The 66,771-nt window shown below is 59.4% G+C and overlaps 5 protein-coding genes across 10 annotated transcripts in view; 2 read left to right on the top strand and 3 right to left on the bottom strand.

The window, feature by feature from the left end:
- LOC131494734 (lymphocyte antigen 6E-like) overlaps positions 1-2,165 on the top strand; it is a 3,778-nt gene extending 1,613 nt beyond the window's left edge. For 2 of the 3 annotated variants that reach the window (XM_058699289.1, XM_058699287.1), the window contains 3 exons: positions 367-476; positions 905-1,024; positions 1,162-2,165. In XM_058699289.1, coding sequence (XP_058555272.1) covers positions 425-476; positions 905-1,024; positions 1,162-1,400 — 411 coding nt within the window. In that variant the 5' untranslated portion in view covers positions 367-424 and the 3' untranslated portion in view covers positions 1,401-2,165. The remainder of the gene's footprint in view (positions 1-366; positions 477-904; positions 1,025-1,161) is intronic. The other variant, XM_058699288.1, reaches the window with a different exon arrangement.
- A 23,106-nt stretch (positions 2,166-25,271) lies between these two features.
- LOC131494554 (cytochrome P450 11B1, mitochondrial-like) lies at positions 25,272-32,229 on the bottom strand. Its single transcript, XM_058698968.1, has 9 exons — positions 31,991-32,229; positions 31,447-31,602; positions 30,238-30,437; positions 29,905-30,108; positions 29,517-29,671; positions 28,333-28,499; positions 27,825-27,903; positions 27,530-27,727; positions 25,272-27,294 (listed from the first exon to the last, which is right to left on the bottom strand). The coding sequence occupies exons 1-9, from the start codon at positions 32,227-32,229 to the stop codon at positions 27,181-27,183; spliced, it is 1,512 nt and encodes a 503-aa protein (XP_058554951.1). The 3' UTR covers positions 25,272-27,180.
- Positions 32,230-38,567: 6,338 nt separating this feature from the next.
- Positions 38,568-46,091, bottom strand: LOC131494732 (lymphocyte antigen 6K-like). 4 transcript variants are annotated; one of them, XM_058699284.1, is made up of 5 exons: positions 45,908-46,091; positions 40,939-41,034; positions 40,083-40,187; positions 38,872-38,924; positions 38,568-38,769 (listed from the first exon to the last, which is right to left on the bottom strand). In XM_058699284.1, the coding sequence occupies exons 1-5, from the start codon at positions 45,996-45,998 to the stop codon at positions 38,665-38,667; spliced, it is 450 nt and encodes a 149-aa protein (XP_058555267.1). In that variant the 5' UTR covers positions 45,999-46,091; the 3' UTR covers positions 38,568-38,664. The 4 variants fall into 4 exon arrangements, with proteins under 4 accessions (XP_058555267.1, XP_058555266.1, XP_058555268.1 ...); XM_058699283.1 differs by having other exon boundaries at positions 38,568-38,924; XM_058699285.1 differs by having other exon boundaries at positions 38,568-38,924; positions 45,858-45,986.
- On the top strand, positions 46,049-59,588 carry GML (glycosylphosphatidylinositol anchored molecule like). Its single transcript, XM_058698967.1, has 5 exons — positions 46,049-46,161; positions 47,628-47,710; positions 48,259-48,366; positions 56,408-56,595; positions 59,370-59,588. The coding sequence occupies exons 2-5, from the start codon at positions 47,647-47,649 to the stop codon at positions 59,586-59,588; spliced, it is 579 nt and encodes a 192-aa protein (XP_058554950.1). The 5' UTR covers positions 46,049-46,161; positions 47,628-47,646.
- A 1,050-nt stretch (positions 59,589-60,638) lies between these two features.
- LOC131495157 (cytochrome P450 11B1, mitochondrial-like) lies at positions 60,639-66,231 on the bottom strand. Its single transcript, XM_058699965.1, has 9 exons — positions 65,939-66,231; positions 65,395-65,550; positions 64,186-64,385; positions 63,853-64,056; positions 63,465-63,619; positions 62,281-62,447; positions 61,773-61,851; positions 61,478-61,675; positions 60,639-61,242 (listed from the first exon to the last, which is right to left on the bottom strand). The coding sequence occupies exons 1-9, from the start codon at positions 66,175-66,177 to the stop codon at positions 61,129-61,131; spliced, it is 1,512 nt and encodes a 503-aa protein (XP_058555948.1). The 5' UTR covers positions 66,178-66,231; the 3' UTR covers positions 60,639-61,128.
- Between the last annotated feature and the right edge of the window lie 540 nt (positions 66,232-66,771).

The following is a 66,771-nucleotide window of genomic DNA, read 5'->3' as shown; positions in this document are numbered from 1 at the left end:
TGGCTAATATTGCTGGTCACTATGTCCTCTCCCCCAGGACCACGACCAGGGGGGCCACTCTTTTGGCCTCCCTTTCTGTTTGGTCCTGAGACTAATGAGCTCCCTCAGCTGGCCCCATCCGCAAGCAGCACAGGCTTGGGGGGGGGGGGGTCCCAACCAGGAGGACTGTGCACCGAGTGAGGGGTGGGTCAGGAGTGGAACAGAAAGACCCTTTGTGTGCTGGCTCTGCTGTTGGAAGCTGGCAGGCCCCCCCTGCCATCTGCACAATGGGGGCAGCCTGGCTCCAGGGCCAGGGGCTCTGGCTCCACTGGGAGGAAGGAGGCGTGGGGCACGCAGCCCGGGGCCTCCAACCAGATGTCTTTCCAGGCAGGGCCACTTTCTTTGCCTCTGTGAGACCCCAGACGGGACACCTGTCTTCTCCAGTATGAAGGTCTTCCTGCCCGTGCTGCTGGCTGCCCTTCTGGGTGTGGAGCAAGGTGAGATGCCCTTGGGGCCCCAGGCCTGTGAGTGAGCTGGGCCTTCCTCCCCGACTCTCTCTCCACCTTCTCTCCTGAGCAGTGCCCAGGGGTCCTTCAGGCCAGTTCCCGTGGGACCTGTTCTAGGAGGCCTAGCGGGGCCTCTCCCCCAGCAAAGCGGGGGGTCATGCTTCCTGCTCCCCCTGGAGGCCTGGGTTCTGCCCCCAACACACTTATCACTGTGCACTTGGGTGGCCCTGGAGTCCCTTCAGGATCGGGGTCCCCAGTCATTCATTGTCTTTTTGGGTCTCCAGCCAGAGTCTGGAATGCGATCATTGCTCTGTTAGCATCTGCAAATGATTGGGTGTTGGTGTTGGCTCAGGACTGGAAGGGAAGGTTCCCTGGCTTGAGACAGGTGTCACCTACAGCATGCCCCCCTTCTTCTGCAGCTCACTCCCTGGTGTGCTTCTCTTGCACGAATCAGAACAGTAATTTCTACTGCCTAAAACCAACCATCTGCTCGGACTCGGACAACTACTGCGTGACCGTATCTGCCTCCGCTGGCATTGGTGAGTGCCGGTACCTGCCTCTGCAGGGATCTGGGCATCGGTGAGCCCCGGTGCCTGCCTCCGCCGGCATCCGTGAGTGCCGGCGGCCGGCCTCTCCCCGCTTCCTGGGCCTTTGCCCTCTGCCCTTACCCTCATAGCCTTGTCTTCCCGCCTAGGGAACCTGGTGGACTTCGGCCATACCCTGAACAAGGGCTGCTCCCCGATCTGCCCCAGCCCCAGCATCAACCTCGGCGTGGCGTCTGTGGGCACCTATTGCTGCCAGAATTTCCTGTGCAACATCAGCACGGCCGGCGGGGGGCTGAGGGCCAGTGCCGCCGTGTTGGGCCTCGGGCTCCTGCTCAGTCTGCTGTCCGCCCTGCAGCGGCTTGGGCCCTGACCGCTGGGGCCTTACAGCCGGCCCAGACTCCCCCAGCTCAGGAAGGAAGGCCCGGCCCCTCTTCCTTTGACTCGTCACCCTGCTTGATCCCAGTTCTCCCAGCCCTCCCCGCCCTCGGTCCCCCCCCACCCCACCCCCCCGTCAGGCCCCCGGGCCTGCACCTGCCCTAAGAGGGGCCAGCTGCCCTCACTTCTCAGGCAGTGACGTGACCTTCCTCGGGGAACCTGGGAAGGGATGAGGGCTGGAGCCTGAGGGTCCCAGAGTCAGAACTGAGTTCTGGGGACACTCTAGGAGGCACACGTCAGCCCCAGGCCCTGCCCCGTCCAGGCTGTGTCTGCCCCCAGGTGGTGTGGAAGATGTGCTCTCTGCCACTGCGTCCCAGAAGGGCAAGCGTGCTGTTGCCACAGGTGACTGTGTAAACTCAGCTGTGTGGACACGTGTGCCGGGTGCCCCTGTGGCGTGTGTGCGAGTGTGTGGCCGTGTCCGGGCCCGTGTGTGTGCGGGATAAGTGCCAGGCGTCCGGCATTAGCAGCCGCCGAGCTCCCTGAGTCCACACCAGAACTTCTTTTCTCTGGCATTCCTACGCCCCACTTTAAGGGTAGCCTTTTGGAAGACGGGGTTCCAGTGCATCTGGGCTTGACTGCTGGACCCAGGAATCGGTTCCCACCCCCAACTCCAGCCGCGGCCCCCACCCCCTCCCTCCACCCCATACTGGAGTCTGCCTGCTGCCTTGGTGCCTCAAATAAATGCGTGTTCCCAACCCTTCCTGCCCTGGGTGTGACAGCCTGTGGCTGCTCGTCTGGGAGTCCCCCTCCCAGCAGGGTCCTAGTGTGGGGGGCTCCCTGCCGGACGGCCCCACCCCGAGGTGCACGGCAGGGAGAGGGCTCTCCCAAGTTCACAGCTGGCTGCCCTCCAGGCTGAGAAGGGAACGGCCACCCCACATCCTCCACTTCTTCCTGTGCGGGGCGAGGCAGGGCCATGTGGGAAGTTGATCCTTGGGCGGGACAGGTCGGGACAGGTCAGGACAAGAAGCAGGGAGGGAGGTCAGTCTGGTTCTGGGAGGAAGGCAGCACCCTCCAGAGGGAGGAATGGGTCTGGACAGGGAAGGTGAGGGCCTGTAGGAGCAGGCACGTGGGGTGGGCACCGGCACCTGGGTCTCTGGGACTTGGGGATGGGATACCAGGGCTGGTCGGGTCGAGGTGGGCACAGGAGAACCTGGCTGGGCAGGCAGGGGCCTGGTGAGTGGGTGAGCAAGACACCTGTTCCTGAAGCCCCTGGCCACCCTGGCCCGTGCTCACTTACCCTCTGCCGGCCATGTGTTTGGGGTCTGCGGGGTCTGCTCCTGGGGAAGGGTCTATGGTCACACCCTGGGGCTTCTTTGATGGGGCTGGGGAGGGGGGTGGCTTGAAGCCAGGTCAGGACGCCCCTGAGAGGCAGGTCAGAGTCCGCTCGATGTGACAGGCCGGGTCTGAGGACCCAGAGGGGCCCTGAGGGACCAGCTGAGAGGGTCCTAGGTTTCATGCAGGATAGAAATCAAGCGGGAGCGGGAGCCAGGAGGAACTGAGGGATGGAGTGGCCGGGGGCTCAGGGACTCGGGAAGGAGAGGGAGTCTCCTCGTCACGGGGAGTCAGGGGTTCGTATTGGAAAGGGGTCCAGGGTGTGTGTTCCTTCAGGGATCCAGGGTCGAGTCCCATCAGAGGCCAGTGTCAGGTGAACGACGGGTGTTATTCCAAGAGTTCGGAAGGTGGGGGTATTGACGGCTGGTGTCAGCCCAGGTTTGTTCCAAGCTAATGTCCTGGAATGTGTTTGGGATCCTGTTCTTTCAGACGTTATCAGGTGTTTGGGGGCTAGGACGAAACTCAGAATGATTAGTTTTCTTGCTTCTCCCTTGGAGTGGGAATGGCTTCTTTTATTCAGATGCATGAGTAACTGGGGCCGAAAAGAAACGGACATGGAGCCTTTCTAACATGGAGTCCCTTCACTTCGCGTCTCACACCCGCCTACCCACCCAGGTTGCCCCGAGGCTGGCCAGAACCCTGCTGTGCCCGTGTCCAGAGTCCAAGGAACACTGTCCGGCAGGGTGGGACAGTGGTCAGTGTGGGGACTCAGGATTCTGGCCCATCTCCAGGGATCCCTGAGATCGGCCATGGGCACTGAAATGCACAAATGTGTCCTCATCATCATGGCCGCCGAAAGGGACAGCCAGCCTACATGCACAGCCAAGTGGTAATGTGGTGATTGCGCCCAAGGGAGGGATAGCCCCAGACAAGTAGGGCAGGAGGAGGGATCTGCCCTAGTGGGGCAACAAGAGGAAGAAGACCCAGTCCCAACCAGTGCCTTGCAGAAGGATCTAGAAGCCCATCAGGGCAGCCTGATTTAGATTCAGTGGGCAGGGAGTATGTGATTCACCTGAGTGGGTCAGACTGGCATTAAAAATAAAAGAAGGGGCACCTGGCTGGCTTTGTCGGTAGAGCATGTGACTCTCGATCTCGGGGTTGTGAGTTTGAGCCCCATGTTGGGGGTAGACGTTACTTAAAAAATAAGAAATTAGGGGCTCTTGGGTGGCTCAGTCGGTTAAGCGTCTGACTTCGGCTCAGGTCACGATATGGTTTGTGAGTTCGAGCCTCGCATCGGGCTCTATGCTGACGGCTCAGAGCCTGGAGTCTGCTTTGGATTCTGTGTCTCCCAGTCTCTCTGCCCTTCCCCTACTTGCTCTCTGTCTCTCTCAAAAAATGAATAAATGTTTAAAAAAAATAAATAAAAATAAAAAAATTTAAAACAAGAAAAAGAATTCAAGGAGCTTGAAATCAGAATGTCCCCCAGAAACACTGGCAACTGTTGTCACAGATGACGATTCCCCGGAGCTCTGAGTCCCCAGGTAGAATCTGTTCGCTGGGTTGCTCGCTCAACAGTAAATCAGGCCACCTTGCTGGAGTAGCTAGACGCTGAGTTGAGATAGGTGGGCAGTGGTGGGGTGGGCAAGAGGGAGCTGGCAAGTGGACTTGAAACCTGAAAACCGTGGTCAGGACTGGACCCTGGGGGCAGTGGTGGGATATCTGTGTGCCCTGTGCTCTGTTCCTGGTAAGAGTATTATACCCTGGGCTGGGTATTAGAGCCACTTGCCCTCCTGGGTAGACAGCCCTCAGGCCCAGCACTCCTTCTGCTCTGGGTCGAAGGACCAAGTCCCTGTAGGGCTGGGGTCAGAAGCTGGTGGCTCCCCTGGTTCCTGCTGCCCCTGCCTGGGGAGGTGGGAGGCTGGTGAGGGGCAGGCTGAGTGTGGGAGCAGAGAGAGGTAGGGTGGGGCTGGGTGAGGAGGGCGGGGAGGAGCCTGGAGCTCTGAGTTTCCATTTCCTGCAGGCTAGGGGAAGGTAGGGTGGGGAGGGGCGGGGCTGGGGAAAGGAACCTTGCTGGGTGGCCCTGCCCCAGACTCTCCTGAGCCCTGGCATCTGTCCAGGCTGCAGCCAGGAGCCCTGTGAGGGCTGTCGGGCCAGGCACCGCTCTGGCCAGGAGCCCAGGCTCCCCAATCTCAGCGCCCAGGTGCCTGGGGATGCCCCTCCCCACCCTGTTTCTGGGTAGCCAAATTCAGCTTTGTCTTCTGACCCCGGATTTCCTGCATCTACCCACAGAGGGGGTCTCTCTGGGGAGTGCATGGGTGTGCCTGGCCCCTGCCCCCTGGGCTGCCCCTCCCTGGCTGCTGGGTCTGCACCTGCTGGCCTGGGAGGTGGAGGGGATCCTGCCTGTCCTCTGGCTTCCTCCCACTGTGCTCCTCCAGGGGTGCCCGTGGTCCAGGCCGGCGGGGCACTGCACCTCCTCCCCCGCACCCCGTCCTTGGCATCTCTCAGTGGGCTGGAGAAAAAGATCACCTACTAAGGAGTCACACTGAGAATAACACCTGAGTTCTTGACAGCAACTATGGAAGCAGAATAAAGGACCTAGATGGTAACCCAGATTTCTCTGTGCAGCAAAATATCAGAATAAAGTTGAAAGAAAGCCATTGCCAGACAAACGAAACCAAGAGTTCCTCACCTTGCACTAGAAGAAAGTGTAAGAAATGTTCCTGGGCCAGAAGGAAAATACCACTTGTAAGTCCTGGACCCAGGAATGAGGAAGACACTGGTAAGTCTAAATGAACACTGATTTTGTAAAAAGATTAATAAGTGTGTCGTATGGGAGACAGGTCTATACGGGGAGAATTGAAAGTCACAACATAGTCAGTGCTGTGCAGAACCCATCAGCACAGTGAGCCCAGGGGGGTGCAGAGAGGGTCCCTCCTGTCTGTGACATCTCCATGCGTGTCACCTCCAGAACAGCACTGCACACTTGGAAAGAGAATCTCAACTTCCAAACTGGTAAAGGGAAAATTGAAAAAGACCCAAAATCGCCAAGAAAAGAGGCAAAGAGAGAAAGAGAAAAAAGGAACATAGATCCATCAAGGAGGGATCATAAAAAAAAATCACAGTAATATGGTGGATTAAAACCCACATGTGTCTCCGTAATTTTATCAAATGTAAATGGATTTAATGATCCAATGAAAGCACAGAGGTTGTCTGAGTAGTTCTGAAAATACCCAACATGTGCTGTCCACAGAGGCACTTGAACCTGAGACTACATAGTTTGGAGCAAAACAGAGCATCGAGGCAACTCATGAAATCTTTTAAAAAACGATAAATCTTATATAATTACATGATCAAAAGACGAAACATCATACCAACTAGGTTCTCCAATCACAATGCAATTGTGCTTTAAACTATTAACAAGAATACAGAAAATTCTGTGTCTGAAAATGATAGATATGCCTTATAAATAACTCATGGGTCACAGAAGAAATCAAAACGGGCATCATATCACACCTTAACGAAATGGTAACAGATATACTATATATCAGAACCCATGGAAATAGCTGATCCGCGCTTAGAACTTATGGGTTTACCTTCATGTATTAAAAACAAGAAAAGATTCAGCATTAATGAATGAAGCATACATCGAAAGAAGTTATAGAAAGAAGGCAAAATAAATCCCCCAAAATAGAAAAAAGGAGAAAGAAAGGAGGAAGATAGGAAAGAGGAAGGAAAAATAAGTAAAGAGCAGACCTGAAGGATACAGAGGCCGTGGATGCAGGAAGCGGGCTTACCAAAAATAGTTATTTATTGGGAAACACTGGCAACGCGTGTAATGCTGGTGAGACCAGTCAGGGTAAAAAGAGGGGGAAACGGCAATACAGCAATGGGAAGAAGCGGCAGGCTGTGGTCTGAATGTCTCCTGCCAATCCCCTAGGGGTCCGGAGCCTGACCCTCCAGCAGAAGTGTTAGGAGGCAGGGTCTGCAGGGGGGTAGGGGAGGGGGGCGCCTGAGCCCTAAGAGTGACAGACTCACAAGGAGGGGACTCCTGTCCTTTTTAAAGAGGTTGCAGAGGGCCCCCTGAGCCCTTGGCCAGGTGCCGACGCCTCCAGAAGGGGGGCTCTGAGCTCGGAAGGTGGCCCGGCCCTGAACTTGGGGGTGGCCTGACCTCAGAGTCCCGGGGGGGGGGGGGGGGGCGTGCATAAGCCACCCAAACTGTAGTGTTTTGTCACCGCAGCCCAAACAGACGACGACAGTATCGACAGAGGTTTAAGACATGACACAAGGATTTGGCTCTCACCTTTAATAGAAAAATTTGAACATTTGAAGTGATAGAGGTAAATCATTCATCCAGAGCTAATAAAAAACATTGCCAGGAAAAATAGAACACAGGAAGCTCGGATTTTTGTTGTTTCTTGTGAAAGTTTTACTCTGACTTGACCGCAGTCCCAGGAGGCTGCGGAGCCCGGAGAGGACTTGGTGCACGAGGACCCGCGGCGTGACCCGCCCCGGCCTCGCCCCTGCCGCCGTGCAGCGCGCGCGCGCGCGCGCCCCGCCCCGCCCCTGCAGCTTCTCGGCGGTTCGTCGTCCCCGCAAACGGGTCACTTTGGGAGCGGTGGTTGGCGTGTTTTCCAGTGTCGCGTATTCCTGGCCGCTTTATGGGGACGCGGTTGACGCTCAGGCGGCGCGGGCGTCAGGTGTGCGGGCCTGACTCACAAGTGCCGCCGAGCGCCGGCCGCGAGGGCTCCCGGGTACCAGTGTCTCCTCCTGGCGGGGCGGGCGCGCCTCTGCCCCCGGTCGGCTCGCTCCCGTCCCAGGGGGCCGCGCACCTGACCTTCGGCGCCTGAGGCCGCGCTCCCCTCCCCCAGCCCCGCCTCGGGAACCACAGAGCCGAGCGCCTTTTCCACGAGTTTGGTTTTTCTCGTCTCTCTTCCTCCTCTTGGTTCAGATTCCACATACAAGTGAGAGCGCGCGGTGTTTGACAGCATCTGTCCTCAGACTTGTGTCAGCGGGCCCACGCGCGCTTCACCGATGGCAGGCTCCCCTTCTTCGTGGCCCAGTTAACACCCCCCCCCCCCCCCCCGCCTCCCCAGCATACACCGCATGCTCTTTATTCATTCGTCCATCCTGGGAAGCGCCGGGGCCCCCATGTCTTGGCTATTGCATAACACTGCTGTGAGCGTGGGGTGCAGGGCAGTGTTACTGAAATGGAATCACAGAGCCTGTGGCTTTTTCCACGCAGCCTGCCGCCCCGGAGAACCGCCCCCCATGACACAGTTCTTTTCCTGCGGAGCCGCTTCCCGATGTGGGTCCGCGGCATGCTGTTTAACCCCCACCTGGTGAAGGGCGTCTGGAGTGTTTCCACCTGGGGGGACGTTACAAACAGAGCTGCCATCAAACAGCCGTGTCCCATGTTTGCCGTCTCCTGTCCCCGAAGCCACACCCGAGTCCCACCCCCAGGGCCGCAGGGTGACTGTGCTCGGAGGTGGGCCTTTGCGGAGGTGACTGAGGTAAAGGAGGGCACCGGGGGCCCTGATCCAGGCTGGTGTCCCCACAAAAAGGGGAGGCCAGGACGCAGACACGCACGGGGGTTGGGGGGGCGACCACGTGAGGACACGGGGAGGGGCGCCGTCCACCCGCCAGGGAGAGGCCTCAGCGCGCGCCTGCGCCCCGCCCCCGCCCCTGCAGCTTCTCGGCCCTGCGAGCCTGGGTCTCTGTGTCTCAAGCCGGCCAGGGCTGTTTGTTATGGTGATGCTGCAGACATCACACCCCAGGTGGCGAGCGGGGTCCCACTCTCCCTCGGTTTTGGATGCCTGCCGGGTGAAGGGAGGGGTGGAGGAGCAGGCCTGTGAGGGGGTCGAGGAAGGGAGGGCCTGGGCAGCTGTGGCTGAAGTGTTTCTTGCTCTGACCTCACCTCAGGCTTGGATGGAGAGAGTCAGGAGGGAGTGAGGGCTGGGACCGCCCCGCCCAGTCACAGCTGGAGGGAAGCCCTACAAAGACGAGCTGGCCTGATCCAGGCCACAGACAGCCTGCCCCCGGGGCGGGCGGGGACACGACTGGCCCACCTGCCTTGCTGGCGGTGAGGACCCCCTCCTCTGGCTGCCGCCTCTGTTCCTGCTGGCTTGGCCCTTGAGCCAATGGACGTCCTCGCTCTGGGTGCCCCGGTCCCCCAGAACCCTAGCTGCCATCCTGAGGGCTGTGACCTGACCTGCTGCCCAAAGGGGGAAGACAGGGCACACGGAGGAAAAGCCTTGCCAGAAGCCCCCAGCACCCAGTTCTGCTTCCAGCCCCGACCTGCCCACACCCCTCTGCCTTTTCCTGATTCACCCAGAGGTGTCACTGGACCTACTATTGCTTTTGAGTCGTGGAGAGTTGCCCCTCCATCTGGCTGGTGGGCGTCCCCAGAGATGCTGTGAAGACTGAGGGGCTGGGCTCCTTGTGACCAGGACCTCCCCCGGCTCATACATTCCCCACCTCAGGGCTTTGTGGTGCTCTCTCCAGAAAGCGACCACAGGCTCTACATTTGAGTGGCTTCCTCGTCTGAGCCCACGTGTGCGCCCACAGGGCGGTGATGGTCACAGGGCTTCCCCCCACAGGTGGAGGGAGAGGCGTCTGGCAGGCTTTCGAGACTGCCGGGGGTCGAGCCGGGCCCAGGACTGTGAGGCTGTGGCGTGGGAGGGCAGGGCAGGACCCCGGCTCGCCCCCGACCGCCAGCTCTGTCTCCCCCAGCCCAGGCAGCACTAACAGCCCACATCTTGCGGGGAGAACACGGGCTCTGCCAGAGCTCGGGGAGGGGTGAGCACCACCCTCTGGAGGGACATAGGCGGGGGCAGCTCACAGTGAGCGCACGGGGTCCAGAGCGGCTGGTGCCATCAGGAGAGTCTGACAAGACCCCCTTTCTTTCCTTTTCTTTTTAAAAAAATTTTTTTTTTCCAATGTTTTTTATTTATTTTTTGGGACAGAGAGAGACAGAGCATGAACGGGGGAGGGGCAGAGAGAGAGGGAGACACAGAATGGGAAACAGGCTCCAGGCTCCGAGCCATCAGCCCAGAGCCTGACGCGGGGCTCAAACTCACGGACCGCGAGATCGTGACCTGGCTGAAGTCGGACGCTTAACCGACTGCGCCACCCAGGCGCCCCTTTCTTTCCTTTTCTAAAAAGACTTTATTTTTAAGTAATCTCTGCACCCAGTGTGGGGCTCGAGCTCACAACCCCAAAATCAAGAGTCACGTGCTATGCTGACTGAGCCCACCAGGCGCCCCAAGAAGCCTCCGTTTCAAATCCAGGTACACGCAGTTGCATCGGGCACACACTGTAACTGTCCTGGTCCGCAGTCTTCCCCTCCCCAAATGGGAATGAGACCATTGTGCCATCCCAAGGTCCTTAAGACGAGTGAAGGAGAGGGTCCTTGCGGGCCGCTCCCGCAAGGAAATGCGCAGTTTATAACAAGGATGGCTGTAATTACTGAATGGAGGGTATGGGCTGCAGGGAAAGGAAGAGGGAGAAGAGTGGGGTAGTGGGTATAAGACTTGACTCTGCTCACATTCTGGGCCCTGACCCTGGGAGCATGCAGAGCCCTGATCCCACTTACCCATTCTTGTGCATCCCCGTAGGATGGGAGAGTACTCTGGAAAGCTTGGCGCAGGCTGTTGGGACCTCCAGCCGTAAAGAGGCCGGGAGAGAATGGACACAAACGTGGGGCGCTACAGGACCCTGGCGGATGGATGTGCCGCGGTGGGTTCTTGCTGCTGTCCAGGGTGCTGAATTCTCCTGTGACCCAGGGACTCGACCACCCGCCGAGCCTGTTCCAAGGCCCCCACCTGCTTCCCTTCGCTGCCTCCAGGCCCAGGCCCACAGCCTCTGTCCGTTTCTTAATCTTCTGAAAAATGACTGTTTCTTCCCTTTGTCCCATCCCTCTCTCTTGACTTTGTTTGTTCAGATATGTACACATTGCATTTTTGATTATTACCTTTCAATAACTTTCTCAAATTGGGATGACTAGGTCAGAGACTGGGAACCAGTCTAAAGCTTTGGGCACAGATTAGCTGACTGCTTTCTAGAAGAATCCACAGCTGTCTGCAGTTTTCCTCAGTGTGCAATCTTAACTCTGTACAACCCTGGGGTTTTATGACCGAAAACCAAATAAAACAGAAGGCAGGGGCTGGGTGAAGCAGTGACTCCTTGTTTGAAATTTTTATTGCCGGGGGGAGCTGAGCCCTTCAAAGCATCATGGTCATTTTCGGGCCTTTGCTTATGAGTCACCTGCCCCTACTTCCTATTATTTGCCTACATGGCAATTTTAACAATTGCTTATATATCAAAGATAAAAATCCTCTGTCATATATTTTTCTCTTTCAGTTTTCCATATACTTGTAAATTTTGTTGATGTATAAGATTGGCGTTTTTTATCATGGAAAGTATAGAGCCTTTCCTTAAATGCTCGGAAAGTCCCTCCCACAGCAAAAGCAGATTTGTCTGCAGCCGAGTGGTTTCGCAGAACTCCCATCCATCTGGGTCTCTACGACAAGTGAGGGAGTCTCCTCCCGGCTCCCGCTCTCGCTGCCCATGGTGCGTGGGGTGCCATGTTTCCCTGGCTGGAGACAGCACGTCTCCGGGTTGTAATTCCTTCCTTCCTCCATGCTCCTGACGCTGGGTGTGGGGGCACAGACAGCTCACAGACTCAGGCTGGCCCCCGCTTTCCAATCAGTAGCTTGCAATGAAGGGGTGTGACATGAAATTGGAAAGACGAGTCATTAGAATAAAAGGCTACAATGGCCCCAGAAAGGTCAAAAGTGGACAAACGGGTAAAAACTTAACACCACACACTCTTGGAATGGACCTCAGCTATTGTGATTGCTGTAAATTTGGCAAGCTGGATTTTTACCACTGGTCAAGCCACAACGACTTTACTTTCTGGAACTTGACCTCTGGCCCCACCTGCTGGTGGACAGGAGGGACAGGACAGTTCTGCCCTTGGGAACAAGGGCAGATAGAGGCTTGAAGATTCATCTGCACTTTCTGCCCCTGGCCTGGCCGTCAAACCAGCCTCCCTCCTGCCCTGGATGCAGCCGACCCCCGCGGGCCTCATCAGAGGTCAGACCCAAAGGACACCCTTGGGGAGAGCAGGCAGGGAGGGGACGGTGTCAGGGGTCTCTGCTGTGTCCTGCCTCTCCCCACACCATGCACTTCTCCTACTTGACTAGCATTCCCTGTGCACCTGCCCGCACCTGGCCCAGAGCACTGGGGGAGAATGACGCCTCTGCCCCAAGGAGCTCACTCACACAAGGGGTCGCCAACCCAGTGACGGGTGCCGGGAAAAACCTGGTGAGAAATCACTCGTGGGAAGGGTACCAAGACATCACACTTTGGCTGTCTTTCCTCGGGTCCTTTTTACCAGGAGGGGTAGTGCGAGGGTGCAGCCCATGGTCACGGTTTAGGGAATGGACTTCCAGCCCCTTTCTGATCATTTACCCACCACGCACTTACTTCTCTCCATCGTCGCGTTAATTTGTGGAGCCAATGGGGTTGTCACATGCCTTGATTTGATTTGATTTTTTCGTGCTTTGATTTTAACATCCGACAACATGTCTTAGAGATTCTTTCATTTCAGGGCCCCAAACTATGCCCAGTTTTTTTTCTTAAATTTTTTAATGTTTATTTATTTTTGACAGTGCACGTGGGGGAGGGGCAGAGAGAGAGGGAGAAAGAGAGAGTCCCAAGCAGGTTCTGCACCGTCAGCACAGACTCCAACGCGGGGCTCCAGCCCACGAACTGTGAGATCATGACCAGAGTGGAAACCAAGAGTTGGACGCTTAACCGACTGAGCCACCCAGGTGCCCCTCTATAATTCCACATTTAATCCTCCAGGTGAGTGTCACACACACACATAAATCCTGTTGGGACAGTATTTGGGGTGTGTTTAAATTCAATGATTGGGAAAACTGACAAGTCAGTTGACAGTAGAAAATCTCTTTTCGTGCAGAAACATGATGGGTCCATCCATTTTTATTCAGTTTTTTGGTTACATTCTTGTAATAATTTTCTATTTAAGGAGATTGCACATATACTGAGTTATTCTAGATATAATTGTTTCTATTGTGACTGATGGTATTTTTTATTTTTAATTTTTTTAATGTCTATTTAGTTTTGAGAGACGGAGAGAGTTCATGAGTAGGGGAGGGAAAGAGAGAGAGAGGGAGACATGGAATCTGAAGCAGGCTCCAGGCTCCGAGTTGTCAGCACAGAGCCCGATGCGGGGCTCGAACCCATGAACCATGAGATCATGACCTGAGCCGAAGTCAGCCGCTTAACCGACTGAGCCACCCAGTCGCCTTTATTGCGACTGATTTTAGAAGTCATGATGTTTAAGGGCTTATTGTTGATACAGAGGAAAGTTTGTGATTTTTGTTTGCTGTTCTTACTACTTGAATGTCAAGTGTATGGATGAATCTATACAGGTATGTGTGTACGGATGTGGATACACACGTACACAGGAATGCACGCAGACGTGTACATGCATACGTGTGTGTGTGTGTTTGAAGATGAGACGCTTCGGCATGTTTGCAAGTTGGTGGAAGTTCTCCAGCCCAGAAGCCGTGGTCAAATGTGTGAGCGGGGTGCGCTTGGCGCTGTGGAGACCCCGGGAGGCCACATGGCAGCCGGACCACCGCTGAGTCCTGGCGGCCAGATGGGACCTGTGCTGCATCGTTAGGGGTTTGCGGGACTCCGGTGCCTCCATCTCACCTACAGAGAGTAATTTCTCGGACTCTTTTTTGTTATTTTTTAACTCTTCCGAGTTCATTGCTAAGAGCTGCCAGTTGGGCAATTAATTTACAGGTCTCCCATGGCGGGTCCGTGTGGCTCAGGGCTTTGGAGCGGAAAGGCCCCCTTTCTTCTTTCTTCATTGTTGGTTTTCCCTTCCTTGTCAGGTGTGTTGTGACAGGCCTTCTTGATCGTACTCACTTCGCGTCCACTTTAGGAGGTGGTGGACAGTTGCCGTGACCCTGTCAAGTTGGGAAGTGGTCCCCGGACCCCCTCGGGTTGGGTCGTCCTCCAGGAGGACTCCCAGCACCCCCGGGGGGCGTCACGCTCGCAGTCATGGTTTATCACGGGGAAAGGACACACACCACCATCAGCCAGGGGAGGGGCGCACAGGGCAGGGCCCAGGAGGGTGCAAACCGTCCCCTCCCCAAGGGGCCGTGGGCAGCGTTGGCTCCCCTGGCAGCGACGTGATGGCACGCACCAGCGTCGCCAACCGGGAAGCCCCCAGCTTCCGGCAGTGCGGCAACCTTCCGGCAGCCTCCGGCGTGCGAGGCCTTTATCTGGCTTCCGTTCAATGCCCGCGTGGCTGACCTCAGTCTCCGGCCCCTCGGGAGGCCGAGCCCATCCCGTGTGGCCCAGAGCCCCGGGGAAACAAGGACGCTGGACTCTGGATGTCCCCGGGCTTGGCGGTGACCTCCCAGCAGCTGAGGGCAGGGGCCAGAGCTCCCTTGAGTAAGATTAATTTCTTTTACTCGCAAGGAGCCACCTTCCTGCTCCCGTGGTGTACAAGCAGGCCCCCCTTCCTTGTCCTGGCACAGGTGTCCCTGGGGCCTTGCCAACTCGTGGCTTGGAGCTCAAGGGCACTACCACTCCTCCCGTGGAACGGCCTGAACTGTGTCCCTCCCACGTTCAGATGTTGAAGCTCTAACCCTCAGGACCTCAGAAGGTGACTGTGTTTGGAGATGGGCCTTTAAAGAGGTGATTAAGGAAAAATGGGGTCCTACGGGTGACCCTAAATAAACTAATATAGTCGGTGCCTTATAAGAAGGGGAAATTAGAACACAGACACCCCCACCCCCACCCCACCCCGCCCCAGGGTGGCGGGTGGCGCCCACATGAGGACACGGAAACGGGAAGGGGGGGGAGACGCAAGCACACGCCGGGGGTGGGGCTCAGGAGGACCCAGCCCTGACCGCTCCTGGGTCGCAGACTTCCAGCCGCCGCAGCCTCCTGGCTGTGCCCGGGGGCACTTTGTTACAGCGGTCCGAGCAGACTTGCACCCAGCCTCTCGAGTCCTTTTACCATACAGAGGAGGGTGACCTGGACGCCGGTTCTCACCAGCGGTTTGGGGACTAAAGGAAGTGAGAGCCCGCACCCTGAGCGACTGCTCCCCCAGCGTTTAGTATTGTCTTTGTGGAAAGCCCCGCCCCTCCCAGCCGTGTAGGGGGACCCCAGGTGGGGTCCGTGCCAGGGGCTCATGAAGGGCACGCTCCTGCCCCCTGCGCCACCCTCGGCCTTGCCCCCGTCGGGGGTCTGAGTTCCGGTTGCCGCAGCCTGGCCAGCCCCGCCGGGGTCCCTCCTCTGGCCGCCCTAGTCCACGTTGCCCAGGGGGGAGGAGGAGGCCAGGCCACCGATGCCCTGGCTGGTCCAACTCCTGGCACCTGGGACTGTGGCCACCGTCTCCCCAGAGGGCACCCAAGTCACCCCCCCACCCCCAGCACCCTGAACACTTCCTGTCCAGCCTGCTGCAGCCATTACACTACTTTGCGGGTTTTAATGGTTTCAGAAGGCAGAAGGAGGCATTTCCCCAGAGGCTTGGAACCCACACAGAACACATCCCCACCTGTTCCCCATGGCCACGCGGGGCACGCAGCTGGATTTCGGGTCTGGTTCTCTTATAGTTTCTTTCTTTTTAAAAAATGGTTTTATTATTTATTTATTTGAGAGAGAGAGAGAGAGAGAGAGAGAGCACGGGCATGCGCAGGGGAGCGCACGTGCGAGTCGGAAGGGGCAGAGGGAGAGAGAGAACCCTCACTGTCCGCTCAGAGCCTGACGCGGGGCTCCCACCCACGGCCTGTGAGGTCATGACCTAAGCCAACGTCAAGAGTCTGACACTTAAGTGACTGAGTCCCCCTGGAGACCCTGGGGTCTGGCTCTCTTGATGCTGAGGCAGAACTCACATGCATGAACTTTATTTTATTTTTTTTAATTTTTTTTAACATTTTTATTTTTTTATTTTTGAGACAGAGAGAGACAGCATGAACAGGGGAGGGTCAGCGAGAGGGAGACACAGAATCTGAAACAGGCTCCAGGCTCTGAGCTGTCAGCACAGAGCCCGACGCGGGGCTCGAAGTCACAGACTGTGAGATGGTGACCTGAGCCAAAGTCGGCCGCTTAACCGACTGAGCCACCCAGGCGCCCCAGCATGAACTTTATTCCAGAAGCATCCCTGGGGGAGCAGCGAGGGGGGGCAGCTGGACAGGGACAAGAGGGGCCACGGGAAGGGCCCACTGCAGGCAGCGTCCCAGCCTGACCAGGGGCTCTGGGGTGTAAGTCAGGCCTCAGGCTCTACGCTCCTGAGCTGTGCCCTGGCCGCCGTGGACCATCCAGGAGACTCCTGTGCACGGCTGGGGAGGCAGCTCCCTGCGCGCCAGGGCAGGGCTGGCGCTGATGGCGGAAGGCCCGTGGACACCAAGACCCCATGAGGTCCTCTGCGTCGGCCCGCACACAATGCAGGAGCCCCTGGTCTACACACATTTGTCACAGAGCTTGGCTCTGGCTCAGACCTCTCTGCTCACTGGATCGGCATCCCTCTCTCTGCCGACCAACTTCCTTCTTCCTGCTGCTGCCTGCCCTTCCTGGCTGCCACTCAAGAGGCAAGGGGGTGGGGTGGGGTTGGCATCTGAGGGAGGGAGCTCTGCCTGGCTCCCCCTTTCCGCAGGGCTGTCTGTCAAGGGAAGGGGGGTAGGGGAGGCTGGGGAGGTGGAGGGCTGTGGTCTGGCCGGAACCTGGACACAAGGCTGTGTGTGGCACCAGGTGAGCAACCCTCACTGCCTCTGCTTCGCCCCCCACCACCCGCTTTCAGAGCTCCTGCCAGAGCAAGGAGTGTGCTTCGGGACTCTAGCGTCTACTGAGTGCTCTCATTCCATGCCGGCTACTTTTCAAGGTGCGATCCGTAAAACGGTGCCCAGTTCGGGCTTCATTACAGCGTTCTTGTGTACCCGAGGGTGTAGATGTGGATGAGGCCAGTGACTTCCTCAAGATCACGGATCTGATGGTGACAAAGGCTCGAACCTGCAGCCAATAGCTGACTTATTCGCTCCGCCAGGCCACTAAATTGTAGTGTTTTAACAGGGGTCTTCAGGGTGTGAGGGCTGCAAGAACAGCCTGCTGGAGAAATCCGTGACCGTGAGATCTGGGTGGGGTAGAACAGGAAGGTCTGAAAGACTGCACCCTCAGGCAGGGAGAAAACAATAAAACAAGGCCAAACCAAGGAGCCCGAAGGCTGAACGCGGCCGTGGGTGGATGTGGGGGGAAGGTCCTAGAAGAGATGTTGGGGGGTCCTGTTCGACAAGTGGGGTTTGGGGTCTGGGAGCGGACGATTGGCAGATGGCAGGTGCCCAGATGAGGTCCTGGGACAGGGTCGCTGGAGACCATCAGATGAGGTCAGGAACTGGGTGCTGGGGGCCAAGGTCTTCTGTGAACAGAAGGAGAGATCAGGCAGGAGGCATGGCGCCTGAGTGGGATGGGCAGCGCGGGACCCTTGGGGCAACGGCATCCCTTGAGAAATGTGTGCAGACGCCTCCTCGGAGAGCGGCATAGGACTCCTGGGTCACTGCCTCACTGCGTGGGATGGGAGCGCGGTCCCGCAGGCAGTCCCAGGGCATCCCTCTCCCCACTTGCCTGATGGCTCCTGAAAAAGACCCAGAAGCCCAGTGAGCTCCTGCAACTCCGCTCTTCCTGGTTTCCCCACCCCTGGAGCCCCGCAACACCACTACCTGCCACTCTGTCAGAGGGGGCCTGGCTGGGTCCCCTGCGCTAAGTCCTTGCCACCCCACAGCCCCTTTGCACGCAGCTTGCACGTGACCAAGGAAGAGTTCTCTGAACCCGCAAAACCACAGGCTCTCGAGACAGCATCACAGCAACACCATGGCCTCGTCCTTTCTGGGGCCTGCAGGGGAGGGGGCAGCGGGGTCTGCCCAGGGAGGGCAGAGGGTCGCTGCCTCGGGAAGGGCCCCGAGGAGGCTTTTCTAGTGCCCGGGAGGCCTAGCACCCCGCTGTCTGCTCTCAGGCTCCGGGGGTTGGAGGGCGTGCGCCCAAGTCCGCTCCCCTCAGCCTGAGAAGCCAGGAGGTCTCACTGCCACTGAGGTGGCCGCACGGCCGGTGGATGACGCAGTGGCTGAGAAATGCTTAGTAAAAAGGAGAGTTGTTTCTGGACCGGCCTAAGGCCTTGGCTTTGGCTCGAAGTGGACGGTGGTGAGTGTTGCTTCCCTTCCCTCGCTCGTGTCAAAGGCCACCTTCTCAGGGGCCCTCCGCCAGCCGTTCTGACGAGCATCTGAGTCCTGTCCGGTGTCTTCCCCGAGCGCCATTAGTGCTCTGAGTTACCTCATGGCCATGGCCGTGTCTATGCACCGATGCTCACCAGTGCTCAGCGAGCACCAGTCTCCGTCCATCCAGCTCCTCCACTTCCTGCCTCCTGGCCTGGCCTGGCTCCCCCTAAGAAGGGATCAATATTCCCCTCCCTGCACCTCCCTGACCCACCCAGAGCCCCCCTCACGGAAGTGCGGGGCGCCTGGGGTGCCTCTACCCACCCCCCCACCCCCCGCCCCCGGCTCTGACCAGACCTCTCTCCACTGGGTGCTGACGGGACGTGACGTGAGGCGGGGATTTGGGGGCCCGCCAGTTCTCCGCCAGCTACAGTGGCCTCTATTTCTTTATTTTCTTCACAGTTGTGTCCAAGGCTGTGGGGGTTCCCCCAAGGGCACTCTTTCCTGTGTGGGATACGCTGGGGGGCTGTGCTGGGGGCCGGGAGCCCCTCAGGAGCAGTGACTACTGCCCCAGCCCCACTGGACCAAACACTCTGTGACAGCGAGACCGGGTCCTTGTTCCCTTGTGTCCTGCCCCTCGTGCCTGCTCTGCCCTGCTCATCAGGAGAACGTGCGTCAGCTGCCCTTCCACCCCATGAGACAATCCGCAGGCCCCACTCTGTCCTCACCTTTCCACACTCAGCCGGTGGCCTTGCTTCTCATTTCACTGAGGACACCGAGGCCGTCCTCAGAGGAGGCCACACGCCATGCCCACGGCTCGTCCCTCCGGTTGCCCCAGTGGGCCCCTGTCCCTCTCATCTGCTCAAGGACACTGCTCCAGCCCTTGCCGGCGCTCTCTGGAACGCATTGGCCCCCCTCGGTGTAGCGATGCACTGGGATGACGCCCTTCTTCTCCTGAACTTCAGTGCCCTGTCCAGCTGTCCTCCCCACCGTCTCTCTACTTTCTTTTATAGAAAAATGCCACAGGATCGTCTCTAGGTACTGTTTCTACACCTCCTCCTCTGGAACCTGATCTAGATTTGCACCCCGCCCCCCCCCCCCCCCATATCGCTTTGCTCACGGTTGCCTGGGCCGCCACGATGCAGACCCAGGGTTCAGTTTCAGTCCCCAACGTACTTCCCCAACCACCAGCACTCGGTGCCACCCGCCTTCCCGAAGACCCTTCCCCTCGGCTGCTCTCCCGCCTCGGTTTGCAGACTCACGATTTGTAACGGAATTTCTGGGTGGCCTCTCTGCCTTGTGGCTTCATGTGTCTCCTCAAAGAAGTATCTCAGTCTCCCGCTTCCCTGTTAAGGAAAAAAAAAACACAATAAAAACCTGGAAATAAGATGAAAAGATGGTGACCTCGTGAGAGGCTTGTTCAACTCCGCTGAGCGGTGCACCTGTCCTCGCCCGACCCCCGGCCCCCACCCCACCCTCAGAGCTCACAGCACTGTGGACACACCCCATGGCTTGTCACCTCTGAGCTGCCCCTCTCGCTAGAATGTAAACTCCATGGAGAAAAGGTCTGCTTTGGAATCTGTTCTGTAGCCCAAACACTCATACAAAACGCACAAACATACTCGGTGAGTAGTGGGAGCTCAGTGAACATGGGCTCAATGCCTCAATGAGCTGCTGGTCGTGCAAATGCAGCTCCTAAAACACAGTCATTCACGATGTCCTTTGGAGAACGGTGTGCCCGTGTGTGTGGGTGAGACCGGCAGAGGGAGAGAGGCAGGGACAGAGATATCCAGAAATGCGGTGTCTCTTGTGTGCGGGGACATGTCACTAAAGCGTCTCAGTGGAAAAGTTGACTTTGAGCTGTCGAGGCTGCCCCAGGCTGCATTAGAGATTTCATGGGTCCAGGGCCATGGATTCTTGTCTCATAAAGAAAAAGTCACAATTCTATGACTGCCCCGGTACAGAGGCAACACCCCTCCAGGTTGGATTCTGACATTATTATATGTATTATCACATATACATTATTATTATGACTCTTTCTTTGTCGTTTAACAAAATTAAATGAAAACATTTCCCTGGACCCCAAAGGTATCTCAGAGCATGGGCTCCCTGCCTCCTTTGCCTGATGGAGAGGTCGCCCCGGGGGTGCTGGACCCCATAAGCAGGAGAAGAGCAGGACAGTCAGAGGTCCCGGTGTGGAGAACAGGGAGGAGGGGTCGGAGTGAGCCTTGCGGGTGGCAGCAAGGTGGGGGTGTTGGCGGGGGAACACGAAGAAGGCCGGGTTGGGGACCCCAGTCCTTCTCCATCCATAGGAGTCACCTATGGGGCGTTCTCACAGTGGAGCTCCCCTGAGAGGGCGGGGTTCGCGTACCCAGATGGCACACCACTCCCTGCCCGGTCAGACCTCAGCCCCTGCGAGTGGCCTCCCGGGCCTGATCTGGGACAGAGGAGGAGTGCTTCCTCCGGTGGCCGGGGACCGGATCCCAGGTTCCCTCCGTTACTGCCTGTGTCGGCTCTGAGCCCCAGCTGCCTCTCCGAAAACCGGGCACCATAGTGGTGCTTGTGGAGAGGACTGGCTGAGTCGGGACCTGCCACAGGCTCAGAGCCCTTCTTGGCGTGATGGGCACTGTCTCTGCATCTCTGATGCATCGCTAAGAAGCTAACATCTGGCCATGGAAGCATCGTGTGGGTGCCTGGTGTTGGGGGGATGGGGAGAGACATGTCTTGGGACTTTCGGTTTCTTTGCTGCACTGGATCCTAACCTCAACTAGACAGAGTGGTGTTCAGCAGGGGTGGGGTCCCCAGTGGAACTCCTGTAGCCATGCCTGGCCACTGGCCTCAGTGGGAACATGTCCAGACATGGGTCACTTCCTGGAGGACTGTCAGGACATCCGGCCCTCCTCCCAGACTGAGACCAGGGCCTGGTGTGGACCGTTCTGTAACCCCAGGGCTTCCTGTGATTGGGCTCAGTGCTCCCCAGACGGACAACCGATCCATGAGTGCCACCCCCTCTTGCCCCAGGAATCAGCCTTGCACCTCCTGGGGTCCCCGGTGGTGACGAGGGCACGTCGCTCCAGCAGACACCAGGCCAGTGGCTCCCCACATCTGGGTCTTCCTCCCGGCAGCATCTGCCACAAGGGATTGTGCACACGCTCCCAGGGACTTGAATCATCCGAGGTGTGCGGGGCCCCTCCCTCCAGGTGGCCATCGCCCCTCCCAGATCTCACCTGGAAGGAAGGACAACGGTTCCAGGTGGCTGTTCTGTAGCAGGTGTTTCCTGCCTTGTCTTCTCTCTGGGAGAAACAGATAAGAATCTTATTTAGATGCGGGAAAGCAAAGTCTCCTCCAGGGGCTGCTGGAAGAGGACTGTGAAGTTTGCAGTAGACCCCGGACCTTTGGAAGCCCCATCTGGGTGGGAAGCCGCAGGTGCACCGGGAGGACCCCTCGGACAGAGGCCCTGACGGTGCTGGGGGTCGGTAGAGCAGCCAGCACCCGGCCTGGTGATCGTGGGGACTGAGCCGTGCGTGTGTGCACACTGTCCCTGGGTGGGTGGGTACAAGTTGGTGTCAGTCTCTGGGGGGGCGGGGGGCGTGTTAGTGCAGTTTGCTGGGGGCGAGGGCTGCTCGGAGGTTCCTCGCATGACCCACATGTGGGGGAAGGTGGAAAGGGCTGGAGGGAATGCAGACTCCACTGAACCCCAGAGTCGGTCCCAGTCGGACCCAGGGGTGTACCTGGGGTCTGCTTCCCCAGGGCAGCTCTTCCTCATGGTCCCTGACCTCCCCGCCCCCACTGGCGGGAACGCTTCCCTCTGCCTGGCTTTGTGGGCAAGCCCAGGAGGAGCCCGGGTAACCACAGGGACGAGCGTTCCAGTCCTCAGGGTCTCACGGGCTCGTCTTGTGTCCTCAGGCGAAGATCTTCATATTTCGGGCCTCCATTAGCTGATGGATAAGGTGGATTAATTAATGCCTGATTCTCCACTGTAGCCTTGTTTACGGGCCGGCTATAAAGTGCGGAGCAGGTAACTCGCCAGTGCTGTATCCTTATACCCGCTGCCCTTACTTACACCTTCAGTATTGTTCTGCCGATTAAGGAAACATCCGGAGCACCAGAAGGGGTGAAACCGCCTGTCCAGGCTCACAGGGCTGTAGCTAAAACTGCTCAGACTCCCTGGGCCCCCAGCAGGGTTGCCCGCAGCTTGTCAGCAGGGACTGCATCCATCACTGTCCGGGAGCCCTTGATGGGGCAGATGAAAGGCTTAACATCAACACAGTGTCCTTGGCATATACTGAAGGTCAACTCCAGCTGATTATTATTTTATTTTAAGACTGGCTGATTTTGATTACTGATGAAGACACATCAGAGCCGGGACCTGATGGCATCGGGACCTTCCAAGGGTTTTGAAGTTCAGTGCGGCGGGGGCGTGGCTCATAGGCTCTCCACCGTCAGTGACTGATTAGTGTAGCCACAGAATTTCAGTGGCTGCTGTGGTCATGCTCACATTTTATACCCACGTATTAGTTCGCTTTCCTTTTTTCTTTTTTGTTATTTTTATTTTTTTTAATTAAAAAAATTTTTTTTTAACGTTTTATTTATTTTTGAGACCGGGAGAGACAGAGCATGAACAGGGGAGGGTCAGAGAGAGGGAGACACAGAATGTGAAGCAGGCTCCAGGCTCTGAGCTGTCAGCACAGAGCCCGGCGCGGGGCTCAAACTCACGGACCGTGAGATCATGACCTGAGCCGAAGTCGGCAGCTTAACCGACTGAGCCACCCAGGTGCCCCTCTTTTTCTTTTTTTAAAGTAAGCTCTAGGCCCAATGTAGGGCTTGAACTCAACCCTGAGATCAAGAATTGTGTGCTACACTGACTGAGCCAACCAGGTGTCCCCGCCCCCACTTTCCCTTTATTTTTCCTTAAAAAGAATTTTTTTTAATGATTTTTTTTGAGAGAGAGAGAGAAAGAGAGAGAGAAAGAGACAGAGTGTGAACAGGGGAGGGGCAGAGAGAGAGGGAGACAGAATCCACAGCAGGCTCCAGGCTCTGAGCTGTCGGCACAGAGCCTGACACAGGACTCGAACCCAGGAACCGTGAGATCATGATTGGAGCTGAAGTGGGATGCTTAACTGACTGAGCCACCCAGGTGCCCCCTCTTTTTTTTTTCTTTTTAAAGCCAATTCTCACTAGTTCCTTCCGTGAGGCTCTGGGTCTGTCACCCCTGCTTCCCTTGGCAGGTGTTGGTGAATGTGCATTTAACTGTGTTTAGGCTATGTTGTTACTTGTTTTCCGTGTGCACTTTGAACATACTGTTCTCTTGTTTTCTGACATCTAACTGTGTCGTCACGACAAATTCAGCGGACATTTGTCTATGATTTCTAGAGGCTTTTAGACTTTTCTCCTCACTATTAATGTTCTGCTTACAACTGAATACACGTTTGTGTAGGGTTGAGCAGGAGTGTGAGCATGGGTGAGTGTAACTGCAGGAATGTGTGCACCCAGGGACACGCCAGTGTAACTGTCCCTTGTTAGTTAACACACGGTAAGCATCATCGTACAAGAACACTTAGATATTTACCTCTGGTTTTGGTTGACTGTCGGCTAGTCAACAACTAGACATTCAATCGCCAAAATGGACATGCCAAAAATGAGCAAACATTTTATTGGAAAACAATTTTGTGGTGTATATTTCTGAATGCCAATATCATTAAAATAAATACACTGACACCTATTTCTACACTTTGGTCTCAGGTGCACTGAGGCCAAGAATGTATCTTTCACACATCTGCACAGCACAGCGCCTGCTGTGCAGAAGCTCCCAGTAAATATGCCGACAGACGGGATGAAAATGTGCACTTGGCCGTTTGGCACGTTGGCAGGCATTCCTGTTGTTGCCAACAGCCAGGAAGCATAGGACCTCTCTTGCAAAGTAGGCAGTTATTTCTGCAGGAAAGTGAAAAAACATTTGCAAAGAAAGTGAGACTTCAGGTCAGCAGCGGTGAGGCGGTGCCACACGCACGGTCAGCCCGGTCCTCCCCCGGGGCAGCCACGAGAGCGTCCGACGCCAACCCTCCACTTCTGTGCCCCAGCGAGGGTGTGCAAACTCTGGCGAAATCATGAGGCTGATGCTCTGGAAGTCTCTCCCCTTCCAGCAACTATACATAATCACAAACTCGTACAAGAAAACTTGCGTGTCTGGGCTGGCCAAAAAAAAAAGAGAGGGCCCCCTCTAATTCCCTAAATGAGAAGAATCACAGACTAGGGAGCAGCCCGCACAGCAGCCCCGGGGACGGGCTTGGGTCCGGTTCCGTGAGGGAAAGGATGCGAGGCAGAGGCCCAGGCAGGGTCAGAAGATGGGACCAGAAACCCACGGGAAGGCAGGACTGCGGAGGACGGACGACGTGGTGCAGAAACTCTGTCCAGCAGCATCGGGAGAAGAGAAGGAAGCTGAGCTCCACGAGGCTGGGGCTGAGGAGGACTACGTTCCCGCCTGAGAACGCGGATCCTTCTCGCACCAGTGGAGCCTTCGGGGGCCCTCCCAGGCTGAGTAATTCACACAAACGTGGCCCTGGGCAAGGGACCGTGCTCAGGTAACAGGAAGAGGCCACCTAAAGGCTCAGGTGGAGCACAGCCTGGGCCCAGGCCCCACCTGCCGGGAGACCAGATGTCCCGGGAGTGGACGTCAGGGTTTTGTTATTTCATTTCATTTCATTTCATTTCATTTCATTTCATTTCATTTGAATTTTACTTTATTTTTGAGGATTTTGCTAACGTTTATTTTTGAGAGAGAGAAAGAGAGAGAGGGAGGGAGGCAGACAGAGAATCCAAAGCAGGCTGCACGCTGTCAGTGCAAAGCCCCGCGTGGGGCTCGAACCCACAAACCATGAGATCATGACCTGGGCTGAAGTCGGATGTACCACCGACTGAGCCACCCAGCCGCCCTCGGAGGTCACGGATTTTAAAGGCAAGGCTATTTGTGTATGGAAAGAATGACAAGGCACAAGATGATGATTCTTTTTTTTTTTTTTTTTTTTCAACATTTTTAATTAATTAATTTATTTTTTTGGGACAGAGAGAGACAGAGCATGAACGGGGGAGGGGCAGAGAGAGAGGGAGACACAGAATCGGAAACAGGCTCCAGGCTCCGAGCCATCAGCCCAGAGCCTGACGCGGGGCTCGAACTCACGGACCGCGAGATCATGACCTGGCTGAAGTCGGACGCTTAACCGACTGCGCCACCCAGGCGCCCCAAGATGATGATTCTTAAGCACGGTGTCTCCAGGTAAGAGGAAGGATTTTGAGAAAGAGCCCAACGGACACCCACAGCCAAACCTCAGGAGACGGCACGCAGGTTACACGAAAAGGGACCCCCACGAAGCACTCATACAGCACGGCTGGAGGAGCACAGAGAAGCAGGAGACGACCCGGAGACGCTTTCACTGCAGGATGTTTGCAAGACGTGTGACGCCACTCTCGATCCAAGGTCCTTGGAGGCGGAGGAGGCACCAAGGCCTCGAGAGGAGGGCCCGGCGGCGGGCGTTCCGCTGGCATCTCTGCCAGGGACGAGCTGCGAGGCCGTGCGGCTGCACGAATTCTCTGAGCCTCAGCTTTGCCGCGGGCGACACGGGGACAGTCCCGGTGCTCACCTGCCAGGGCTGCCATGAAGATCAGGAGAGCCTGTGCCCCGCTGCACAGAGGGACTCACACACACTGCCTCCAGGGGAGCAGTTTGGATTCCGGGCCTGCCCGCCAGCAGCCAGCAGGTGTCCCCACAGGGCAGGGCCTCAGGGAAGGAGACTTGGCAGTGGCAGGAGCCACGATCCCCCTGCTGAGCGCCTACTGAAGCAGCTGCCCTTTCCCAAGGCCGACCTGCCTCCCTGGGGCCTGTGAAAGGGGAATGGCTGCATAGAGTGCCCACGGGAAGAGCTCACAGCTCGGCGGGAGAAGGGCTGGGCCGGCGCGGCAAGCCCAAGCTCCAGCTTGTGCCCGTGTGCCCCCAGGGTCCCCAGGGCCCTCTCTTCCTGCCTCCACGTGCCCTTCAGCTGCGCCTGGCTGGGGCACGGAGAAGACCTCCTCCAGGCAGCAGCCCTCCTGCACCGGGCCCAGCAAGGAGGGCGCACGCTCTTTCCTCCTCCAGGGAGTCCGCACAGGGAACACACGCCCGCGGGCCACTCGGCGGGCGCCCGGGGCTGGCCCAGGCACGTGTGCGGCCCCTCCGTCATTGCTTTGCTGTGAGCTGAGTGCCCAGTTCTCCCCCGGTGAGGTGGGGGTGGGGAAGGAGGGGGAGCAGAGCCGCCCCACCACTCACCCTTGCCTCCCGGCCCCTTTCCACGCCGGGGGTGTCACCTGGCCGCAGGCAGCGTGGGACAGGCTGCTCGCTCCTGCCATCTAGGAGATCCCAGCCACCTCACAGCTGTCCAAAACCCCTTCCTCCCATGAGGTCAGGGGTGGCCCTTGTCCCGAGGGCCACTGTGGGAGGCCAGCCGGGCACGGCACACAGACGGCTTCGTTAAAGGGAGCGTGTGGCTGTGCCTGGCTGAGGTGGCTTCTCTGTGGTCACCCTGCAGCCCGCCAGGGGAGATCACCATCCTCCCTGCTTTCAGAGGAGTCTCATGGGCCCAGATGTCCACCTCAGCTGCTCGGTGGCTATTGTAAGAAACAATACTCCTGGCCTGCTTACCCAGGCCCTCGGCTGGGTGCTTCAGTCACAGTCCCAGAGCACTGGCAGGGCCGGGAGGAGCCCAAGTGGACTGAGCAGAGCAGGCAGGGGGACGACTCATGGCCCCGCTTCAAGGTCTAGGCTGGCAAGACCAATGCAGACAAAGAGTCTGGCCTTTGGAGTGGCGGTGAGCAGGACAGGGGCGCCAACCTGTCTGTTCCGCGTGGGGGCGGGTTGAGTACAGAGGGGATATGAGATTGGACAGGCAGGTGGGGGTGGGGGCGGATCTGAAGCCCCTGGAGCTAGTGTTGGGGGCTACGGGGGCCAAGGCCCTCCGATGGCGCTCCTCGCTGGAGAAGGCGCTGGTGGCACTGGGCTCACAGGCAGGACCTGCGGCCAGATTCATCCCCCTGCCCCTCGGTGCGAGGCGCCGGCTGGACAGTGCTGTGGCTCCGGAAGCAGGGTCCGTGGGAGAACACGAGGGTGGCCGGGGGCAGGCGGAAGGGGGCTGGCAGCACTGCCGGCCCGACGGCGCGGTGACGTGACTAGTTGATGGCCCGGAAGGTGAGGAGGGGGCGGGTGGAGGGCACGAACACGAACTGGTAGGTCATCTTTAAGTCCTCCTGCCTGAGCGTCTCCACCAGGAAGCTTTTCAGCACCTAGGACAGAGGCACGGGTTCCACCTGGCCAAATGGTCAACCCCGGTGTCCTGGTCCACCTTCCCTCGCCTTTCTGGACCCTGCCTTTCGGGTCAGGCGCAGGCGCAGCGGAGGAGAAGGAGAGGCCGGTGGTCCCCGAGCAGGCCACCCGGCACCCCCAGGCCCCGCCCACCCGCAGGCCACGCCCTGCCCGGTCGCATCCCGTTCCGCCCCCGGGCCACCCGGGCCCCCTCACGTGGTGCAGCAACAGCAGCATCTCTGTCTCTGCCAGGCGCCGCCCCAGGCACTGGCGCAGACCAAAGCCGAAGCCCAGGTGTGGGTATCTGGTGCCAGAGCCCCTGTTGTCCAGCCAGCGCTGGGGATGGTAGCACTCGGGCCTCTCGAACACAGAGGGGTTTCGACCCAGGGAGTAGAGCTGCACCTTGACCAGTGTCTGCGGAGAGGTGGGGAGGGGCGGGGTCGGAGGCCCCAGGAGTGAGAAGGTCAGGCGGGCTCGGCGTCTGCCGGAGGGGCTGCGGGGCCTCACTCACCCCTGCCGGGATGTGGTAGTTCTGCAGCACCACGTCCGAGGCCACCTTGCGGTCCACAGACATCCCCACGGGGTACAGCCTGCGGATGGGGGGCACCCGACAGGGTCCTCAGCTGTCCCTGGGACCCTCGCTTCCCTTCGGCCACCTTCCTATCCCAGGATGCGCCGGCCTGGGGGAGCTGCCAGCCCCCCTCCCGGGTCGCCTCTGGCACCGGGAAGCCTAGATCACGAGGAGCTGCTTCCTTGCACCTCCTGAGTCAGACAAAGTTCCCTGAGCCTGAGCAGCCCCCGGACACGGCGGACACGGCCGAGGACGGTGCCCGGGGCATTGAAGTGGGATCCCAGGGGGAGAAGAGCCCCTAACCCTTTCGGGAGAACAGGACGAGGTACAGGGTGGCATCTTGGGCGAAGCCGCTTCTCAGCCCCAGGACCTGGCCGCAGGCTCCCAGCACTGCTGTCCAGACACTGGGGCCAGGACAGAGGCGGCAGCCGGGGCCCGCCACACCCACCTCAAGGTCTCCTTGAGGGCCGCCCGCAGCAGGGGCAGCTCCGAGGTTGCGCTCTGGGGATCCTGCGAGATCCTGGCCTCGGCCCCCAGGCTCTCCTGGCGTAGGGCCCGCTGCACTTCAGGGTTTCGAGCCAGCTCAAAGAGAGTCATCAACAGGGGGTAGGCCGTCTGCAGGAGCCACGGGTGCAGGGCTCAGACCTCGGCCCAGGCCACGCACCTCAGCTCCCGGGGCCTCTCCACCCCGGAAGACGGTCCTCCCTCGGGGGTGGGTCGCCTCAGATCCGCGGTGACGTGGACGCCCGGAGGAGGACTCGTCCCAGGGATCTGGGACCTCAGGATCTAAAACCTAACACCTGACTCCCTCAGGGAAGGTGTGCCCAGGCTCAGTAAAGAATCAGGCCTTCTCCAGCCCCTTCGAGGCCTGGTTCTCACCCTCCTCTGGGGTCCTTCCTCTCAGGGCTGTGTATGGGGGGGTGTTCTACTGCCCCAAACCGTTGGCACCCGGTAGGATTGTCGCCCGGACACCCGCAGGCAGGTCAGCCCAGACCTTGTGGTCGGAACATGGACGGCCCGCCCCGGCCCCTGAGTCGGCTGCCAATTTGGGGAGTTTCTCCACCGCAGGCCTGTGCCTCTTCTCGGAGCCCCGGGTGCCCGGCCCAGAGCAGGACATCACAGATGCTGGTGCGTGAACCTGGGGTGGAGGGCCAGGAGGCTCTGGCTGCACTCCACACCCTGCGGCCTGCCCCCACCCCCAGGCTGCATGCCATCTGCTCTCTCTCGCACAAGCTGGAGCCCTGTGCGCCCCTTTCTGTCATCCGCCCGTCACCTCCAAAGCATCTCTGACCTGGGGCCAAATGGACTCTGTGCCTGGGAAGGGTTCCTGGTGCAGGCAGCCCTCCAGCTGCATCGCGGCCCTTCCCCTCTTCCCAGGACCCAGGCGACTGAATGGTGTCTGTGCTGCTCATGTCTCTGGGCTCGTCCACCCTGCACTGGGCCTAGAGTGTGGCATCCCACTCGGGGAACTGCAGACCCCTTCCCTTGAGGGTCGGTTCCCGGGCCCCCCACCCTAGGTCAGAGCCTTCTGTCAGCTCAGAACAGGAGCCTGCAGGAGACACGGGCACGGGGGCACGCAGCCTGGGGTCAGGAGGCTCCACGGCCTCGGGCAGGGCTGGTTGCTGTCCTGACCGTGTCCACGCTCCCGGTGGTGAGCTCGATGGAGTTGGCCCGGATGGCCTCGAGGCTCAGGTCCGCGTGCGTCAGCAGCTCCCCCACGATGCCGCTGTAGTGCTCCGGGCGGCTGAGGGCCAGCTCCTGGTAGATTTTCTGGATGGCATTGTTGGCTGTGGGGCACGGAGAGACAGGGGCCGGGGCACTTCTCCTCACGCCCCTGCCCGTCAGCCCGCCTGCCCCGTGCCAACTGCTCAGGACCGGCCCGGCCCGGACTCACCGCCAAGCCTCTCGGGGCCACAAAGGCCCCCGAGGTGACCTCAGCCCTCCCCCAGCCTGTGGTGACAGGAAACCGGGGACCCTGGTGTCCCTGGCATTCAACGCTTGCCCGGTCTCTGGCCCTCACCATACTGGAAGATGTAGTCCCAGGACTCAAAGTGCTCCTTCCACAGCTGGGTGCTTGTCCAGCGTGATAGGACCCTGGGCATGAACATGAGCTGCGCGGTAGACTTTAACATGGCCTTCAAAGCCCGGAGAAAGTTCAGGCTGGCAGGACTTGGGCTGTGGCCAAGGAGGCCCAGCCGCTCTCCGAAAAGGGCTAGATTGCTGGCTGTGGACAGGGAACGGTTGCTGAGCCCAGGGTGGCCGACAGCGTCACGGGGGCCTCAGCCCCGTCCCCGGCCGGTCCCGGCTTCCCCGAGCCCTGACCCCCCTTCCCTCCCACCCTGACCCCGCGGACCTTCTATGGTGTAGTAGAGGATGCTGGGCTGGATGTCCACGGTCAGACTCCCCCGGGCATTCTGCAGCACTCGCGACTTCAGGGCCTTCGAGAAATCCCTTGCCACCCAGTCCACCATGGGCACGTACTTCTGGACGGCCTGAGGCGACAGCACGTCTGGGTTCAGCTTCAGTCGGTTCATGCGCCATTCGGGCCCGTTTCTGTAGAGCAGAGAGAGGCGCTTCAGGGGAGCCCGAGTCAGCAGCCTGGGGCCAGCCCTGGACCCATCTTCCTCGTCTCCAAGGGGAAGGGGCGAGGCAGGGAGCGGCCCGCTGGTCCCAGGGGGCAGGCCGCCTGCCTGGGGGCGTGAGCGCCAGCCCTTTCCCTCAGGGAGGCCTTGTGTGCTGGGCCCAGGGTGCCCCCGTGGAAGGTGGGGCTGAGCCCAGAACTTCTGCCTGGCAGCGCCGCCTGGGTTCGTGGAGTTTGTTCACGCACACCGGCGGGCCCCTTGGCTGGCACGTCAGCAGCTGTCCGGGCTCTCCCTGTCCCTGAAGGCAGGGGAGAGGTGGGCCAGCCAGCTCCAGAGTGAGGGGCCCCCGCAACCTTCTCCTTCCAACCCTCCCTGCTCTGAGAATGATGCTTCTGGGCCGGTCCCACGTGCCCTGTCCACCCAAGAGGATACACACACACACACGCGCGCGCGCGTGCGCGCACACGTACACACACGTGCTCACACACACACCCACCTACAGCTTAGCTCCTGGGCAAAGGTGCCTTCTTGCCCCGTCCCCCTTCTCCCCAACCCCCCCTCCCCAGCCCCGGCCTCTCTCCTCCTCAGCCACCTGGGCTCTAGTCAATGCCAGTGGGTCCTCAGGCCCCAGCACATGCTGACACGTTCCCGAGCCCCTAGCCCCGACTGTCCTCCCCGCTGTCCTGGGCTTCCCACCCTGACCTGTAGGAAGGGAGAAGCCCACCCCGCACGGGGAGTCCGCGGAGGCCTGTGCAGCCTGGGGGCTCCCTGATGGCAGCGATCATCCGTCCTCCTCTCTGAGGCCGTGGCCCCGCTGCCCCTCCTCAGCCCCAGGACACATATGATCCCCAAGGGGTGGGCACCCAGCGGGAGCCGGCGGCCGCTCTCCCGTCCCAAACTGGACGGGCCTTGGGCAGGCCCGCTTGCCATCAGCCCTGCCCCGCCCCTCCCCGCCCCTGCCCGCCCAGACTCCCTCTCACAGCAAGAACACGCCACATTTGTGCCCTCGATGCTGTCGGTAGGCCAGCCAGGGGTCCAGGGGCGGCCGCCACGGTTGATGGCCGTCCACTTGCTGTAGCCTCTGCACATCCTCGGGCAGCATCAGGAGCACCATGCGTGTCCCTCCCACGTCATACCTGCGGGACGAAGCTCAGAGCCCTGCTGGGGGACCCGTGCCTCCCCCCAGGCCTCCCTGTGCGGGACCAAGGCGGCCCGTCTCCCACGGGCCTGTCCCTTCCCCCGGACTGGGCCTCTCCCGGAGTGGGCAGTCCCTCCCGCGGTCTGACCCAAGCCTCTCCTGCTCTGCTGTCCGCGCTCTGCCCTCTCAGCCGCGGCCAGGGAGTGCTCCCTCCTCCCCAAGAGCCGCAGTCTCCAGGTGCCAGGCCCAGACCCCCCGCTGCTCGGCACCCACCCCGCCTCCCGGGGGACGCAGAGCACAGGCGGCAGTGCGCCCGGCCCGGACTCCCCAGCCGCTAGGGAGAGCCGCACAGGTGCTGTGGCTGAGGTGGGCGGGGAGGCCTTTACCTGAAAATGGGCCCCAGCTCCTGGAAGAGCTGGTGCACCTCCAGGTGAAGGTTCTCCAGGCGCCGCTCCTTCCAGATCTGCAGCAACCTCGTCCACTTGTTGCCGGGACAGCGCGGTATGGCTTCGAAGGGCAGCACCGCCTTGGGGGCCGGAGCGGCTCCGGCGCCCGGTGCGCGTGCCCTGCCCGGGGACGGCCAGGGCCCTGCCAGCCACACTCGTGCCTTTGCCCCGAATGCCATCCTGCTGCTCCCTCCGCCCCCCCGTCAGCGCAATTCTTTTATCTTGCTGGAGGCCTGGGCCTGCGGCCTGATCGCGTCATGGGACAAGTTGTCCCTGGACCAGGCCAGGAGACCCGGAGCGGGGGTCAGGGCTGGAGGCCTCCAGAAGAGACGGATGGGCACCTTGTGCCACGATTTCGCAAGGCCTGCTGGCTGCTGGATGTGGAGAGCAGGGCAGGGTCTGGATCGGGGGCTGAGTGGGGCTGGCCGGGTGGTGAGCACTTCCCTCCTCCCCGGTGGGGGAAGGCAGCAAGATGGATGGGGCCCCTTATCTAATCAAGAGACGCAGGGGCCTGCGCTGTTCTCCTCTCCTTTCTACAAGGACCAGAGCAGGAAGCAGTGGGCAGCCATGAGTCCCACAAACGTACGTGCCTTCTGTCCGCTCTTCCCAAATCACAGGCTGGGTGCAGGGAACGCCCACGTGAGCCGACAAGGGTGCCGGCCCGTGAGGGCTTTCAGGGCACTTAGGGGACTCCAGCGACCCAACTGTGGGTGGCACCGATGTGGCTGGCACCCCGTCTGGCTGGCTCTGCTGCCTCAGCTCTGGCGCAGCGAATGCCCAGGACACGAGCAAGCCACTCCTCAGGCGGGGAAATGAGGCACCGCTTGCCGGGCCCCGTGTGGCCCCCCGCAGGGGCGGCGCTCAGTGCCCAGGCCCTCCTTTCTCACCCGGAAGCCTGCGCTCAGGGGTGCGGACCCAGAGCTCAGGCCAGTGGCGGGAGGATCCAGTCCACAATGGGGGCTGTGGGCGTGGGCTCCCACCCTCTGGAGGGTGGATCCCGGGTTTGGGGTCCCAGGGCACCTCACCCACGTCAGGCGGGGTTCCCCCGAGGTGGCTCTGGCCATCATCGTTCCCATTTTCAGATGAGGGGACACAAGCCCTGGGTTCCTGCCACCCCCACGGCCCCCACTGTGTCACAGGGGCCCCGCGGCCCTGGCTCCTGCTGGGCCCCCAGCCCTGACCGTGATTTGGGGAGGGGGCGATGGGGTAGCCGCAGCTGGGGCTCTGGAGGCAGCATGGAGGCTGCGTGCGGGTGTCGGTGGGAAGGGCCAAGATCCGAGTGTCTTCAACGTTACTTCAGTGGGATCCTGTCCCTGCTCCAGTCATTGCCCCGGGGAGTCTTCGGCGGGGCGAGGAGTCACGACTGCCCTGGCCCCTTCAGCAAGCTGCCACGTGCGCGTGCCTCAGCCCCGAACGGTGGACAAGCCTTGCTTAGGCAGAGACGCAGGCTGAAGCCACAGCGGCCCAGGCCAAGCCGGCCCCGCCTGCTGCCGACCCTCCACCCCCAGCGGCGGCCCAGGCGGCGGAAGTCGTGGGCGCCCTCTGGAGGCCCGCGGGCCAACTGCAGCCGCGCCTCGGGCCCCGCCCCCAGCGGGGACTGTCCCCGCCCCCGTCGTCTGCCCACCGCGGGTCCAGGCGGCCCCTCTTCTGGAAGCGCCGCGCTTAAGGGGCCCTGGGATCCAGCGGCTTCCACGCACGTATTTCCACTGCATTACGCTGCCAACAAGAGTGTGGGCGCTAGGAAAAGCCGGCGGAAGTGGGGACCGCCGGCCAAGGCCCAGTCCGGGAGCACGGTCTCTGAGGCGGTGCGGTCCCACCGCTGAATTTGCAGGGTTGGAAACGAGTGCGTGCACCCGTCCTTCCGCGCTGTAGTGAGCAGGAGCCGCCACGGGACGTGGCGCAGGAGAAGCGCGTCACCGGGCTTCCCAACGCGAGTGGGGAGCGCTGTCCCAGGGCCCACGTGGGAAGGACGCGCGACCGTGGAGGGTCAGGTGACAGGACGGCACTGAGGGACAAGAGACACGTCTCAGAAGCTCACAACAGCACGACACACTTTGCCTGGTTTCCAGCACGGCTGAAGTGCAGACAGTGCAATGCACCAAATAACGGCCGTTTACCAGCAGGCCCCAAGGCCTGGGAGAGACAGGGACTGAGCGATGGGGCCTGGTGTTGGGGGACAGGAAGACGGGTGCCCTGGGGATGTGCAGCTAGACGTGCGTTGCTACTTGTTTGTGTTCTAGGGCTTTCCTTCCCTGTCGTCCCTCCCCATGTCTCATATCATCCCAGAAAAAGGAAGCTTTGTGAGCAGAAATAGCCCGGTCTCCCCGCCCCTGCCCCTCGAGGCCTTGGGAAGCCCTGTGGTTCTGCCTGCCAGTTCCGCCCAGGCCCCCATTCCCTCCATTTCTGGCGGTTTGCTTCCTTCTGTATCAGACTGTTCCTTTCTGTTTCCAGATATTCCAGTCTCTGTATTTCCCATCTCCTTTTATCTGTGAGTTTCATTAATCTGCTCAGCTTTGTGAACATTAGTGAAGGGAAACTCACTAAAGTGGTCTCCAGAAGCCAGAGGGGGATACGGATGGGGAGCCCCCTCCAAGTCAGCCTCTAGCCTCCGAGGGAGTCATCACCTCCGCACCCAGCAGAGAAAGGTGGCCACTGTCTCTGAGAAATCCACCACCCCTGCAACTCAGCTGCTAGAAACCTCATCACCCTGCACCCCTGCTGGTCTCCAGTGGACTTTCCTTCAGAACAGCCCCCCCAAATCCTTCCTTGTTTGCTATGAAAGAAGGTTCCTCCCCTTTGTGGGATCGCCTCCAGTTCTGCTGCAGCTTAGCTGTCCTGAGTGGCCATCCTCTGAATACACCCATTTTGCTGGTAAAGTTAACTGCTTGGCGGTTAATGGCTGAAATTCCGGTGTCTTACTCTTCATCTACGTGTAATATGGTGTTTCTTTATCCATCACGTTTCTACACTCAACTGTTAGATTTCTCACTCCTAGGAGTTCTCTTCGGATTTTTTTTTTCTTTCCGTGAAATCCCCCTAATATTTCTAAAAAATATTAAAGTTTATTTTGAGAGAGAGAGAGAGACAGAGAGAGAGAGCGCGCACGTACAAGGGGGTAGGGGAAGACAGAGGGAGAGACAGAACCCCAAGCAGGCTCCACGCCATCAGTGCAGAGCCGGATGTGGGGCTTGAACTCAGGGAGCGTGAGATCATGACCTGAGCTGAAACCAAGAGTCAGACGCTTAAGCAACCAAGCCACCCAGGTGTCCCTTTTGTGTATTGTAAATTTTAATATTTTAGCAGGAATTTATGAGGTAATAACTGGAAAGGTTCTATGAATTCTGAGTTTTAAGTGTTTACTTTAGGTAAATTAAATTATTGAAAAACTTTTACTAAATATTCAAATTTCCTTCTATTTCAGAATTTTAAAAACATCATAATAAGTGAATGGTGATGATCTATGGCTATTACCGTTCATTCTCGAATTATAGCGATAGACATCGTTGCGTAAGATTGAACCATTCTTACATTTCTGGGGAAAACTGTACTTGCGCGGAACCTATCGCTACTTCATTCACTTGGGTTTAGCAGCTAATGGTATTTTTGGTTCACCATTCGTTGGCCTCCAACTTTCTTGGACCATTTTTGTCTCGTGGTCCTATCCATCCCGTAAAGGGAATGAGCTGGTAGGCGCTATCTAAGTGCTTGGGACAGAATGACATTTGAGACAGACGGACATGCTTGTTCGAAGCGCAGAGGCCTCAGAGGGCCTGTGGGTTCAGGGATGTGCCAGCAGCTCCGTGGGCATCAGGGGAGGCGGCCCCGGCCGTGTCCGCAGCGCAAGATCTGGACTCCACACTCCCCAGCTGCTCCCGTGAGCCTCTGTGTGACCCATGGCGTCCGGCCACCGGAGGACGGGGACTGGCAGCTTGTGGCGCTTCAGAGACTCGTTCCCCTTGGAAGAGCACTGCCTAGACTCCACGGGGACCCTCGACGTCGCCTTCGTGTGTGTTTGCAGGGCCTACGCACAGGCGCTGGATTTTCCACGCAGGCGCATCTGGGCGTGTATACATTTGCCAGCGGGACAGCGGGGGCATTGACGCACCGGCCCCCAGGCGCAGGCGCACTCAGCGGGGGGACCTGCGGGCCCAGGGGCTCTCCGCAGAGCGCGCCTCCCTGTGACCACACAGTCTGGGCGCGGACCTCTGCACGCCCTTCACGTGAACAAGAAACGACACCCGTCCCCCTCGTTGCAGCCACCGTGCTTGGGGGCTCCGTGTCGCCTACACCACACGCGTTCTGGGGCCCGGCGGCCCCCCGCAGCAGAGCCATTTGGTGACCACCCGTCCCCTCCCCGTGAGGTGAGCCCTCACCTCTTGCCCGTGCCCGTGGACCCCTTCCCCTCGTGCTCCGCCTCCGATCACGGCCAATACACGGCTCTGCGCCTGCACGGGGTCGCCACCGCCTGGCCCTGGGCCGGTCACTTTGCTCCGCCCTCCTCCTTTAGCCGGCGGGTGTCCACGGGGCATTACTCAGCCGCTCTCCCGAGACCACCCGCACTTCGCTTGGCCCGAGGCCTGGGGGATTAGCTCCCACCCACGTGTCACCCGGCCACCCGCGCGCGGCCCTCCCTCCTCTAGGGGGAGGGCTCCCGGGGAAACCCACCAGCAGGCGCTTCCGGGTCTCAGCCACCACCCCGCCTGTTCCCGCCTCTTCAGGCCTCCCATCCGGGGCTCCGACGCCCTCGTGTTTACCTTCTGACCCTGGCACCTGTGTTGACCCTGGATCTCTTTTTCTGAGCAACCTGTGCATCGCCTCCCTTCCTCACTCGCCCAGACGACAATCTACCACACTGGGGACAATATACCTCAACTCACCGTCCCCCCTCCACCTCCCCCCTCCCCCTGTCCCCTCCTCTTCCTCTCCACTCCTCCTCTCCCTCCTCCCCCTCCCCATCCTCTACCCCCTCCTCCTCACCCTCCCTCTCCTCTCCTCCCCCTCCCCATCCTCCCCCACCTCCTCCTCCCCCTCCTCCCCCCACCTCCTCCTCCCCCTCCTCCCCCCACCTCCTCCTCCCCCCCTTCTCCCTCTCCTCCCTCTCCTCCCCCTCCTCCAAGAGCTTCATGCTTCGCCCACCAGCACCATCAGGTCAGTGAAAGCTGTCCCCATCGGCTCACCAAACCCCTGCCAGTTCCAGCTGTAGGGCTTCTCCAGACGCCCACTTCTGGGCTCCCTGCCGTCTTACACAGCGTGTTCCTGGCCTGTCTTTGAAGACACTCCACCATCAGGTGGCCGGGCCAAGTCTTGCGTGGGGGTGACGTCCCGCCTCTCTTGCTCTTTGTGGGGAGGCGCCCACTTTTGCCTGGCCTTACAGAACAGGGGCCCCCCAGCTCCAGTCCCAGGCTGTGAGTTCGGGGCAGCTGGGGGACGCTGTTCCTGGGGACGAGCGTGAGCGGCAGGACGCGAGCACACAGCCTGTGCCGGGGAAAGGGACCTGCACACGGTAGGAGGTGACAGACGCTGTTTGAAATCCTCTCCACTCCTGGAGTTGCGGGTCAATCCTCGGGGGGCCGCCCTCTGCACTGGCCCCCAGGATGCATTTAGGCCTCTGCCATGGAGGGTTCAGACGTGACAGAGACGGGCCTCGTCCGTGCCTCAGGGATGGCCCAGAAACCATCCATGCCCTGCCCCATGCTGCCCCCTTCTGGGGCCACGGAGACTCTTTCTGGAAGGTTCCCAGGGTGCCACGCCCCTGGGCCAGCCATGTCCCTGGGTCAGCCCTGTTAGAGCAGGTGGGGAGGGGGCGAGGAGAGGAAGGTGAAGGAGGGAGGTGCTCAGTGCAGCCCCCACAGGGAGTCAACCCGGGGGCAGGAGAAGAAAGCCCTTGTCTTCTGCAGACGGGGAGTGTGACCCTCAGGCCTCTTTGGCGGCTGCACCTCAGCTGAGAAATGAAAAGCGGACCCTGCTGCCCAATCCCTGGCCCGAGGCTCACGTGTTGGTCGAAGGCACGTGGGCGAACCTGTGAGCCCAGGCACCTGTGCCAGTCCCTGGGTGAAGTCCGAGTTCATCCACAAGATCCCTGATGTGGGAGGAGCTGAGCCAGAGCAGCCATGGTGCCGCCCCCATCAGAGGAGGGCCTTCCCTGGGACCACGTCCCCGCACCCCGTGCCCTGCCCAGGAGCCCTTCCCTGCTGGCGTCTCCCGCCCACTGCATCCTGTCTTCCCACCGACCCCGATCCTGCAAAGGCCGGGAGCCTCCGAGCGCTTCCCTTGGCGGGTGACACTCAGGCCCCCCGGCAGTGCTGAAACCCTCGGAGACGGACAGAAGGAGAGAGCTTCGGCCACGAACAGTTACAAGGCTTGCGCTCAGAGACGAACACTAGTACTCGAGATTCCCAACCCCCCCCCCCCGACCCGCCCCCTGGGCCGGACTTGCTCAGAAGGGAGCTGCGGGCTGGGCCGACTGGATTTGGTCCCCCCCACCTGTTCTCCGGCCCCTCGAGAGGCAGACCACGCGTTAACCAGCGGAAAACAGGTTTAATGCTGAGGTTCCCAGCACCTGCGGCGAGCCCGGGTCATCGGTGCCGCGCTCCCAAGGCACCGCCCGAGGCCCCTCACCCAGAGGACAGAGTCAGGGAGGCGGCCAGCCAGGCCCCGCTGCTCCTCAAGCGGCTTGCTCGTCCGCCTTCTCTGAATTCCGGCTCGCGGATATTCGGTTCCTGCGTATTGCACAAGAACTCCGAACAGCAGTGCGCGTACAGGAAGGGCATAGGCTCGACGAGGACAAAGGACTTGAGTCCCGGAGCAAACGGAGCACTTACTGGACAATACCTGGAGCACTGCTTCGAAACACAGAAGAAACGCGGATAGATTCCTGACAGGAAGTGAAGAAGAGAAAGGCACCACGCGAACTGAGAGCAGCGACACCAAAGCGCTTGGGGCCTGTGCCCGTCCCAGCCCGACCTTCCGGTGCCCCCGCTCAGAGGCCACGGTTGAAGAGGCCCCTCGTCTACGGGGCGGTCGGGAGCCACCGCCCAGGACAGGGTCCGGCCTCTGTGTTCACGGCTGCTTCTGGGGCGGGGGTGGCTTGCGTGCGGTGTGACCACGAGATGCGCCCTGCCCCGCCCCTCCCCGGCTGGCCTGTCCACGTGCACGGGGAGCCCGGGTCTGGGGCTCTCCGCCCGGGGACGTACAGGCTCCCAGGCCTCACCGCTCACCACCAGGTCGCTCTGGACTTTGTAACCACGGGACAGGCAGGGGAGCGAGGGGCTCTTGCCCATCCTGGCCACTGCCCGGGGCTCGGCGCCGGCCTCCCCTTGGGCCGGCGCTGTCACCGCGAGCCTGCTGTACACGGCCCGGCTCCGCCCGGGCCGCGGGGCCACGCTGCTGGCTTCGCCTCATCTGTGGTTCACGGTGACAATCGCTTTTCCCTAGGCGGTGATGACGTTCACGCGGGGCTGGCGCGAGTCCCAAGCACCCCCTCGGCACCCCGCGTGTTTCCGGGAACGCGGACCCGCCGGAAGGGGCTGACCCTCTGCCTCCGAGCGCTGGGCGCTGCTGGGCCTCCGCACTCCCCTTCGGGGGCTTCATGCGGCCTGGAGCTCCCGGGTGACATACGCGAAACAGAGAGGTGGTCTCCACCCGTCCTAAAGCACACAACACTCCTTCCAGAACATAGCGTAAGCCCCACCCCTCATCACGTACCCCTCTCGTAACAGCACTTCTCCGTGGGGCGGTTGAAATGAAGGCTTTCGTTGTTCATTTAAAATGAATACACAACCCCTACGCTTTTCTTCCTGCACCCCAATATTCCATCGCGTCCAGTCCTGGCGCCCCGCCCCCCGTCGGCACTGCTCTCACGCAAGCTGGCCTGTCACCTGCCTGTGTTCTGACGTCTCAGGACTTTCCTCCGTTTCTCTTGAACGAACGTGATTACATTAGTTACTCTCTGTTGAGAAAACCTACACAGACCCCAAGTGCTGAAAGGATTTACCGACTTTCCTGTGAACCCGGGATGGACGGAGATACTCACTCACGGCGACGGAAGTACAAAAGTGAAAATCCCTAGGACAGTTTGATGGATTTGTGCAACCGAAACTATTCTCTATCTCGCAGACGTGACACTTCAGGGTTGCAGCTGAAAGGGGAAGAAAACCAGAGTGAAATAGTACCGCTCTCCAGGCTGATCGGGTGAGCACCGCCCCTTCCCCCATCTCTCTTTCCTCCAGGGAGCACAAAACCAAGGGTCCCGAGTCCTTGTATTCTCCCCTGGGCTACCCTCACCCTACCTCTCAACACACGCACCCACACACACATACACACACGCACACACGGCACCTCAAGTTCAATGGCTCAAGAGATTTGCAATCTGCCTTCCAGGGCCCTTCCCACTCACCTTCCCCACTCCTCCCTCCCCCGCCCCAGGCCCTGCATCCCCTCCCCTGGGTGTGGCCCGCTGCCTGGTCCGCATTAGGGCAGGACTCGCTTCCCGCTTCCCGGGGACAAGCGGGTCACCCTTCTGCGGCTGCTCCAGTTCTCTGACACAGCCCTGGATGGTCCTGTGAGGGCCGGGCCACGCGAGGCGCCCAGCCTGATGTCTCCCAGGAAGGCAGGGACACTGAGGGGACAGCGCGGTGCTGGGGAATAAGCCAGGATCCCGGCCACTCCTGCCGGCCCTCGGCAGGGGCGCCCCAAATCAAGAGGCTCCCCCATCGGGTGTCCAAATCCACAGGCTGCCCTCCTGACGCTCTCTCGCTCCCTGACCCCTGTGCCTGCCACTGCCCTGGGGCCCCCGCGGGGTCCAGACATGGGTGGCCACCCCGTGTCTGCAGAGGCATTCTGGCCCTCTTCCTTCTCCCAGCCCAGGGGGTCGAGGGGCCCAGACTTACCTTGTTTTCCAGACACGGTGACGTTTGTCTCCACCCGCGGCAGGTCCGTGACCAGGAGCAAAGCAAAGAGAATCATCGTTTCCGTGGTGCCTGGCCCTGGACACGGGGAGTGAGGCCACGCGGTCAGCTCTGTGGCTCCAGGGTCAGACCTGGCCGCCTGGGAGGCCACCCCGTGGGCCCAGGGAAGGCAGGGCGCTCCCTTGAAGAGTGTGGACGGCTACTGGCCATTCCCTAGTCCTGTGACCCAGTTTAGGCCCAAGCATACACGCCCACCAGATCCCAGTTCTGGCACCGTCACCCTTTGCTCCCACCCCAGCCCCCCAGGACGGTCTCCTGAACCCACCCTGCGCGGGCCCCACCCCTCCCTTGACAGCAAAACATGCCAGGGGTGGCCCTATAAGGCCTTCCCAGCAGATGAGAAGTAAGTGCAGCCATGGACGCTCACTCAGGGACTGGTGTGTTTGGCTTGAACGCCCTCCGAGACGCTCTCTGCGCGAAGATTATTAGGTATGTCGATCATTATACGCGCAGCTGGTCGTGTCTTTAAGTGACGCGTACACGCTTCTTTTTAAGGTTTCTCTCGGTAGCCCCATGTTGTATGTTTGTTTGAGTTTTACCTTAATACTTACATCTCTGTCTTTTCTTTAACGTTTATTTATCTTTGATGGAGAGAGAGCGAGACAGGGCACGAGCGGGGAAGAGCAGAGAGAGGGGGAGACGCAGATTCCGAAGCAGGCTCCAGGCTCCGGGCTGTCAGCACGGAGTCTGACGTGGGGCCCGAACTCACAGACCTGAGATCACGACCCGAGCCGAAGTCGGATGCTTAACCCGCTGAGCCACCCAGGCGCCCCTATGCTTACATCTCTTGAAACAACTCTCTTTCTCCTGTTTTGTCGTGTAATATTTGCTCCCCGGGGTGTCACTTTTCAACGGCACCCCACCCTTCCCACCATCACCCTGGGTCACAACGGACCGCTTCCGAAGCAGTGAGCCCGTGCTCCTGTCCTTCCCTTCGTGGCCCGGTTTCGGTCGCATCATTGCTGCCTCATCAGATCAGACAGAGGAAAGCAGAAGTAGTCGGTCCTATGGATAAAGAACCATCATTCCCCAAAGCAAACACTGGCCACACCGAAAATCAACAACACGTCTTGCGCCCGTCAGAGAACTGAGGTCACAGAACTGGCGCTCCCAAGTCTGGCGAGCCGGGTATGCCCCGCGAGGCAACCCTACATAGACTCACCCGGAGCAGAAGCTGCGGGAACCACGGGCCGGTGGGAGCACTTCACTGTGATTTTGACAGAGGGCTGGAGGCTGAGTGCCGGAGCAGGAAGAGCCGTCCCCGGGCTGGGGGGGGGGGGGGTCTCCCGAGCGCACAGAGTCTCCATCCAGCCCCCAGCACTTCGTCTCCGAGCCCTTTCTTTCTTTGAGTGGGTGACAGCCGACAGTGCCACACAACACGCCCTCCCTCCAAGGAGCAACGCGTGAGGAAGATTCGAGGCTAAAGCGGGAGACGAAAACAAGGACACTCAAGAGTGTACAACCTAAGGCGACGACAGCTACAGCAAACTGGGCACAGAGTCCAGGCCCCGGGGCCGTAAGGTGAGTGCTCGCTCTCAGGGCCTGCTTACCGCGCTTCCTCTCAACCCACAATACACGACCAACCGGCAGCCGGACACACAAGGCATGCCCGGAGCCAAGATAAACCGTCCACAGAGGAAAAGCCAGCACGAGGATGTGACACAGGTGACGGACGCGTCACCGTCGTCAGAGAGGGGATGTGAAATGACTAGGACCAGGACACTAAGAGCGCCGGTGGAGAAGGCAGACCACACGTGAGAACAGATACGCAATGTGAGCTTAGGACGGAAAACTCTGAGAGTCACATGGGAATGCTAGGAAGCAAAACCACGTGTTTTTTTTTTTTTTAATTTTGTTTTGTTTATTTATTTTTGAGACAAAGAGAGACAGAGCATGAACGGGGGAGGGTCAGAGAGAGGGAGACACAGAATCCGAAACAGGCTCCAGGCTCTGAGCTGTCAGCCTGACACACAGAGCCCAACGTGGGGCTCGAACTCAAAAACCACGTCTTTTTTGATGAAAATGAGGAATGTGTCGGGTGGGTCACCACTGCTCTCGACACAGCCGCAGAGAGACTCCGCGAACTTGAAGATGGGTCGGTAGAAATCTCCTTGCCTGAAACGCCAGGACAAACACAACAAGAAAACGGAACAGGATGTCCAAGAACCGTGGGACGAGCTTATTTTCGGTAACGCCCAGCTCCCCGAAAGACCAAAAGGAGGAGGAGGGATGGCACGGAAGCATCCCTGAAACCATACTGGCTAAGGGCTTTCCAGCGGTCCTGACAGACATCGCTGTGGAGACTCGGGCAGCTTAGAGAACAGGACGGGCACAACCCCCGAAACAAACAAATACACACACACAAAACCACCTCTACCGAGGCGTGTTCGAAGCACGGAAAATCACAGAGAAAGCTTTCCGGAACCCGGAGGAAGAAACAACGCACGTGATGTGCCAAGAAACAAGAAGAGGGCTTTCCGTGCACTTCACATCGAACCACCCAAGCGAAAGAGCGTAAAAACCATTTCAGGTGTCGGAAGACGACGTCTGCCAACCTCGAACCCGGTGGCTGGAGGAGCTCCCCTTCGAAGCACAGCAGACTGCAGTTTTTTTGTTTTTTTTTGTTTTTTTTTTTTAAATTTTTTTTTTCAACATTTTTAAATTTATTTTTGGGACAGAGAGAGACAGAGCATGAACGGGGGAGGGGCAGAGAGAGAGGGAGACACAGAATCGGAAACAGGCTCCAGGCTCCGAGCCATCGGCCCAGAGCCTGACGCGGGGCTCGAACTCACGGACCGCGAGATCGTGACCTGGCTGAAGTCGGACGCTTAACCGACTGCGCCACCCAGGCGCCCCAGACTGCAGTTTTTTAACGCCCATGACACCCGCCACACAGTGTGGTCTCTGTTGACTTCATCTCTCTTCCGGCGTTGAGTCCACGATAAAATATAGCAATACGTTTGGAGTGGAAATCCCATCACGTTTCAAACATCGCAGTAAATAAAAACTCAAACACACGCTAAAAAAAAAAAAACCAAAAAAAAACTGCGAGGAAGCTCTCTTGACACATTTATCTGCGATTTCTGTACGTCCACACCTTTTCCGCCACATGCACTGAGCACAGAGGCTCGGTGCACATCAGCAGAGTGCAAGGCAGCTCCCGGAGGGTCAGCATCCAGCAGCCCCCTGCACAGGCCCCCCCGCTCCCCTCCCCACCTGCACCTCCCCTCCGGGCTCCTCTCCCCACCCACACCTCCCCTGCACCTCCCCTCCTGGCTCCTCTCCCCACCAGCTCCTCCCCTGCACCTCCCCTCCTGGCTCCTCTCCCCACCCGCACCTCCCCTGCACCTCCCCTCCTGGCTCCTCTCCCCACCAGCACCTCCCCTGCACCTCCCCTTCTGACTCCTCTCCCCACCCACACGTCCCCTGCACCTCCCCTCCTGGCTCCTCTCCCCACCCACACCTCCCCTGCACCTCCCCTCCAGGCTCCTCTCCCCACCTGCACCTCCCCTACACCTCCCCTTCTGGCTCCTCTCCCCACCCGCACCTCCCCTGCACCTCCCCTCCTGACTCCTCTCCCCACCCACACGTCCCCTGCATCTCCCCTCCTGGCTCCTCTCCCCACCAGCTCCTCCCCTGCACCTCCCCTCCTGACTCCTCTACCCACCTAAGCCTCCTCTGCACCTCCCCTCCTGGCGCCTCTCCCCACCCACACCTCCCCTGCATCTCCCCTCCAGGCTCCTCTCCCCACGGGCACCTCCCTGCCCAGCAGGTCCCAGGCTCCCCCACCGGGCACTGCCAGGAGCAGGCAGGTCTTTCCACACACCCCTCAGGCCTCCTCTTGCAGGAAGTCATCTGGGGCTGCCTCCACCCGGAGCTCAGCCGAGGTCCCCATGCCCCCCCCAACAATGCTTGTCCTGATGTACTCCCTGACCCCGACCTCAAGAGCAGCTGGGGAAAAGTGCTGGGACATTATCCACGCAGACGTTTCCTGCTCCTACAGATGATGGGCAAACGTGCCCCTCCGCCACCCCCGCCCTCCCCTCCCTCGGCGGCCCTGAACGCAGACCCTGGCCCTCTCCTCCAGGATGGCCCCCCAGGCACCTGGCAGGGCCCGCTCCAGCCGGAGGGTCTGGCGGGGAGGCGGGGAGATTTCCGTCCCTGGAACTGGCGGGACCCAGCCAGAGACCTTTCCAGAGCACAGCGGCACCAGCAGGGAGGCCCGGAAGGACAGGCAGGAAAAGGTGGCCTTGCGGAGTAAGAAGGCTCTTCCAACCGGGACCCGCCCCCGTCGGTCCCCGCGGAAAAGACACGCGAGGGACAGCCACGCGAGGGACGAGTGACAAAACCAAGCCCGACGGGACCGGCCCCAGCGCCGGGAAGGAAGCGCACGCTCTGCAGGCGGAGGTCAGAGAAGGTTCCAGGAGGCTGAGGGTCGCAGTCAAGGAGCCGCTTTTCCTTCTCGAAACTAAACACACGACATCAAACTGGGCCCCGCACAAAGGGCCTGGAAGAAGAAAGCGCAGAAACTGCGGGGAGAAGAGGTCCAGGCGGTGCGGGCCGGGCGGGGCGGGGACTCCAGGGGCCCAGGGACCCCCGGGCAGCGGCAGTGGCAGTGGCAGCGCCGGTTGTGCCCGTGGGACTGAGGGGCGCCGGCAGGACCCCGCCCTCCGCGCCCCCCGCCGTTGCAAGCACCCCCCACGCCAGCCCTGGGCCACGCCCCGAACCTCCTGGACCCTATATCGACGCCCCTCCCGTCACCCTTCACCCTACTGAGACTCGCCAGGCCTTCTGGAACCTTCCAGCCCCCCCCCCCCCCCCCCCCCCAGGACGCGTCCAACCTTCTGCCAATTAACTTCCACGCTGCCCGCCTGTGAGGTGAGCCCCGAACCTTCCGGAACCTCTGGCGCCGCCGGACTCTCTGAGAGTGGGGCCTTCAGGGCTTGTGGAACCTTGTGGAACCCGAGTGTGCGCGTGCGCATGCGTGGGCGCGGGGCCTGCCGGGAGTCCCGCGCGCAGCGACGGAGACCCCTCCCTTGCGGACGCGCCCCGGCCGTGGGAAGCGCGGCTGCGGCCCGGAGAGTCTTCGCGCTCACACTGCTGAGCCCGCCGGTTGGAGGCCTTGCCCGCCCAGGGTTCCAGAAGGTTCTCTGCGGTCGCCGTGGGGACGCGTGGGGACGGAGGGCGCAGGGAGCCTGCGGGGCGGCGTTCGAAAGGGCGGTGGGGGGCGGGGGGCACCGTGGGCGCCTGTCCCGGGCCCTCAGCGGGGGTCTGCTGGGCTGCCCGGGTCCTCTCGGGGTGGGGACACGGCGGGTGAGGCGGCACCGCCCACACGGGCGCCACCCCAAGCCCCAGTCAGGCGCTCCCCCAGACCGGCGTCCCCCCTCAGGCAGGTGCTCCCCCAGAGAAGTGTCCCCCCCCCAGGCAGGTGCTCCCCAGACAGGCGTCTCCCCTCAGGCAGGTACGCCCCCAGAGAGGTGTCCCCCCCCAGGTAGGTGCTCCCCAGACAGGAGTCCCCCGTCAGGCAGGTGTCCCTCCAGTCAGGTGTCCCCCCTCAGTCAGGGGCTCCCCCAAGGAAGTGTCCTCCCCAGGTAGGTGCTCCCAAGACAGGAGTCCCACTCAGGTGGTGCTCCCGAAGAGAGGTGTTCCCCCCCCCCCCAGGCCGGTGAACCCCAGACAGGAGTCCCTCAAGGCAGGTGCTCCCCTAGACAGCACTCCCCCCTCAGGCAGGAGCTCCCCCAGACCGGTGTCCCCTTCGGGCAGGTGCTCCCGCCCAGGTGTTGGGGGGGGGGCGGGAAGCAGTTTTCCCTCAGGATCCCGGGCTCGCAGACTTGGGGGTGCAGATGGGCCCCCACGGGAACACTGTGCGGAAGCGGGCACTGCCTGGGGGGATCCTGGAGCATGGAGCATGGGCCAGGGTCAGGGCTCAGGTGTGGGGCCCCCCGGGCCCTCCCCCGCCCGCGCTTCAGGGCCACCCGATTCCGCGGGAGGGGTGGGGGGCAGCGGAACGTTCTGGCGCACACTATGGCCACTGCGCAAGTCAGGCCGCCGGCCTCCAAGGGAGCCGGGTGGTCACCGCGTGCTGCCCCGCATTTGTCCATCGCCTGTAGGAGCTGGAAACGCCTCGTGGACAGTGTCCCAGCACTTTTCCCCAGCTGCTCCTGAGGTCGGGGTCAGCGAGTACATCCGGACAAGCATTGTTGGGGGGGGGGGGCATGGGGACCTCGGCTGAGCTCCCAGTGGAGGCAGCCCCAGGTGACATCCTGCAGGAGGAGGCCTGAGGGGTGTATGGAAAGGCCTGCCTGCTGCCTGTAGAGCCCGGTGGAGCTGGCAGAGCCCTGCCTGCTGAGCAGCGAGGTGCGGGTGGGGAGAGGAGCCAGGAGGGGAGGTGCAGGGGAGGTGTGGGTGGGGGGAGGAGCCAGGAGGGGAGGTGCAGGGGAGGAGCGGGTGGGGAGAGGAGCTGGGAGGGGCTGGTGGACGCTGGTGGACCCCAAAGCCTCCCTCCAGGATCCCCGCACCCTGCTCACGTGGGTCCTGCAGACACGCATCCTGTGAGGTGGCCTCTGTGACATGCAGGCTGCTGACGTGTGTCCCGGTCTCTTCACCTATAGGTTCAAGTTCCTCCAGGAGATGATGCTCCTCTGGGCCTTTCTCCTTGTCATCTGGTTGCCTCAGGTCACCCTGGCTAAAGCTTGTTAAGTATCAATTCCTCTCACTGTCTTCCCAGTGATGAGACTTTACTGTTATCCAGGGTCAGAGAAAGGGTCTGGGTGGGATTCCGTCACCTTAGGCAGCCGGGACCCCCGATGTCAGTGCAGTTGGTGGGCACAGGGTGGGTTTGGAAGGGTCCCCGAGCTACGTGAGGGTCGGGAGGGCGTTTCTAGCTCGGCCCTCCCTCACCTGGGAAGGGCAGCGTTGGAGACTCCAGGGAAGTCTGGGAGGGCGCTGGCCTTTTCTGACTGCCAGGCTCTCTTGGGCACAGGGGCCGTCATCTGCGGGGCAGAGGGTCCCCTCAGCCGGCTCCCTGGCGGTGCTCGCCGGCGTCTGTCTCTGGGAACAGGGACGACTCCCGCGTGGACCTGGTCTCTGCCCGGAAGCTACCCTGGCCAGAGCGGAGCCCGTCGAGGGCCGGGCGGTGGAGGCCTCCAGAAGTCCTTCAAGGCAGGGGGAGGGCACAGCCAGCGGGTAACGGTGGTCGGTGCTCGTGGCACTGGAGCCAGATGCTGCTTACTGTTTCCTCAGGGACCTATAATCTGAAATGCTACGATTGTTGGACCATCAACAGCTTCTTTTGTACAAGTATGACATTGTGTCCAACAGACCTCAGGCGCTGTATGACCATCTCTGTTCGTAAGTACCTGTTTGTCTTCCTTGCACGTTGTGAATTAGGCACCCCACCTGAGCACTTTCAGGGAGCTGTCTGATCTGCTCTGTCTTGGACCCAGCCCCGTGGCCCTTGGCCTGCTCTGTCCCCATCCTGAGAGCCCACCCCAGCCTCTAGGCTCAGCCCCAGGAGAGGCCGGCGTGCACCATCCTGGAGAGCCAGGCACCCCGCAAGGTGGGGCTGTCAGGGTCCACGTGCACCGTGGGGGGTTGCCAGACCCTAGGCCTCCGCTCCGTGTCAGTCCTTGGTGGCGGTGCTGACGCCCCCGAGTCGCCCGGGCGGTCCCTCGTTGCCCATTTGATTCGGGCTGGTGGGGGGAGGGCTTCCAGCTAAGCAGGCCCGAAAAGCGGGCATCCTGCGGACTTCTCAGGACAAGGACTACTGCACACGGAGGGCAAGGCCAAGTGTGGGCTCAGGGCTAGCGTGACTTTTCAGGGTGCTCTTGGCTCTTACTCAGAGGCTCAGGTGCCCTGAGAAAGGCGTCCCGCTCGCCAGGGCCCTAAGCTGACGCACAGGGTCGGCCAGAGGCCGGTGACCATTCGATGAGCCTGGGAGGCTGCAGCCAGTGCAGGGCCTGGCAGGGAGGCAGTGGCCCCGTGTGGGGCCCTGCCGGGGGCCTGTCCTCTGGCCCCTGGCCTTCCGCAGTGTCTCTTTGCACCTTAACGTGCCATTCTGTGTTCCAAGCTCCCCGCAACACGGTCTTCTTTCGGCCTCCTCTCGGTGGTACCGGCTGGCCTACCCTGTGGGCATCTGGGGCTTTGGAACTCAGGAAGGAGCTGGAATCTGTCCCGGGTTCCTGCAGCGGGCACCTGTTGTGTGCAGGTCTCGGCCTGTCGACGTGCAACGATATGGCGGGACTGGCCCTCGTGGTTCTTGTGATGCCTGAGGACGCCCTCGGCGCGGCCGTCAGGAACTGGGAACCCACAGGGCTGTGGCTCACGAGTCCTGGAGCTTCCAAGGCACACGGCCAAGTCGTGGTGGGACGAGAGATGCACGGGCTGGGAGTGCCGTTTCTGGGCTCAAGGGGGGCATCTGGGTTTTCCCGGGCCCGTCTTCATTGGTGAGTTTACAACACGAGGGCAGGACTCTAAAACGCGAGAAGAAGAGAAACCAGCGACCCCGTGGTCAGCTCTGGAGCCCCACCAAGAGCCCTGGGACGAAGGAGCCTCGGGCGGTAGCGGTGCGGGGGTGCGGGCTCTGTATCTAGTCCAGCGGCTGGTGGTGTTTCCCCCAGAGAGCCGTCCTTGAGGTGGGTGCCTTGGCAGTCAAAGCTCCTCAGGCACTTGCACCACAGGAGGAACAGAAGCCGCCATCAGAGCTCCGCTGCTGCCCCTCTGGGAGACCCCGGTGGGTGGCGGGTTGCCGCGCTGGGACGGCTGCTTCTGAAGGGGGCGTTGGGCTCTGTTTCCCAGCCTCTCTCCCTGTGTGGCTCTGAGCTATACTTGGCCCTGGGAGAGCCCGCGTGAGGTCTGCAGGGCTGAGGTGAAGCAGACGGTGGGTCTCGAAGGTCGTGATGGTTCTGCGGTGATGGACGCCAGGGGACCCCATCCAGCGTCTCCACACTTCATCCTGCTTCACGTCCATCCCATCAGCCCCGTTGCCCACGAGCAGTTCCTAGGAAGGTAGCAGTTGCGTGGCCGCTGGCCTGCACAGGCGACAGGTGTGTGGGTGAACACCTCAGACATCTTCACGAGAGTCTCCTGTGCGTGAGCCGAGACAGGGGGTCGGGGGCAGAGAAGCATGGCATCCATATTTTCCTGCCAACTGGGCTCGTCCCCCTGGCCCCGCCCCGCCTCGCCTCAGCGTCAAATGGACCTGGTTTTGGACTGTCCCTCTGATCGCCAGCCGGCACCGATAAGCAGGTAAGCCTCTAAGAGATGGTCGACATCTTTGGTCATTAGGGAAATTAAAATTGAAAACACGATTAGGTATGTCTAATCAGAGTGACCGAAGTCAAAAACAGTGGCCACACCAAAGGCTGGCCAGGACGGTAAAGAAATCAGATTTTCGTATTTGGCCAGTGACAGTGAAAAATGGGACCACAAATTATGGCAAACGCGGTCCGGTTTCTTAAAAACACAACATGTAGGGGCGCCTGGGTGGCGCAGTCGGTTAAGCATCCGACTTCAGCCAGGTCACGATCTCGCGGTCCGTGAGTTCGAGCCCCGCGTCAGGCTCTGGGCTGATGGCTCGGAGCCTGGAGCCTGTTTCCGATTCTGTGTCTCCCTCTCTCTCTGCCCCTCCCCCGTTCATGCTCTGTCTCTCTCTGTCCCAAAAATAAATAAAAAACATTGGGAAAAAAAAATTAAAAAAAAAAAAAACACAACATGCAGCTACCGTCGATCCCCGAATTGCATTTCTGGGGGTTTTCCCAGAAGAGTTGAAACTTCGCCTGTGCGAAACCATGCATGGATGTTTGTCCCGGAGTGGTTTGTAGCACCTCGATCCCTGAAGCAACCCAGACATCCTGGAGCACCTGAACGGTAAAGACACCGTGGTGAGTCCGCCATGGGCGTTACTCGGCAGTAAGCAGGGCAGCCACTGCTCCGTTATCCTGAATGAGTGTCCTGGGAAACACGGGGAACGAGAAAGGGCCAGCTCCAGAGGTAACTGTCCATGTTTCCTCTTATAGACATCCTAGAAATGACCAACTTCTAGATGCAGACCCCAGAATCGTTTTGTGGGAGTCAATGGCCAGGCATTTGTGTGGGAAAGGGGTGGGTGTGTCCCTATGAGGGATGACTGTGGTGTAAGCCTGGTGTTCCCTGTCACCGCTTTGAGAGCCGTTGCCCTAGTCGCGCTGCTGCACTGCTGTCTGGTCACGAGGTACCGTTGGAAGTGACTGAGTCCAGGTGCACGGGAGCTTTCGTATTTCCTGAAAACGTTTTGAAGGTACAATTATCGGAAGTAAGACACCGAACATCAGAAAAGCAATTTAAGATCTAACGGATCGTTAGTGACACTAATATTAAAATGGCTACAAGTAGGAACCCATGATTTTCAAACAAACAAAATTCATATGTGTTGCTTCATAGAGGCACGCTTTGAAATGAGAACATAAAAACTCTGAGAATAAAATACAGAACATGGTATACAACGTAAATACCGACTCCCAAGCTCTTAGTCACGCAGTGAGGCAAAGCTAACGTGAACTCAAGGGCGTTGCTTGTGTGAAGAGCAGAACAGCACTGGATGGAGACGAAAGGGTGAGACAGCCGGGAAGACACCAGCATCGAAGTGCACACACGCCCGATGATGCAGGAGGAAGGGCCCCACCGAAAAATGGCCCCAGAGCTTAGGAACTGTAGGTAGGGCATGGTCACAGCGTTGTCGTTAACATACCGCTGCCCATGGCTTCCAGGTGCTAGAGCAAGGACCCCAAACTTACCAGAGCCATTCAGCCAGGCTGGACCAACTCTTTCTATAAAGGATCAGAAGCAACCCTGCCTAGTAGTAGGCCACCTAGACTCATAGCAAGTGCCCCGCACTGCCTGTGTGGGGGTAGGAGAAGCCACGGAGGTGGGTAAACAGAGTGATCGTTCCTATGTCCCAACAGATCTTTACCCATAGACACAGCTGGTGGACTGGGACTGCCCCGCGGGCTCTTGTTTGCCACCCTCTGCTACAGAAGGTCTGAAGGACACTGGTTACGAAGGAGGAATACTCATGATGTGTGACAGCAGAGCTACCCATGACCCAATACACACTTTTTTACAAGGTTGCTAATGATGTTTGCAATACTGAGTTCATGCCAGGACCTAATGCAAGCATCTACACGTGTCAAAGGAAGGCATTTCTGCAGAGTTCCTTATCTGTTACGGTGGACTTAAGCTAGAAATCGTGACGCCAAAGGGAACTGGGAAAACCTCCACTGCTTATAATCACACAGAGCAGTTCTGAATAACCAAAGACCCAAAGAGAAGCCACATGGAAGTTAGGAAAGAAGAAGGACTCCATGATTCTAAAGCTAGGACGTGGGGAAAATGAGTGCAGTGCAGCGAAAGCAGAGTCGAGAGTGCAAATAGACACTCTCGGCCTCTCGTAGAAGAGAGAACGCGTGCAAAGGCCCCAAGCTTCCACTCAGGAAGACAGAAGAATAGGAAATCCACCCAAAGAAATGAGGTAGGGAATGTCAGGAAGACAGCAGAAATCCTTGTAATGGGAAGACGAAAACCCAGAAAGAATCCCCAGAAAGCCAACAGTTGGTTTTTGGAGGGATTCATAGTATGGGTAAAATGGGGTAGGGGAGCTCAAAGGCAGAAATGTAAAATTCACACTTTCGTTATCAGAAATGCAAAGGAGGGGCATCCATCAGAGGCCACTTTTTTCTTTCCCTTGTAAAGAAAACAAGAGGCCACTATGATAGCCTTCCTGTGACACATTGGAGAGTCGTGATGAAATGAATCACACCTTGAAAAACACAGTTGAATTGGCTCTGACCCACAATGAGATTGTAAAGCTGAAGTGCCCTGAATCCTTTCTGGAAAACCTAGAAATGGAAAACCTGGAGAACCCGGAAATCCTTTCTGGAAAACCAACTAGAGATAGCGTCTCTGGCAAAGTCCACTAGCTTCGTAGGAGAAATCACCCTACCTTACACAAACTCTTCCAGATAATAAAGGAGGAGGATTGCTCCCCAACACATTCATGATGACAGTCTGACTCCAACACAAAGCCTAGGAAGGACGTTGGAAGGATGGAAACCACAGACGAACCTCTCCTGTGACTAGAGCTGCAGCGGTACTAGCCAGATCCGAACCAAGAGAATCCTACTGTGGAGAAGCTATACCACACCCAAAGGAATGTTGTATCCTGCATGCCATCCTGGAACAGGAAAAGAACATTAAGGGGAGAAGAATGAAATCTGAATAAAGTGTGGGAAAATGTGCGATAGGATGGCAAATGATGAGAGACAAGAGGGGCCTGGGTGTAGGTGTTTAGAACACACAGACACACACACACACTGCAGTGTGGCTTACAATTGAAACCCACTAGTTCAGTTCACCATCTTAGCAAAGAAAATGGGAAACATCACAGCCACAGATGCTGAAAACTGATGAAATCCAGTATCCTTTCCAAATTAAACAAAAAAACTGAGGAAATGGAAGACGAGAGGACATTTTCTGTCCCAAGGAAAATACTGGAACACTTTTCCCTTGAGGTGAAAGTGGGGTCAGAGGCCTCTTGTCACGACCTCCACTCCCATGAAGCAGAATTATGGGTGGCACAGGAATTAATAGGTCACAGGAAGAAATGATACACACAGTGGCTGGGAAATAGGAAGCAAGCAGCTACTATTCACCAAAGATGATGAACTTTGGACATAAGCAGTGCCTTGGGCAATGGCCCGAAATACAAGGTCAGTACTCAAAAATCAAATTAAAAAACCCATGGTGTATTTATACAACAACAATGAACACGTGGAAAATGAAATGTGCAAAAACACACATAGCATTTGAAAACCACCACATACCTGGAAACAAACGCAGGCAGATTTCTGCAAGACTTCCATATCGAAGCTGTGAACAGGTGAAATGGAAGGACTTAAACCAACGGTTCTGGATGGAGCAACCCAGCAGAGGTAGGACAGCTGTTCTCCTCAAGTTCATCCTCAGATTCCATGAAATCCCAGTCAGAGTCTCACCAGGTTAGTGTGTGTGTGTTGGGGTGGGGGTGGGGGCAAGCTGATTCAAAATATTCAAATGTGTATGGAACTTTAGGGGCTAGGAATGTCCAAGGCAATCTCGTGGAAGAAGAGAGGAACAGAGAACTTGGACTCTTACACAAGATTCTTTCGTCTCGTCAATGCACATGGTCTGGTGTTGGTGTTGGGATTGAAAAATAGACCGACGGTAGAGAAAAGAGGTCTCAGAAAAAGCCACGTGCTTTCTGACAATGTTGACCCGGAAGGTTGTGGGGAAAGACAGTCATTGGCACTAACCAGTGGTGGGTGGAGGAGATCTTATACACGTGATTTACAGAACAGAAATAGTTTCAGGTGCTTTCTAGATCTCCATGTAAATAGTAAAAGAACAAAGCATGAGCTTTATTTTTTTGGAAGGGAAATGTAGAAGAATGTGTCCCTGGGATAATTAAGAATTTGAGACACCTGAACAATATAGTGCTGATCACTGATGAGGAAAATCGGTAAATGGGATTACATAAAAATTCACAACTTCTGCCCCCGAGAGGATACTGGTAAGTGTACAGATGCCACAGATGAAGAGAAGACCCTTTAAGACACTGTCTGCTCAAGGGCTTATATTCCGTATATGGAATGAACTTCTTCTACGAATCACTACTTGAGCAAGCAGACCATCCAATAGAAATTGGAGCCAAAGGCTTGAGGCTGTTTACCAAAAATGATATCCAAGTGGGTACTAAATATAAGAAAAGTCATCCAACGTGAACGTTTCTCGTGGAAATGAAACTCAGAACTATGGTATGGTAACACCAAAAGGAATGACTAAACATTCACAAATGGCTACTTGTGTGGTGGCAAGATGTTGAGCTGGACACGATCCTTTGGAGTATAAATAGGTTCACCCGTTCTGGAAACCTCTTCAGCAGCTTCTGCTAAAGCCATATGTATGCATCTTAAGGACTCAGCATTTACCACCATGTCAAGAACTCACACACGCTCACCTCGTGTGAGGACGAGAATATTCACTGCAGAGCTCGTTGGGGGAGGTGACAGGCAGAAACAATGCTAACGCCCATCAGCAGTCAACCATGGAATGTTCATCAGTGGAAAAGTGTACAAAGGGGAGAGTAAACCATACACAGCACTGGGCCACATCAGGGATAGGTTTCCCAAACACAAAGCAGAGAAAAGAAGCCAGACCCCAAAACAGACAGTACAGGAGTTCATATTCACAAAGTGCAAAAACAGACAAAACTAACACATAGGCTTGGAAATCCAGACATTTCTTATCTTTAGCCTTGGCTGCTTTTAGTGCCTGATGGCAGAACAGAGGCGGGAATTCGGTAGTTTTTAATCCAGTTCTGTTTCTGGAGCTCGTGCCGGTTCCATGGGTATGAGCACTTCCTGAAATCCAGTCAGCTGTCGGCTGGCTTATGAGTGTGCACTCTTGCGTAGAACGTTGGACTTCCAGAAACCCTTCATGTGGCAAATAGAGACAAGCAAGTGACGGGAGCTTAGCTGGGAGTTCCTTCCTTTGACCTCAGAGCCATGAGTGGAAACGTCAACGGTGGCAAGTTCCAGGGAGAAAGTATCGGGTAAACACCGGGGTCACAAGGGAGCAGAAGTGGTGAGTGAGCGCCGAAGAATTTAACTCAGGGACTCTCTAAGGAGGCCTCAGATGGCGCCTTGCTCACATGGCCAAGATACACATGCTTGTGCATCTTAAGGACTCAGCCTTGGTGGTTGGCCAAGGCTGTTGGGTGAGCCTACCAGTGAAGGTAATCACAGTAGTTGTGGGACCCTGCTTGCGGTGGAGCACCCTGTCCGTGCTGGGGCGCAGGTTGGCATTAAGGGTGCATCGAGGTTTATATGTTGGGCCAGGAGCTGGGAACACCTGGCCGAGGGTTCCAGGCGGGAGCTCGTCCTAGAGGGGCCACACTGAGTCTCAGAAAATCAGCTGAGGGCCACATGGACTCCACTTCAGGGTCTGTGTGATCCTGTGAGACATGAGTGAAACATTTCTTTGGCCTCTGTTCTCTTTCTAGAGCCCTGAGATTCTTAGGACAAATAATGAACAGGACATTTCGTCTGTGCAGCCATGTGCCAAGGCACCTTGATACTATTTAGAGACAGCCAGAGGCAGAGATGAGATGGCCATGTAGACAGAAAACTATCTCCAGGAGAAGTTGTCCATGGAGGAAACAGACCCTCTGGTGGCCTTTCTTGGGTGTTCTTTATCTGTGAAAATTCGAGGCAACGTAGTCACATCTGGGGATGTATAACACTAGTTACTGGGTGAACTGTGCTTTCTTGTTTGTGAGCAGAAAACCTGAAATCAATGATTTTCATCTCTACTTTTTAAGGTTTGAACAGTCGGGAGCTACTTGTTTACAAGAACTGTACGAGCAACTGCACGTTTGTGTATCCAAGCGAAGTGCCTGCTGAAGCACCAAGATCACAGTTTTTTAAAACTAATAGTTCCTATTTTGTTCGTTGTTGTGGTAGTATTAATTGCAATGAAGGAGGTCCTATTTCTCTTGAAAAGGATATTGTAGGGGCGCCTGGGTGGCGCAGTCGGTTAAGCGTCCGACTTCAGCCAGGTCATGATCTCGCGGTCCGTGAGTTCGAGCCCCGCGTCAGGCTCTGGGCTGATGGCTCGGAGCCTGGAGCCTGTTTCCGATTCTGTGTCTCCCTCTCTCTCTGCCCCTCCCCCGTTCATGCTCTGTCTCTCTCTGTCCCAAAAATAAATAAAAAACGTTGAAAAAAAAAAAAAATTAAAAAAAAAAAAAAAAAAAAAAAAAAAAAAGAAAAGGATATTGTACATGAGGATATAATTGAGGAGCGTGTAGTAGCAATGGCACACGTGGGGGAGTCACCATTTTCCCTGAGCATTGCCTCCATCCTGGTCAGCCATACACTGACATGAGAAGCCCTCTGGGAGGGTCTGATCCCTTCCCTCATTCCTCAGGGCAAGTTCACTCTCCTTTCCTCCCTTGTGAGCCAAGGATACTGACCCACAGGGCCCCAGGTGGACCAGTAACCCTTTCCCAGCTTATTTCAAGAGAGAAATAAAGAACATTATTGCTTGGGTACTGCTTACCTAGAGATTTGTTTGTGGTTTTAGCATTTGATCTGTTTCTTCCTCTTTAGACATCATCTTGCAAATAGACCAAAACATCTTGTTGCTTTAGCATGCAGAGATGGAGTATTTTTTTAAGTTTATTTTTCAGAGAGAGAGAGAGAGAGAGAGAGAGAGAGAACATGCATGGGAATGTGAGCAGGGAGGGGCAGAGAGAGGGAGACAGAGCCCCATGCTGGGCTCAAACCCAGGAACCATGAGATCACGACCTGAGCCTAAGTCAGACGCGCAACCGCTCAACCAACTGAGCCACTCAGGTACCCCAAGAGACTAAGTATTTTAATTAAAGGCAAACAGTCATGGGGGAGAGTGTACGAGTTCACTCAGAGAGGTCCCAGCTATGCTCGGACCACGGGCACCCGAGGCCACCTGAGACTCTGTGCTTTAGTTCTAAGGCAGGGACGATGGAAGCCGAGAGGGAGCTGGGCAAGAGGTGGCACGTGGATATCACCGCCTGACGTTAGAGACTGTGCCCGGTGCCCGGTGCCCGGTGTGGGCCAATCAGACAAGTTGTGCACGAGCCGCAGTCCTCCCTCAAAGTTGGGCCTATCCTCCCACCAGGGCTAGAAGGTCTCCCAGGTGCTGACATTTGAGCAGGGGGAGAGGCTGGGAGTCTGCTGGTGACCACCTTGAAATGGCATGGAGACTTCTGTGCTGAGGTTGTCATTCTCCTTGCACGTGTGGTGGTTTCAGAAAAGAGGTGTGAGGGGAACAGAAAAGTGTCACCTTCTTTACCCTCGTCCTTACTTCTCCTTTAAATCAAACCAGAGCTTCAATTAGACAAAACTACCATAACAGAAAATCCAAGATTCCAGTGTTTTTACTAGATTCACAATGTTGAGGTGTCACTACTATTTAATTACAGAACATTTTATACCCAAAAGAGAAACGGGCTTCCGCCAACAGCCAGGAAGCATAGGACCTCTCTTGCAAAGAAGGCAGTTATTTCTGCAGGAAAGTGAAAAAACACTTGCAAAGAAAGTGAGACTTCAGGTCAGCAGCGGTGAGGCGGTGCCACACGCACGGTCAGCCCGGTCCTCCCCCGGGGCAGCCACGAGAGCGTCCGACGCCAACCCTCCACTTCTGTGCCCCAGCGAGGGTGTGCAAACTCTGGTGAAATCATGAGGCTGATGCTCTGGAAGTCTCTCCCCTTCCAGCAACTATACATAATCACAAACTCGTACAAGAAAACTTGCGTGTCTGGGCTGGCCAAAAAAAAAAGAGAGGGCCCCCTCTAATTCCCTAAATGAGAAGAATCACAGACTAGGGAGCAGCCCGCACAGCAGCCCCGGGGACGGGCTTGGGTCCGGTTCTGTGAGGGAAAGGATGCGAGGCAGAGGCCCAGGCAGGGTCAGAAGATGGGACCAGAAGCCCACAGGAAGGCAGGACTGCGGAGGACGGACGACGTGGTGCAGAAACTCTGTCCAGCAGCATCGGGAGAAGAGAAGGAAGCTGAGCTCCACGAGGCTGGGGCTGAGGAGGACTACGTTCCCGCCTGAGAACGCGGATCCTTCTCGCACCAGTGGAGCCTTCGGGGGCCCTCCCAGGCTGAGTAATTCACACAAACGTGGCCCTGGGCGAGGGACCGTGCTCAGGTAACAGGAAGAGGCCACCTAAAGGCTCAGGTGGAGCACAGCCTGGGCCCAGGCCCCACCTGCCGGGAGACCAGATGTCCCGGGAGTGGACGTCAGGGTTTTGTTATTTTATTTCATTTCATTTCATTTCATTTGAATTTTACTTTATTTTTGAGGATTTTGCTAACGTTTATTTTTGAGAGAGAGAAAGAGAGAGAGGGAGGGAGGCAGACAGAGAATCCAAAGCAGGCTGCACGCTGTCAGTGCAAAGCCCCGCGTGGGGCTCGAACCCACAAACCATGAGATCATGACCTGGGCTGAAGTCGGATGTACCACCGACTGAGCCACCCAGCCGCCCTCGGAGGTCACGGATTTTAAAGGCAAGGCTATTTGTGTATGGAAAGAATGACAAGGCACAAGATGATGATTCTTAAGCACGGTGTCTCCAGGTAAGAGGAAGGATTTTGAGAAAGAGCCCAACGGACACCCACAGCCAAACCTCAGGAGACGGCACGCAGGTTACACGAAAAGGGACCCCCACGAAGCACTCATACAGCACGGCTGGAGGAGCACAGAGAAGCAGGAGACGACCCGGAGACGCTTTCACTGCAGGATGTTTGCAAGACGTGTGACGCCACTCTCGATCCAAGGTCCTTGGAGGCGGAGGAGGCACCAAGGCCTCGAGAGGAGGGCCCGGCGGCGGGCGTTCCGCTGGCATCTCTGCCAGGGACGAGCTGCGAGGCCGTGCGGCTGCACGAATTCTCTGAGCCTCAGCTTTGCCGCGGGCGACACGGGGACAGTCCCGGTGCTCACCTGCCAGGGCTGCCATGAAGATCAGGAGAGCCTGTGCCCCGCTGCACAGAGGGACTCACACACACTGCCTCCAGGGGAGCAGTTTGGATTCCGGGCCTGCCCGCCAGCAGCCAGCAGGTGTCCCCACAGGGCAGGGCCTCAGGGAAGGAGACTTGGCAGTGGCAGGAGCCACGATCCCCCTGCTGAGCGCCTACTGAAGCAGCTGCCCTTTCCCAAGGCCGACCTGCCTCCCTGGGGCCTGTGAAAGGGGAATGGCTGCATAGAGTGCCCACGGGAAGAGCTCACAGCTCGGCGGGAGAAGGGCTGGGCCGGCGCGGCAAGCCCAAGCTCCAGCTTGTGCCCGTGTGCCCCCAGAGTCCCCAGGGCCCTCTCTTCCTGCCTCCACGTGCCCTTCAGCTGCGCCTGGCTGGGGCACGGAGAAGACCTCCTCCAGGCAGCAGCCCTCCTGCACCGGGCCCAGCAAGGAGGGCGCACGCTCTTTCCTCCTCCAGGGAGTCCGCACAGGGAACACACGCCCGCGGGCCACTCGGCGGGCGCCCGGGGCTGGCCCAGGCACGTGTGCGGCCCCTCCGTCATTGCTTTGCTGTGAGCTGAGTGCCCAGTTCTCCCCCGGTGAGGTGGGGGTGGGGAAGGAGGGGGAGCAGAGCCGCCCCACCACTCACCCTTGCCTCCAGGCCCCTTTCCACGCCGGGGGTGTCACCTGGCCGCAGGCAGCGTGGGACAGGCTGCTCGCTCCTGCCATCTAGGAGATCCCAGCCACCTCACAGCTGTCCAAAACCCCTTCCTCCCATGAGGTCAGGGGTGGCCCTTGTCCCGAGGGCCACTGTGGGAGGCCAGCCGGGCACGGCACACAGACGGCTTCGTTAAAGGGAGCGTGTGGCTGTGCCTGGCTGAGGTGGCTTCTCTGTGGTCACCCTGCAGCCCGCCAGGGGAGATCACCATCCTCCCTGCTTTCAGAGGAGTCTCATGGGCCCAGGTGTCCACCTCAGCTGCTCGGTGGCTATTGTAAGAAACAATACTCCTGGCCTGCTTACCCAGGCCCTTGGCTGGGTGCTTCAGTCACAGTCCCAGAGCACTGGCAGGGCCGGGAGGAGCCCAAGTGGACTGAGCAGAGCAGGCAGGGGGACGACTCATGGCCCCGCTTCAAGGTCTAGGCTGGCAAGACCAATGCAGACAAAGAGTCTGGCCTTTGGAGTGGCGGTGAGCAGGACAGGGGCGCCAACCTGTCTGTTCCGCGTGGGGGCGGGTTGAGTACAGAGGGGATATGAGATTGGACAGGCAGGTGGGGGTGGGGGCGGATCTGAAGCCCCTGGAGCTAGTGTTGGGGGCTACGGGGGCCAAGGCCCTCCGATGGCGCTCCTCGCTGGAGAAGGCGCTGGTGGCACTGGGCTCACAGGCAGGACCTGCGGCCAGATTCATCCCCCTGCCCCTCGGTGCGAGGCGCCGGCTGGACAGTGCTGTGGCTCCGGAAGCAGGGTCCGTGGGAGAACACGAGGGTGGCCGGGGGCAGGCGGAAGGGGGCTGGCAGCACTGCCGGCCCGACGGCGCGGTGACGTGACTAGTTGATGGCCCGGAAGGTGAGGAGGGGGCGGGTGGAGGGCACGAACACGAACTGGTAGGTCATCTTTAAGTCCTCCTGCCTGAGCGTCTCCACCAGGAAGCTTTTCAGCACCTAGGACAGAGGCACGGGTTCCACCTGGCCAAATGGTCAACCCCGGTGTCCTGGTCCACCTTCCCTCGCCTTTCTGGACCCTGCCTTTCGGGTCAGGCGCAGGCGCAGCGGAGGAGAAGGAGAGGCCGGTGGTCCCCGAGCAGGCCACCCGGCACCCCCAGGCCCCGCCCACCCGCAGGCCACGCCCTGCCCGGTCGCATCCCGTTCCGCCCCCGGGCCACCCGGGCCCCCTCACGTGGTGCAGCAACAGCAGCATCTCTGTCTCTGCCAGGCGCCGCCCCAGGCACTGGCGCAGACCAAAGCCGAAGCCCAGGTGTGGGTATCTGGTGCCAGAGCCCCTGTTGTCCAGCCAGCGCTGGGGATGGTAGCACTCGGGCCTCTCGAACACAGAGGGGTTTCGACCCAGGGAGTAGAGCTGCACCTTGACCAGTGTCTGCGGAGAGGTGGGGAGGGGCGGGGTCGGAGGCCCCAGGAGTGAGAAGGTCAGGCGGGCTCGGCGTCTGCCGGAGGGGCTGCGGGGCCTCACTCACCCCTGCCGGGATGTGGTAGTTCTGCAGCACCACGTCCGAGGCCACCTTGCGGTCCACAGACATCCCCACGGGGTACAGCCTGCGGATGGGGGGCACCCGACAGGGTCCTCAGCTGTCCCTGGGACCCTCGCTTCCCTTCGGCCACCTTCCTATCCCAGGATGCGCCGGCCTGGGGGAGCTGCCAGCCCCCCTCCCGGGTCGCCTCTGGCACCGGGAAGCCTAGATCACGAGGAGCTGCTTCCTTGCACCTCCTGAGTCAGACAAAGTTCCCTGAGCCTGAGCAGCCCCCGGACACGGCGGACACGGCCGAGGACGGTGCCCGGGGCATTGAAGTGGGATCCCAGGGGGAGAAGAGCCCCTAACCCTTTCGGGAGAACAGGACGAGGTACAGGGTGGCATCTTGGGCGAAGCCGCTTCTCAGCCCCAGGACCTGGCCGCAGGCTCCCAGCACTGCTGTCCAGACACTGGGGCCAGGACAGAGGCGGCAGCCGGGGCCCGCCACACCCACCTCAAGGTCTCCTTGAGGGCCGCCCGCAGCAGGGGCAGCTCCGAGGTTGCGCTCTGGGGATCCTGCGAGATCCTGGCCTCGGCCCCCAGGCTCTCCTGGCGTAGGGCCCGCTGCACTTCAGGGTTTCGAGCCAGCTCAAAGAGAGTCATCAACAGGGGGTAGGCCGTCTGCAGGAGCCACGGGTGCAGGGCTCAGACCTCGGCCCAGGCCACGCACCTCAGCTCCCGGGGCCTCTCCACCCCGGAAGACGGTCCTCCCTCGGGGGTGGGTCGCCTCAGATCCGCGGTGACGTGGACGCCCGGAGGAGGACTCGTCCCAGGGATCTGGGACCTCAGGATCTAAAACCTAACACCTGACTCCCTCAGGGAAGGTGTGCCCAGGCTCAGTAAAGAATCAGGCCTTCTCCAGCCCCTTCGAGGCCTGGTTCTCACCCTCCTCTGGGGTCCTTCCTCTCAGGGCTGTGTATGGGGGGGTGTTCTACTGCCCCAAACCGTTGGCACCCGGTAGGATTGTCGCCCGGACACCCGCAGGCAGGTCAGCCCAGACCTTGTGGTCGGAACATGGACGGCCCGCCCCGGCCCCTGAGTCGGCTGCCAATTTGGGGAGTTTCTCCACCGCAGGCCTGTGCCTCTTCTCGGAGCCCCGGGTGCCCGGCCCAGAGCAGGACATCACAGATGCTGGTGCGTGAACCTGGGGTGGAGGGCCAGGAGGCTCTGGCTGCACTCCACACCCTGCGGCCTGCCCCCACCCCCAGGCTGCATGCCATCTGCTCTCTCTCGCACAAGCTGGAGCCCTGTGCGCCCCTTTCTGTCATCCGCCCGTCACCTCCAAAGCATCTCTGACCTGGGGCCAAATGGACTCTGTGCCTGGGAAGGGTTCCTGGTGCAGGCAGCCCTCCAGCTGCATCGCGGCCCTTCCCCTCTTCCCAGGACCCAGGCGACTGAATGGTGTCTGTGCTGCTCATGTCTCTGGGCTCGTCCACCCTGCACTGGGCCTAGAGTGTGGCATCCCACTCGGGGAACTGCAGACCCCTTCCCTTGAGGGTCGGTTCCCGGGCCCCCCACCCTAGGTCAGAGCCTTCTGTCAGCTCAGAACAGGAGCCTGCAGGAGACACGGGCACGGGGGCACGCAGCCTGGGGTCAGGAGGCTCCACGGCCTCGGGCAGGGCTGGTTGCTGTCCTGACCGTGTCCACGCTCCCGGTGGTGAGCTCGATGGAGTTGGCCCGGATGGCCTCGAGGCTCAGGTCCGCGTGCGTCAGCAGCTCCCCCACGATGCCGCTGTAGTGCTCCGGGCGGCTGAGGGCCAGCTCCTGGTAGATTTTCTGGATGGCATTGTTGGCTGTGGGGCACGGAGAGACAGGGGCCGGGGCACTTCTCCTCACGCCCCTGCCCGTCAGCCCGCCTGCCCCGTGCCAACTGCTCAGGACCGGCCCGGCCCGGACTCACCGCCAAGCCTCTCGGGGCCACAAAGGCCCCCGAGGTGACCTCAGCCCTCCCCCAGCCTGTGGTGACAGGAAACCGGGGACCCTGGTGTCCCTGGCATTCAACGCTTGCCCGGTCTCTGGCCCTCACCATACTGGAAGATGTAGTCCCAGGACTCAAAGTGCTCCTTCCACAGCTGGGTGCTTGTCCAGCGTGATAGGACCCTGGGCATGAACATGAGCTGCGCGGTAGACTTTAACATGGCCTTCAAAGCCCGGAGAAAGTTCAGGCTGGCAGGACTTGGGCTGTGGCCAAGGAGGCCCAGCCGCTCTCCGAAAAGGGCTAGATTGCTGGCTGTGGACAGGGAACGGTTGCTGAGCCCAGGGTGGCCGACAGCGTCACGGGGGCCTCAGCCCCGTCCCCGGCCGGTCCCGGCTTCCCCGAGCCCTGACCCCCCTTCCCTCCCACCCTGACCCCGCGGACCTTCTATGGTGTAGTAGAGGATGCTGGGCTGGATGTCCACGGTCAGACTCCCCCGGGCATTCTGCAGCACTCGCGACTTCAGGGCCTTCGAGAAATCCCTTGCCACCCAGTCCACCATGGGCACGTACTTCTGGACGGCCTGAGGCGACAGCACGTCTGGGTTCAGCTTCAGTCGGTTCATGCGCCATTCGGGCCCGTTTCTGTAGAGCAGAGAGAGGCGCTTCAGGGGAGCCCGAGTCAGCAGCCTGGGGCCAGCCCTGGACCCATCTTCCTCGTCTCCAAGGGGAAGGGGCGAGGCAGGGAGCGGCCCGCTGGTCCCAGGGGGCAGGCCGCCTGCCTGGGGGCGTGAGCGCCAGCCCTTTCCCACAGGGAGGCCTTGTGTGCTGGGCCCAGGGTGCCCCCGTGGAAGGTGGGGCTGAGCCCAGAACTTCTGCCTGGCAGCGCCGCCTGGGTTCGTGGAGTTTGTTCACGCACACCGGCGGGCCCCTTGGCTGGCACGTCAGCAGCTGTCCGGGCTCTCCCTGTTCCTGAAGGCAGGGGAGAGGTGGGCCAGCCAGCTCCAGAGTGAGGGGCCCCCGCAACCTTCTCCTTCCAACCCTCCCTGCTCTGAGAATGATGCTTCTGGGCCGGTCCCAAGTCCCCTGTCCACCCAAGAGGATACACACACACACACACACACGCGCGCGCGCGCACACGCACACACACGTGCTCACACACACACCCACCTACAGCTTAGCTCCTGGGCAAAGGTGCCTTCTTGCCCCGTCCCCCTTCTCCCCAACCCCCCCTCCCCAGCCCCGGCCTCTCTCCTCCTCAGCCACCTGGGCTCTAGTCAATGCCAGTGGGTCCTCAGGCCCCAGCACATGCTGACACGTTCCCGAGCCCCTAGCCCCGACTGTCCTCCCCGCTGCCCTGGGCTTCCCGCCCTGACCTGTAGGAAGGGAGAAGCCCACCCCGCACGGGGAGTCCGCGGAGGCCTGTGCAGCCTGGGGGCTCCCTGATGGCAGCGATCATCCGTCCTCCTCTCTGAGGCCGTGGCCCCGCTGCCCCTCCTCAGCCCCAGGACACATATGATCCCCAAGGGGTGGGCACCCAGCGGGAGCCGGCGGCCGCTCTCCCGTCCCAAACTGGACGGGCCTTGGGCAGGCCCGCTTGCCATCAGCCCTGCCCCGCCCCTCCCCGCCCCTGCCCGCCCAGACTCCCTCTCACAGCAAGAACACGCCACATTTGTGCCCTCGATGCTGTCGGTAGGCCAGCCAGGGGTCCAGGGGCGGCCGCCACGGTTGATGGCCGTCCACTTGCTGTAGCCTCTGCACATCCTCGGGCAGCATCAGGAGCACCATGCGTGTCCCTCCCACGTCATACCTGCGGGACGAAGCTCAGAGCCCTGCTGGGGGACCCGTGCCTCCCCCCAGGCCTCCCTGTGCGGGACCAAGGCGGCCCGTCTCCCACGGGCCTGTCCCTTCCCCCGGACTGGGCCTCTCCCGGAGTGGGCAGTCCCTCCCGCGGTCTGACCCAAGCCTCTCCTGCTCTGCTGTCCGCGCTCTGCCCTCTCAGCCGCGGCCAGGGAGTGCTCCCTCCTCCCCAAGAGCCGCAGTCTCCGGGTGCCAGGCCCAGACCCCCCGCTGCTCGGCACCCACCCCGCCTCCCGGGGGACGCAGAGCACAGGCGGCAGTGCGCCCGGCCCGGACTCCCCAGCCGCTAGGGAGAGCCGCACAGGTGCTGTGGCTGAGGTGGGCGGGGAGGCCTTTACCTGAAAATGGGCCCCAGCTCCTGGAAGAGCTGGTGCACCTCCAGGTGAAGGTTCTCCAGGCGCCGCTCCTTCCAGATCTGCAGCAACCTCGTCCACTTGTTGCCGGGACAGCGCGGTATGGCTTCGAAGGGCAGCACCGCCTTGGGGGCCGGAGCGGCTCCGGCGCCCGGTGCGCGTGCCCTGCCCGGGGACGGCCAGGGCCCTGCCAGCCACACTCGTGCCTTTGCCCCGAATGCCATCCTGCTGCTCCCTCCGCCCCCCCGTCAGCGCAATTCTTTTATCTTGCTGGAGGCCTGGGCCTGCGGCCTGATCGCGTCATGGGACAAGTTGTCCCTGGACCAGGCCAGGAGACCCGGAGCGGGGGTCAGGGCTGGAGGCCTCCAGAAGAGACGGATGGGCACCTTGTGCCACGATTTCGCAAGGCCTGCTGGCTGCTGGATGTGGAGAGCAGGGCAGGGTCTGGATCGGGGGCTGAGTGGGGCTGGCCGGGTGGTGAGCACTTCCCTCCTCCCCGGTGGGGGAAGGCAGCAAGATGGATGGGGCCCCTTATCTAATCGAGAGACGCAGGGGCCTGCGCTGTTCTCCTCTCCTTTCTACAAGGACCAGAGCAGGAAGCAGTGGGCAGCCATGAGTCCCACAAACGTACGTGCCTTCTGTCCGCTCTTCCCAGATCACAGGCTGGGTGCAGGGAACGCCCACGTGAGCCGACAAGGGTGCCGGCCCGTGAGGGCTTTCAGGGCACTTAGGGGACTCCAGCGACCCAACTGTGGGTGGCACCGATGTGGCTGGCACCCCGTCTGGCTGGCTCTGCTGCCTCAGCTCTGGCGCAGCGA

This window comes from Neofelis nebulosa, chromosome 14 (assembly GCF_028018385.1).
Source record: "Neofelis nebulosa isolate mNeoNeb1 chromosome 14, mNeoNeb1.pri, whole genome shotgun sequence".
Classification (NCBI taxonomy): Eukaryota; Metazoa; Chordata; class Mammalia; order Carnivora; family Felidae; genus Neofelis; species Neofelis nebulosa.
The sequence above is the reverse complement of the archived record's forward strand: the minus strand, read 5'-3'. Positions and strand labels throughout refer to the sequence as shown.

Bases quoted from the DNA above. Each gene is read 5' to 3' on its own strand.
- LOC131494554 (XM_058698968.1), bottom strand. From the start codon at position 32,229: ATGGCATTCGGGGCAAAGGCACGAGTGTGGCTGGCAGGGCCCTGGCCG. The intron at 29,672-29,904 runs GTGAGGGCCAGA...CGTGCCCCACAG, and splicing joins GGACTACATCTTCCAGTATG to CCAACAATGCCATCCAGAAA. The intron at 27,904-28,332 runs GTGGGTGTGGCG...CCCCATCCGCAG, and splicing joins GCCCTCAAGGAGACCTTGAG to GCTGTACCCCGTGGGGATGT.
- LOC131494732 (XM_058699286.1), bottom strand. From the start codon at position 39,640: ATGAAGCCCCCGAAGGGGAGTGCGGAGGCCCAGCAGCGCCCAGCGCTC. The intron at 38,925-39,267 runs GTGAGCGGTGAG...ACTTCCTGTCAG, and splicing joins AAGTCCAGAGCGACCTGGTG to GAATCTATCCGCGTTTCTTC.
- GML (XM_058698967.1), top strand. From the start codon at position 47,647: ATGATGCTCCTCTGGGCCTTTCTCCTTGTCATCTGGTTGCCTCAGGTC. The intron at 47,711-48,258 runs GTTAAGTATCAA...CTGTTTCCTCAG, and splicing joins GGTCACCCTGGCTAAAGCTT to GGACCTATAATCTGAAATGC. The intron at 48,367-56,407 runs GTAAGTACCTGT...CTACTTTTTAAG, and splicing joins CTGTATGACCATCTCTGTTC to GTTTGAACAGTCGGGAGCTA.
- LOC131495157 (XM_058699965.1), bottom strand. From the start codon at position 66,177: ATGGCATTCGGGGCAAAGGCACGAGTGTGGCTGGCAGGGCCCTGGCCG. The intron at 64,057-64,185 runs GTCCGCGGGGTC...CCCTGTCCACAG, and splicing joins CCTCTACTACACCATAGAAG to CCAGCAATCTAGCCCTTTTC. The intron at 62,448-63,464 runs GTCAGGACAGCA...TGGCTCCTGCAG, and splicing joins CCACCGGGAGCGTGGACACG to ACGGCCTACCCCCTGTTGAT.